The 72,089-nt window shown below is 40.4% G+C and overlaps 1 protein-coding gene across 2 annotated transcripts; it reads left to right on the forward strand.

Annotated features, from left to right (window-relative positions):
- Positions 1-1,661: 1,661 nt before the first annotated feature.
- On the forward strand, positions 1,662-50,755 carry runx2b (RUNX family transcription factor 2b). Of its 2 annotated transcripts, XM_061929432.1 has the most exons (6): positions 1,662-2,065; positions 3,802-3,958; positions 12,580-12,684; positions 39,630-39,797; positions 40,179-40,340; positions 48,347-50,755. In XM_061929432.1, the coding sequence occupies exons 1-6, from the start codon at positions 1,784-1,786 to the stop codon at positions 48,823-48,825; spliced, it is 1,353 nt and encodes a 450-aa protein (XP_061785416.1). In that variant the 5' UTR covers positions 1,662-1,783; the 3' UTR covers positions 48,826-50,755. The 2 variants fall into 2 exon arrangements, with proteins under 2 accessions (XP_061785416.1, XP_061785417.1); XM_061929433.1 differs by lacking the exon at positions 40,179-40,340.
- The last annotated feature ends 21,334 nt before the right edge of the window (positions 50,756-72,089 follow it).

Raw genomic sequence — 72,089 nt, forward strand, 5'->3', positions numbered from 1 at the left:
ATCATTGTATCATTATTAACATTTAAGAAAACAAAGAGAAAATAAATAATACGTATAGATCAACTTACAACAAACAATAACTCTATTAACATTGTTTCAGTCTTTAACAAAAAAAGGATTTGAAGTGCATAAATTTGCCTGAAATAAAAACAAAAAAACAAATGGTTTCCTTATATAAACTATAACAAATGTTGACCGACTTTGATACTGAGAAATAAAAATAAAAATACTCAAGTAATAATACAATCAAATTGATCAGCAACACTAACTCCGGAGCACAATATATAAACCACTCCCACCAAATAAACACAAAAATGTGGGCGTTTTTTAATCATAACGAGTGAGACATGATTCATGTCTACAATGAGCACGTTTTGTAGTGCACACCTTTTCGAAGCAGGGGTTTGAAACATGATACTGTATAAAGCATGTTTCACACGCCCCACTACTGATGTAGCAAAAGGTGTTGCTAAAATTAAGCTTTTAAACATTTTGACAAATACAAATGTGTAAACTTCAAGTGAGGTTTTTTTTGGACTGCAGCACATTGTGGAAATAACAAATACAAACGTTCAAACAAAAAATAGCACACAAGCGCTCTCTCTCTCTCTCTCTCTCTCTCTCTCTCTCTCTCTCTCTCTCTCTCTCTCTCTCTCTCTCTCTCTCTCTCTCTCTCTCTCTCTTTCTCTTTCTCTTTCTCTCCCTCGCTCTCTCTCTCTCTCTCTCTCTCTCTCTCTCTCTCTATATATATATATATATATATATATATTATACACACATATATATCCATCAATTATATATATATATATATATATATATATATATATATATATATATATATATATATATATATATATATATATATATATATATATATATATATATATATATATGTGTGTGTGTTTGTGTGCCTCTTGCAAAATTAAACAGATATACTGCATTAAAAATAATAATTGTACGGCAAGAAAACGTTTTTTTTTGTTTTTAATACTGATTAATATTCATGTTTTACATTAGTATGATTGTATGGTCGTTTTGATCGTGCAGTATTGTATTAAATGATGTATCTCTCTCTCACACACATGGTAATATTCTGCCGCTGCTGTGGAGTGACTCACACACTCCACATGGGGAGGATCTCTCTCTCTCTCTCTCTCTCTCTCTCTCTCTCTCTCTCTCTCTCTCTCACACACACACACAGAAACAGAAACAGAAACAGATCATTATTGTGACGGTCCGTGAACGCAGCATGACTCTATAGTGTGTTGGAGCAATGTTCAGGCGGTCGTGCGTGTGGAATAAGTCACGGAGGATTATGTTTGTACGTACAGAAGTTATTTATTGTCTTATGTATTTATTTATTGGGGTGAAGTGGGTGTGGGGGTGGGTGTGTGTGTGTGGGGGGGGGGGGGCACACACCTGGCAATGCTGCGACTTCCTAAAACTTCCAAAAAAGTAATTTTCCTCGGGTGGATGTTATTTATAACTGCACATGTGTGTGCGTGGGTGGGTGTGTGTGTGTGTGTGCGTGTGTGTGTGTGTGTGTGTGTGTGTGTGTGGGTGGATGGGGGGTGAAAAAATACGTGGGGGTGACTTTTAAACACGCACACTTGCACTTCCCTCCGCCTCTTTCTTACACTCCCCACGCGGGCTATTTCTCATCCTGCCCGGAGAAGCCACAGAGTTTCATCGAACTCCAAGCTTGTGTTTCTGCCTCGACTTTTGTCATCTTTTGCTTTTTTACATTTAGTGGTTGTGGTGGTAATTAATCCACTCCGTTGTGATGCGCATTCCCGTAGATCCCAGCGCCAGCCGGAGGTTCAGCCCGCCGTCCAACAGCCTCCAGTCGGTGCCGGGCAAGATGACCGACGTGAGCTCGCCGGGAGCCGGGCAGCCCGACACGGCGGCGGCGGTGCCCCGACTCCGGGCTCATGAGAACCGCAGCATGGCCGAGATCATCGCGGACCACCCGGCCGAGCTGGTGCGCACCGACAGCCCCAACTTTCTGTGCTCGGTGCTGCCGTCACACTGGCGATGCAACAAGACGCTGCCGGTCGCCTTCAAAGTAAGACATATCATATTTATTTTCTTTTTATGGATTTTACTCTCTATTTCCTGTTAGTATTTTTTTTATTTTAGCAACGCTAACTTCATTTTGGCATTAAAATAGGAATGGTTAGTTCCTGATATCATGGGCTCCTAAAAAGTTAATTCGCACTTGTATTGTTGTTTTCCCAGAAAACTGTAATTATATCACTAATGACACTAATGGGGCTTTAAAGTTGTAAAAGCTTGTATAAAATTGCATCCCAAAATATCCTATGTCAGCAAGGTATTGTTTTAATTACTGTAAACTTGTCAAATTTAACTCACTTGTATTTAGAGCATCAATTAGCTAGTAATACACACACACACACACACACACACACATATATATATATATCATATACAGTATATGGGTATGTATATTATATACAGCATATGTGTATATATATGTATTATATACAGTATATGTGTATGTATATCATATACAGTATAAGTGTGTGTGTGTGTGTATATATATATGTATATATGCAATTTGTATTATTTATTGCTCAAGAAGTGTTTAATTATACTCAGATGCTTCACACTGTTGCTTGGCTACAAAACAAGAATTGATATTTTGTTTAATTCATAGCAGCTTTTTCATCTGTCCTGTTATCTTCATCCAAGGATCTTACTGCGAATCTGAGGGAGGATTTGTTTTTGTTGTTGTTGAGCACAGATTGTCGTCATGTGGTCATGTGACGTATCAGTGTAGGTGAAGCATTTTATGTGCGGTTATGACATTACATTTTTTTGGCTGACCCATGTTAGCTTTTCAGTTAGCAAGATTATGCAAAAAGCTGGATGTGAGGCAAGGATGTTGGGGAAAAACACATTTATATATTTTGATTTAAATTCATACATTTTTGCACTGGTGTAACATTGCAAGAGATAATAAGTTGATGTTGTTTTTTTGTCTCAGTGAGCAATGCCTGAATATTATAAATACAAATTACAGGCCTGTGGTATGCTAATGAAAATTAGGAGGTTTCACTTTAGTTTCCTTTGGTATTGTCACACTGAGTTATACATCCACTTGCTACTATTTTATCCTATAAGAAAAAAAACCTGCTATTTATTTAACATATGAACTACTAATAATTGTTGACACATTGTTGAAGGGGTAGAATTAAATACGATCTGCTTACTACTCCATTTTGGACATTATGTAAACAATAAAAAATTAAAATCCCATTAATCGGTTGCATACATTTATAAATATGAACACAAAACACATTTTCAAAACAATAATTATAGTTTTACTTGCAGAAAACCATGTGAAATACATTTAAACAAAAACTTAAATGGATAAATGAACATTTAACATAATTTTTTACCTTTACTAAGACTCTCTTTGGCGAAGGTGGCGATGGGAGAAGAATGACCAGGGGAGGGGAAAGGTACCTTCGTACTTTGCCATGAGTTCTATCTTGAATTCAATACTGTGTCTCACCTTCTTTATCAAAGTGCAGGTCCTCGCAACTTTCTTTGACCACATGGTGGCTAATTTTGCAGTCACACTTAATTATGAATGAAAAAAAGAGCACAGCGACTTAGGCATCATGTTTGCAATGTTTGGCCGCACGATAACCGAGATGGTGTACGAAAGCCGGGGCAAACTTCGGAAAAAAACGAGCCGTACGACTGAATCCCGTTACCATAATTTTCCTGGTTTGACCATGTTTCCATGGAGTCACCTTCTACCTCTCCTACCAGGTGGTCGCCCTAGGAGACATACCTGACGGCACGGTGGTCACGGTGATGGCGGGAAATGACGAGAACTACTCAGCTGAGCTGCGCAACGCCTCGGGCGTGATGAAGAACCAGGTGGCGCGCTTCAACGACCTGCGCTTTGTGGGCCGCAGCGGCAGAGGTGAGACTCACACTCTATTCTGTGTAGTCACGTATGTTGGTAGCACCCGTCAGCGGCCATTAGTGGTCACGTTCGCTTATGTGTCAACCACATAATCATCTCCTCCCCTCACTCCGCCGCATGTCTCTTCCCTCGTACGATTCATGTTTAGGGCACACTTGACTGGCCCTCACCAACCTCTTGGATATGCCTGATTTTTTTTCATGTAGGCCAGGGGTGTCCAAACTTTTTCCATTGAGGGCAGCACACGGAAAAATGAAAGCATGCGGGGGCCATTTTGATATTTTTCATTTTCAAATCATAACAAAATATATAAATATAAAGGGTCTCAGTCATTAAAATGTTAAATATAAGTCACATTATTATATATTTTTTTAATTTAAAGCTTACAATAAATCTCTATATCAACGTCAGGTTGATATAACGTTAAAAAAAAAGGTTCTATGCCTTTTCTGTCAAAGACAACTTTGTTTTTTATAGTAAAACTGAAATATGCAGTATTTTCCCCACCGCCCAAAACATTCAAAAATCAATGTTTGATGTGAAGTAATTGGAGCCCTAAAAAGATCAATAATGCATAACACCATTGATTTTAATTCATTATTATTTTTGATTAATCACAGTGAAAAGATCAATAAACACCCATTAAATATATTTGGGATCCAAAAGGTCCCCCAGTCATAAAGTGATACATTTTTATCATATATTTTTTTTACTTTCAACACTTAAATTACGAGATCAACTTCAGATATATCTGTCCATTTTACGTTTGATCTATTATTTTGTTTGTTTTATGCTCTTATGTCAAAGAAAACATTGTTTTTATATGGCATCCACACAATATATGCAATATTTTCCACATAAAACATTTTAAAGCGAAATATTTGAAGTAATTGGAGCCTTGAATAGATCAATAATTGATTATAACATAGAATTTTTTTTAAACTTTTTTTTTTTGAGCAATGGCAAAAAAAGCAAAATAAAGAAAGACAAAAGAAAAACAAACAGCCTGCATGGCAGCTTTGTGTCAACATTGCAACTGTTCCTCGTTAGATTTCATTTCATTCTACTTTTTGTAATGTTAATTTTTAATTTTTGCAATAGCATTTCCACAATATGTGGCGGGCCGCTAAACAACAAACACAAATGGCCCCCGGGCCGCACTTTGGACACCACTGATGTAGGCCAAGGGTTCCAAACACAAAATTAAGCAGAGTCTCACATCACAACTATTGCAAAATATTTACTTTGGAACCCGTAACACACAGCTGATTTAAATATTTTTAATGGCATATTTTCTCCTCTGTTGCGTTGGTTTTAGCTATCATCAAATTAATTTAAAATGAAATAATGAAATGTTATGGACACGTCATGTAATGATTTTTTTGACCAAAATGATTACAATACAGTTCAAACGAGATTAAAAAAAAACCATGCTCACACTCGGATCACATGCAACAATGGATGTCACATTTTTATTTTATTCAGGTGAAATACAAATGGCAGTATTTCTTTATTCACAAAAATAAACCACAAATGACGTTAGAATGATTTAGCACACAGTAGTGGTGTCCCGATACCAATATTTTAGTACCGGTACCGGTACCAAAATTATTTTGATACTTTTCGGTACTTTTCGATACTTTTGTAAATAGAGGGGACCACAAAAAATTGTATTATTGGCTTTATTTTAACCAAAAAATCCTAGGGTACATTAAACATATGTTTCTTATTGCAAGTTTGTCCTTAAATGAAATAGTGAACATACAAGACAACTTGTCTTTTAGTAGTAAGTAAGAAAACAAAGGCTCCTAATTTAGCTGCTGACATATGCAGTAACATATTGTGTCATTTTCCATTCTATTATTTTGTCAAAATTATTAGGGACAAGTAGTAGAAAATGAATTATTAATCTACTTGTTAATTTACTGTTAATATATACTTACTTTCTCTTTGAACATGTTCTATCTGCACTTCTGTTAAACTGTAATAATCACTTATTCTTCTGTTGTTTGATACTTTACATTAGTTTTGGATGATACCACAAATTTGGGTATCAATCCAATACCAAGTTGTTACAGGATCATACATTGGTCATATTCAAAGTCCTGATGTGTCCAGGGACATATTTCCTGAGTTTATAAATGTAATATACTGTAATTTTAAAAAAAACGAACAAAGATGTTGTGATGCCAAAAAATATCAACGTAATCTTAGTAGTATCGACTAGATACGCTCCTGTACTTGGTATCATTACAGTGGATGTCAGGTGTAGATCCACCAATGGCGTTTATTTACATTTTGACGGCAGTGAGCTAAGATGTGTAGTGAAGCATGTTTAGCTATTCCTCGTCCTGCAGGGATGATACTTGTAAGAAACATACTTTATTTGTCGACATGGAGGCGAGGATTAGTGATTTAGAAGTAGCTAAAACACTGCCGACTGCGAACGGACGTTTGCCGCTAGCTAGCTAGCACATGTCTCAAAGCACCTCTTCCGGTGGTGGGCGTTTCAGTGTTATTAACTTCACCTGTATCGTCAGTTTTTATGCCAAAATGCGTTCGTTCTCCCTTTTCTGTCTACACACTGTGTCTGCTTGTAAGTACTCCGGGATTGTGCGCTGCCGAACATGCTTGTTTGACACGACGTGACGACGAAGGAGAAGCAGGGGGGAGGGGGGGTGGACCGGTACTTTACAGAGGCGGTATAGTACCGAATATGATTCATTAGTATCGCGGTACTATACTAATACTGGTACACCATACAACCCTAGCACACAGTATGTTTTGTGTCTATGACTTACAATATGCATTATAGTGACATATGTGTACATGTATTTAAAGAAATACATTAGAAATACAAATTAATTACAAAAAATTCATGTTTACAAGCGAGTGTAGTTAGAAAAATATTGTTTTATGTTTAAGTGCATTTAACAATAGATGTGTATGTGCAAATGTATTATATATATTATAACATCTTTTATAAGTGCAAATATTCATCCATTTTCTACCGCTTTTCCCTTTCAGGGTTGTGGGGGTGCTGGAGCTTATCCCAGCTGCACTCAGGCAAATATAATTGTAATTAAATATTTATGTTTAAATTAGGGTTGTCAAAATTATCGAGTTAACTTGTGTGATTAATCACAACAATGTTGTATTAATCATGAACACACTTAGATTAAACATGCAGTTTATTTTAGCAGCACAAGCTATGAACCTGTTTCTATTTTTTGTGCAAATAAATGACATGCATTCAAGTTAAATAATTAAAAATGTCCCTGAATGAAATTCTGACATTAAAATTGCATTTGGGTACAAATATTGAGATCTTTTCTTATGCGAATTTTAATTATGCAAGAGAGTAATCACCTGTAATTAATCATTATTAATTCAAATACCAAAATGTGATTAATCTGATTTATTTAAAAAAAATCATCATTTGACAGCACTAGTTTAAATGTATTTAAATGTATAAAACAAAAATACATTTATATGTGCAAATATATCCAAAACAATACATTTACATGTGCAAATGTATTAAATAGTTAAAAAGGTTGAGTTGAGTTGAGTTTGTGTTTATTTCGAACATGCATGCATACAACATGTTACATCACAATTTCCAGTTTCTCTATTCAACATGTTCGAAATGGAGGAGGAAGAAGCAGAGCTTATTTAATCCTATTTAATCCTTTTCCTTTACAGAGCAGTTGCTAAAACTTTTGTTCACTTCCTGTTCTCAATTTATTCACAATATACTCCATAAGTTATACCATGAAAATTAAATACATTAATAATAATTAGTGAGGTAAATGATATTTCATATGGTGAGATAAATAAGATTATCTACAAAATAAATGGATGGTGAAATAAATTCAGAATGTTTATCATGGTTCTTCTTCTTTGTACTTTGTAAGTACTTTAAGTTTGAAGAGTTTCTTGAAGTGGATTATATTAGTACATTGTTTGATTTCTTTGCTTTTATTATTATTATAGAGGTTTATTTGAAATAGGGAGAGATACAAAAACATAGACATCTGAAACAGTTATCCAAAGTACGCATCATAGTGTTTGTAGCCAAAGCCCTAACCCTAATTTACAACACTTGTCCCCAACAACAACAACAACAACAATACAGATCCAACATCATTAAAAATAATGAATTATAATTAACTTAATCCATGCCTTTATTTATTCTACATACTGATATACTGAATGTCTTATGTGTTGTACGTGCGCACAAATGTTTTAAATTACTATTTTTTTTAATATTATATTTCTCCTCTCTTTTTGAGAAGAATTGTTGTATATTTTTGGGTAGCAGATTGTAGTTTGCTTTGTGCATAATTTTAGCTGTTTGCAAATTCACTATGTCGTGGAATTTCAGTATTTTCGATTCAATGAATAAAGGTTTTGAATGTTCTCTATATCCAACATTTTGTATTATTTTAACTGATCTTTTTTGTAACACGATTAGGGAATGAAGTGTACATTTGTAGTTATTTCCCTATATTTCTGTACAATAACTCAGATATGGTAACACTAGCGAGCAGTATGTAAAACTGTATTTCAAATATTTTTGTGTGGAAATGTACAGTATTAAGAAATCATTTATTTGTAAAAATGTATTAAACATAATTCATAGGTGCAAATATTTTTTTAAATACATGTATATAGGCAAATAAATTTAGAAAAAAATGATTTGTTGATTAGTGTATTGGAAAATAAATGTATATGTGAAAATGCATTTCAAATATTCTTGATTTGTAAATGTATTAAAAAAAATTGATACATGAACATGTATTAAACAATGGATATGTGAAAATATAATAAAAATAAATGTATATGTGCAAATATGTTAAAAAAAAAATTACGTATATATTTTTGCAAATTGACTTGTTCAAGGTGTATCCGCCTTTTACCCAATTGGATGGATTTGTGCAAATTCACTGTATTAAATACAATTATATGTAAAAGAAAAATAATTTTATACATGCAAATGTACTGTAGTAATACAATGTGGGTGCAAATGAATTCATTTTTTTTTTTTTTGGCAAATGTTTTACAAAATTATTTTGATGTAAGTCATGATAGGGAGGTTAAAAGACATGCTTACTCACACATCACAACGTCTCATCTAAGCATATTTGACACTGTAATCTGTGTAGTAAGTTTTAATGGCTAACCTGACTCTGTGGTTGAAGTCATAACCTAATTGACATCTCTAAGCCCTTAAAAATGCCTTCACTAATCGTCCTGCACTTTGTTAAATACTTAAAAAATAGCAACCTATGTCTTTGCTGAATGAAGGTGGTGTGGCCTGAGGGGGAAGTACTTGTTCTTATATTGAAAACACAGTTTTATACACAACATGTTTAAACAGTAATATATACTGTACAAATATATCAGTAGGAGAACACATTTATTATGGTATGTGTACACAAAAGGTTTTCTCCGTCCACATTAGAATGCAGTCCGTGCCCCACCCCTCTGCAAAGTTCCCCGTGTATCAGCCAAGACAACATAACAGCTTTGCTGAAAGGAATAAATTAATGATGACCTGACACGACCTCAGTCCTTGCAGGCGAGCAAACGTGCAGCACCTTTGTCACGTTCCCATGCCTGTTCAAAATGCCTTTCATGTTTTTTTTAAAGGTGTGCTCTGTAAGAAGAGAGTAGGACCTGTAGTTTTGTCTCGTCTATCCCTCGTGGCAGAGGGGGAACAAGAGGGATGAGGAGGAGAGTTAGTGTTTGGCCCGTTGCTGCGGAGACGCATCGTCGTGACACAGAATCTAGCGACAGGAAGTGACATGGGAGCTCCCGGGGAGATCAGACTACGGGTGTCTGAAATGAATACCTGGCTAGAAAGGAGGGATGGTGATGATGACACAGCACAGAGGCATGATTGATAGCATGGCTAGCTTAGCATAAGTGGATAGCATCATTAGGACGAGTCTGAGAACTTCACGTTGTCAAATGGGTTTGCATTTACAAACCCCAAAACCAGCGAAGTTGGCACGTTGTGTAAATCGTAAATGAAAACAGAATACAATGATTTGCAAATCCTTTTCAACTTATATTCAATTGAATAGACTGCAAATACAAGATACTTAATGTCCAAACTGGAAAACTTTGTTATTTTTTGCAAATATTAGCTCATTTGGAATTTGATGCCTGCAACATGTTTAAAAAAAGCTGGCACAAGTGGCAAAAAAGTTCAGGAATGCTCATCAAACGCTTATTTGGAACATCCCACAGGTGGACAGGCTAATTGGGAACAGGTGGGTGCCTTGATTGGGTGTAAAAGCAGCTTCCATTAAATGCTCAGTCATTCATAAACAAGGATGGGGAGAGACTCACCACTTTGTGAACAAATGTGTGAGCAAATTGTCGAACAGTTTAAGAACAACATTTCTCAACGAGCTATTGCAAGGAATTTAGGGATTTCACCATGTAGGGTCTATAATATCATCAAAAGGTTCAGAGAATCTGGAGAAATCACTGCACGTAAGCAATGATAATACGGACCTTCGATCCCCCAGGCCGTACTGCATCAAAAAGCGATATCAGTGTGTAAAGGATATCATCACATGGGCTCAGGAAGACTTCAGAAAACCACTGTCAGTAACTACAGTTTGTCGCTACATCTGTAAGTGCAAGTTAAAACTTTACTATGCAAAGTGAAATCCATTTATCAACAACACCCAGAAACACTGCCGGTTTCGCTGGGGCCGAGCTCATCTAAGATGGACTGATGCAAAGTGTAAAAGTGTTCTGTGGTCTGACGAGTCCACATTTCAAATTGTTTTTGGAAACTGTGGACGTCGTGTCCTACGGACCAAAGAGGAAAAGAACCATCTGGATTGTTATAGGCGCAAAGTTCAAAAGTCAGCATCTGTGATGGTATGGGGGTGTATTTCCCTTGTGGATCATTAAAGTTTGTCTAAGTCTATTAGTGCCCAAGGCATGGGTAACTTACACATCTGTGAAGGCACCATTAATGCTGAAAGGTACATGCAGGTTTTGGAGCAATATATGTTGCCATCCAAGCAACGTTACCATGGACGCCCCTGCTTATTTCAGCAAGACAATGCCAAGCCACGTGTTACATCAACGTGGCTTCATAATAAAAGAGTGCGGGTACTAGACTGGCCTGCCTGTAGTCCAGACCTGTCTCCCATTGAAAATGTGTGGCGCAATATGAAGCCTAAAATACCACAACAGAGACCCCGGACTGTCGAACAACTTAAGCTGTACATCAAGCAAGAATGGGAAAAAATTCCACCTGAAAAGCTTCAAAAATTGGTCTCCTCAGTTCCCAAATTTAATCTCTTGCAAACGTTTACTGAGGGTATTTAAAAGGAAAGGCCATGTAACACAGTGGTAAAAATGCCCCTGTGCCAACTTTTTTTGCAATGTGTTGCTGCCATTAAATTCTAAGTTAAGGATTATTTGCAACAAAAAAAAATATGTTTCTCAGTTCGAACATTAAGTATCTTGTCTTTGCAGTCATTCAGTTGAATATAGGTTGAAAAAGATTTGCAAATCATTACATTCTGTTTTTATTTACGAATTACACAATGTGCCAACTTCACTGGTTTTGAGTTTAGTATTAATCTGATCAGGCGTCAAACTGTCACTCTCCAAATCCTTAATTACATGAACATGTGTTATTTTTGGTTAGCATTTCAACATTTTTAACCTGTTGTACAAATGTACAATATGTCGTTAAGCAGCCAGGCCCTTTAAGTGCTACTTCCTGTTCTGTGGTTCTCATCACAAAGCCGGAAAGACTGTTAATAGCACCACCTGCAGGACTAGAATGTAATTTAGTTGTTGGTCAACTGTTATGTTATTTTAAATTACTATTTTTATCAACAGCAGCAGAAATACCTCTTGGTTGTTTGTTTTTGCTTTTCCACAAATGCCTTTCTTCGGCTTGCTGATTGGCTTAAAGTTCCTCACACTGAGGTGTTTTAGGACGACATCACGCTTCAATTTTAGATTTTAGCGTCCTCCTCATGGCCGCCGTGCAGGACACCTGTTGCATATGTCCTCATGTTTACAGTCAGCGTGGAGGACGCCCACGTGCGGACAGACAGCTGCTGCGATGGGTCGACGCATCTACCCCCCCTCCCCATTTCCTGTTTCGCTGCTGGTTGCCACGGTGACATGACGCATACCTTTTTACTGTTCATGCTGCTGCTGACCTGGCGCTCTGATTCACGGCATTCCGTGGGCATGCCCATGGGAGCTCACACACACATGCACACACTCACACACTCTCATCTCCCAGGCAGCGCTTGCCGGGGATTATGGCGAGAGGAAGTGACTATTAAAATGCCTGTCGCCCACTCACGCTGCAGAGAGTCTACATAACGCCACACTGTCTCCTGCAGTCCAGGCTCCACTTAGAGCGTGCCAGCCAACCTAAATAGACCCTCTCACACAAGCCAGCGTTATCCGTCGTAATCCTCCTCAATCCGCCCCCGGACGGTTTGCACTGGCTATTGTGGCACCGCAAGCACACTTGTGACTGCGGGTCGCTTTTGGGGCCGTGAATGTGTAGCGTTGTCTCTGCGAACCCCGTGTCAATTGATGTGGTTTTGATGTCTTCACAGGCAAGAGCTTCACGCTGACAATCACAGTATTCACCAACCCGCCGCAAGTGGCCACTTACCACAGAGCCATTAAGGTCACCGTGGACGGACCGCGGGAGCCCCGGCGTGAGTACCGCAATACACAGACACTTGGAATTTGTCATAAATGCATCAAAACATACCATCTCATACAAAGGTCGCTATCATTTTCAACAATTTTAAATAAGTCTCAGTGTTTGGACCACATTATTTTGGATCTGTAGCTTTAATGCTAATGAGCTGTGTCTCTGTGTGTATTAGTGTTGTCCCGATACCAACATTTTGGTACCCTTCCCATTACCAAACTTATTTCGACACTTTTTGGTACTTTTCAAATTAAAGGGGACCACAAAAAATTGCATTATTGGCTTAATTTTAAGACAAAATATTAGGGTACATTAAACATATGTTTCTTATTGCAAGTGTGTCCTTAAATAAAATAGTAAACATACAAGACAACTTGTCTTTTAGTAGTAAGTAAACAAACAAAGGCTCCTAATTTAGCTGCTGACATATGCAGTAACATATTGTGTCATTTATCATTCTATTGTTTTGTAAAAATTATTAAGGACAACTGGTAGAAAATTAATTATTAATCTACTTGTTCATTTACTGTTAATATCTGCTTACTTTCTCTTTTAACATGTTCTATCTACACTACTGTTAAAATGTAATACCGGTAATCACTTATTCTTCTGTTGTTTGATACTTTACATTAGTTTTGGATGATACTACAAATTTGGGTATCAAAGACCGGTACTTTTCAGAGACGGTATAGTACAGATTATGATTCATTAGTATCGCGGTACTATACTAATACCGGTATACCGTACAACCCTAGTGTTAAAGTTCAAGTACCACACACACTAGGTGTGGTGAAATTACCCTCTGCATTTGACCCATCCCCATGTTCACCCCGTGGGAGGTGAGGGGAGCAGTGAGCAGCAGTGGTGGCCGCGCTCGGGAATCATTTTGGTGATTTACCCCCCAATTCCAACCCTTGATGCTGAGTGCCAAGCAGGGAGGTAATGGGTCCCATTTTTATAGTCTTTGGTATGACTCGGCCGGGGTTTGAACTCACGACCTACCGATCTCAGGGCGGACATGTATATGCTTCCACTTTGTAAAAAAAAATAAAAATGAAGAAGGCTTCACTATAAGCCTTGAAATGTAGCCCGGAGCTATGCAATTTTTTGTCAGACAGCTGCATATGTGGGAGGTGTAGGCTTGACCACGTAGTGTTCTTCAGCTAACAGGCTAACCAAGATTAATGCTGCAGTTCAAAGGTGTGTGTAATGTTAGCATGGAGCTTACTTACTGAAGCTATATGCTAGTGTTGCTAACGTTTACGTCTTCCTGTCTTACTCCTTAATGTTATTTTATTTAATCTATGGCATCTATTATAAGTGTAGAGTTACAGTGTCTATCCCCCTGAGAACCAGCATCCTCTGCAGTGGACATTTTTTCCCAAATTCTAACAAAAGGAATACGCAAAAAACTAACGTATTATCCAAAATACTGTAATATATGCCATATATCACTTGAGACAATGTCACATTGGCGTGTGATTGGATGACACAAACGTTAGCAACACTAGCAAAGCTAGGTGAGCTACAATGCAAACATTACACTCACATTTTAATCGTAACATCGTGCTCGGTTAGCATTATAGCTGAAGAACAACAACATACCATGTCTGTAGCTGACTGATGGATAGTTGGCAGAGCTGCAGGCTGCATTCTAAAATGTGTAGTGAGTAGGCTTATCCACCTAGTGTCGGGTCAGAGGCAGGTTCACATCCCTGAGGAAAGAGGAAGGAGGCTTTGCCTTCATGACGAGCCGCAACTTTTAAAGCAAGCGTTTGAGCGTTTCTTTTCGTAATAGTGAAAAAGCAGTGACAGGCCGTGCGTTTCCCACCTAGGCCTTCCGTGATGTCCGACTTCAATGATTACCTCTCAACACTGCAAAAAGTCAGCGTTCAAAAACAAGAAAAAAAAAAAAAATTAGGGGTATTTTATTTGAACTAAGCAAAATTATCTGCCAATAGAACAAGAAAATTTGGCTTGTCAAGACTTTCCAAAACAAATAAAATTAGCTAACTTGAATGAACCCAAAAATACCTTAAAATAAGTATAGTCTCACTAATAAGTGCACTTTTCTTGGTAGAAAAAAAAGACACCTTTTTGCTCAATATGTTGAAAAATATTCTTAAATTAAGTAAATGCTAGTGCCGTTATCTTGACATAATGATATGCGCTCGGCATTACATTTCTTGAAACCAGAAAACTTATACTAAAAACAAATGTATTGTTCTTAATGGAAAGGCAACAAGGAAACTGTTTGTTACTCTCTGGGTCTCCTAGCTCCTCAGGCAAATCATACGGTCTAAAAATGCATGTTTCCATCGATAACATGACATCATCGCGCCAAGTGCGTGCTCTTTCAGTCAATTACTGCGCATATATACGGCCCGGCCCCCGGTCAAAAAAATTTTAATTGTAATTTTGAAGAATTCATCTGAATGTGCATGAACTATTTCTGTTCAAAATTGTTAGAAATATCACATGTTAAATGTTTAAATATTAACTGTCAGTTTACTGTACTGCGCCAACTGAACTACTTTATGAGTACGTATTTTCTATTGTTTCATTGAAAATAAAACAGCAAAGTCCATCCGTTTTAATTATGCGACAAAATTGTGTCAAAGTCATGCTTTTTTTTTTTTCATGCTTGAAATAAGAAATTATTACTTTAAAAAAGTAGTTTTATACTTGTGAGTGTTGATGACACAGCTTTGCAACAGTTGATATTCTAGTTTCAAGCATGTTTTACTCAATATAGGTCATACAATCTCAGCTACAAGCTGTAATATCTTACTGAGATAATTTAGGACCAAAACCCTTAAAACAAGTAAAACACTAACATCAAATCTTTTTAGAGAGAATAATTCTTATCAGACAGAAAATAAGCAAATATCACCCTTATTTGAGATATTTAATCTTACTTAGATTTCAGTTTTTGCAGTGAAAATACCATAATTTATGTCCCCACATGACCATTGCTGGAGAAATACTATACAGAAACACATTTACGTACTACATAACAGGTTATATTCTGGCGGATTTAAAAATCAATAAACCCGCATCAGCAATTAGAACATATCTTATGTGGTACTGTCAAAATTAAAATTGCAAAAAACATATTAAACGTGAAAAGATAAAGAAATAAAATATCTGAACTCACAATCTGTAGAGCCCATCCGAGCTTCCGGGGTTGGCCGACATGGTCTCACAAGATGTAGTTTGTCTTTAAATATCCTTCTTGAAAATGGCCTTGCAAATATACGTGTTGTTTTGTCTAATCATGAAAGATGCAGACGAGGCGTGTTGGCTGAGTTCTTAAAGTTTACCCCACAAGGTGCTCATCCAAAACATCCCGCTGCCGGCATAGCTAAACGTGGCCACTGTGCATGCTCTTCACTACTGTGTCATGCTGGGTAATGGAGTTCTTATGTTACTTAGCTCATAACATCACTATATATATCTGCCTTAGACCATCTAGAAGGCCTTACTGACAACAACTCGTGATCTGATTGGCTATCGCAATTGTCTGTCAACGGACGCCTGCATTGTGGATTCTGAAGGCTTCGGGCAGATGTCGTACAGCATGGCAACATAAGCTAGCTGAATTCTGATTGGATAAAAACTCTATTACCTAAAAACAACAGCGCTGGAAGGAGCATTATATGACATGAAAAGAATATGAATACTTTTAGATATTTAGGGAAAGTAAATAAAAAAATACTTTTATCTTTAATTATGATCATGATTTCTGGTTATGTTAGGCCAGCAGAGAAGGCCTTGCTGGCCCTTACGGCACACCACTGTAAAAAAGTAACTGAGAATGAGATGATAGATTTTTGTCACATTTGGTGGTCATAAACCGGAACACATATTACCGCGAAAAGTCCCCATTGTATAAAAGGGTCTCTTTGACAAATTATCATCCATTAACAATTTGACTGTATTTTCTCATGTTCCGCCCCGCCCCAATTACTCGCCAGTCATACCATCCATTTGGAAAGTGCCGCACCTCAGACAAACAAACAAAAACATATTTTCTACAATAATTAAATTGTGGTGCTTTAAATTAACTTGACCTCTCATGAACCAGAGACCCAAATTGAGCCGGAATATTCCTGAGAGTGCTAGCATCAGCTCGTTTTAATGGGCCATATAAAACTTTACTATACTTTAGCCGTCAGTGCCAACTGGTCTGGCAAGCAGCTGTTTGCCTCCTGCTTGTTTAACTAAAATTCTATTTAAAAAAAAAAAAAAAAAGTGAACAATATGGCGTCACAAACAAGCGCCCTCACATGTGGCAGCAGGACAGAGCGGAGCCGCGAGACACTGGGATTAGAAGCAGCATCATTCCCCTCTGCTTGGAAAAGCTGCGGGCGGTGCCAAGAAAACACTCGCACACACTCACTAGACGCTGGGTTTGATCAAAAGCATTTCCTGTGCATCTGCCGTCGCACGTCAAATGACTTTTTTTTTTTCTTCAAATAAGTTGCTTGTTTGGTGGCAAACAGATGAGACTCAGACAACGTCTCTATTCATGTCCAGCCTGCTATCAGGTGAGCAGGTTCTGGCCCGCTTTTAACAGCATCTGTTGTTCTCGTCTGCAAAGGTCGCTTGTTCGACGGCTATTTTTTTTAAACGAGGAACAAAACATGTTCTTTTTTTTCCCACTTTCATCCTTTTATTTCGCATATGAGAGCGACTTGGTGTCTCCATGCATGCTATCCATCACAAATCACGCCGCTGTATGGTCAGGATGACATCGCTGGCATAATTTTACTCAGCCAGGTCTTTAAGCTCCGCCCTCATAACCCTCATCCTGATTTCAAGTACAGAAACCTGTCTGAGTGCCATAAAAGTGACCAAATCCCTTTCAGTTAGTACATATTATTTGTAAACATTTGTTGTGAAAGGCACCAAAATAAATGATCTCGAGTGTACCACTTTTTGGTACCTTTGCACTATACTAGTGTTGTCCCGATACCAATATTTTGGTACCGATACCGGTACCAAAATTATTTCGATACTTTTCGGTACTTTTCTAAACAAAGGGGACCACAAACAATGGCATTATTGGCTTTATTTTAACAAAAAATCTTACGGTACATTAAACATATGTTTCTTATTGTAAGTTTGTCCTTAAATAAAATAATGAACATATTAAACAACTTGTCTTTTAGTTGTAAGTAAGCAAACAAAGGTTTTCTAATTTAGTCTGCTGACATATGCAGTAACATCCATCCATCCATCCATCTTCTTCCGCTTATCCGAGGTCGGGTCGCGGGGGCAGCAGCCTAAGCAGGGAAGCCCAGACTTCCCTCTCCCCAGCCACTTCGTCCAGCTCCTCCCGGGGGATCCCGAGGCGTTCCCAGGCCAGCCGGGAGACATAGTCTTCCCAACGTGTCCTGGGTCTTCCCCGTGGCCTCCTACCGGTCGGACATGCCCTAAACACCTCCTTAGGGAGGCGCTCAGGTGGCATCCTGACCAGATGACCGAACCACCTCATCTGGCTCCTCTCGATGCGGAGGAGCAGCGGCTTTACTTTGAGCTCCCCCCGGATGACAGAGCTTCTCACCCTATCTCTAAGGGAGAGCCCCGCCACCCGGCGGAGGAAACTCATTTCGGCCGCTTGTACCCGTGATCTTGTCCTTTCGGTCATAACCCAAAGCTCATGACCATAGGTGAGGATGGGAACGTAGATCGACCGGTAAATTGAGAGCTTTGCCTTCCGGCTCAGCTCCTTCTTCACCACAACGGATCGATACAGCGTCCGCATTACTGAAGACGCCGCACCGATCCGCCTGTCGATCTCACGATCCACTCTTCCCTCACTCGTGAACAAGACTCCGAGGTACTTGAACTCCTCCACTTTGGGCAAGATCTCCTCCCCAACCCGGAGATGGCACTCCACCCTTTTCCGGGCGAGAACCATGGACTCGGACTTGGAGGTGCTGATTCTCATCCCAGTCGCTTCACACTCAGCTGCGAACCGATCCAGTGAGAGCTGAAGATCCTGGCCAGATGAAGCCATCAGGACCAAATCATCTGCAAAAAGCAGAGACCTAATCCTGCAGCCACCAAACTGGATCCCCTCAACGCCTTGACTGCGCCTAGAAATTCTGTCCATAAAAGTTATGAACAGAATCGGTGACAAAGGGCAGCCTTGGCGGAGTCCAACCCTCACCGGAAACGTGTCCGACTTACTGCCGGCAATGCGAACCAAGCTCTGACACTGATCATACAGGGAGCGGACCGCCACAATCAGACAGTCCGAAACCCCATACTCTCTGAGCACTCCCCACAGGACTTCCCGAGGGACACGGTCGAATGCCTTCTCCAAGTCCACAAAGCACATGTAGACTGGTTGGGCAAACTCCCATGCACCCTCAAGGACCCTGCCGAGAGTATAGAGCTGGTCCACAGTTCCACGACCAGGACGAAAACCACACTGTTCCTCCTGAATCCGAGGTTCGACTATCCGGCGTAGCCTCCTCTCCAGTACACCTGAATAGACCTTACCGGGAAGGCTGAGGAGTGTGATCCCACGATAGTTAGAACACACCCTCCGGTTCACCTTTTTAAAGAGAGGAACCACCACCCCGGTCTGCCAATCCAGAGGTACTGCCCCCGATGTCCACGCGATGCTGCAGAGTCTTGTCAACCAAGACAGCCCTACAGCATCCAGAGCCTTAAGGAACTCCGGGCGGATCTCATCCACCCCCGGGGCCTTGCCACCGAGGAGCTTTTTAACTACCTCAGCAACCTCAGCCCCAGAAATAGGAGAGCCCACCACAGATTCCTCAGGCACTGCTTCCTCATAGGAAGACGTGTTGGTGGGATTGAGGAGGTCTTCGAAGTATTCCCTCCACCGATCCAAAACTTCCGCAGTCGAGGTCAGCAGAACACCATCCGCACCATACACGGTGTTGGTAGTGCACTGCTTCCCCTTCCTGAGGCGGTGGATGGTGGTCCAGAATCGCTTCGAAGCCGTCCGGAAGTCGTTTTCCATGGCTTCCCCGAACTCCTCCCATGTCCGAGTTTTTGCCTCCGCGACCGCTGAAGCCGCACACCGCTTGGCCTGTCGGTACCTGTCCGCTGCCTCAGGAGTCCCATGAGCCAAAAGAACCCGATAGGACTCCTTCTTCAGCTTGACGGCATCCCTCACCGCCGGTGTCCACCAACGGGTTCTAGGATTACCGCCACGACAGGCACCAACTACCTTGCGGCCACAGCTCCAATCAGCCGCCTCGACAATAGAGGTGCGGAACATGGTCCACTCGGACTCAATGTCCAGCACCTCCCTCGTGACATGTTCAAAGTTCTTCCGGAGGTGGGAATTGAAACTCTCTCTGACAGGAGACTCTGCCAGACGTTCCCAGCAAACCCTCACAATGCGTTTGGGCCTGCCAGGTCTGTCCGGCATCCTCCCCCACCATCGCAGCCAACTCACCACCAGGTGGTGATCGGTAGAAAGCTCCGCCCCTCTCTTCACCCGAGTGTCCAAAACATGAGGCCGCAAATCCGATGACACAACTACAAAGTCGATCATAGAACTGCGGCCTAGGGTGTCCTGGTGCCAAGTGCACATATGGACACCCTTATGCTTGAACATGGTGTTCGTTATGGACAATCCGTGACGGGCACAAAAGTCCAATAACAAAACACCACTTGGGTTCAGATCCGGGCGGCCATTCTTCCCAATCACGCCTCTCCAGGTTTCACTGTCGTTGCCAATATGAGCGTTGAAGTCCCCCAGTAGAACGAGGGAATCACCCGGGGGAGCACTCTCAAGTTCTCCCTCGAGTGAATCCAAAAAGGGTGGGTACTCTGAGCTGCTGTTTGGCGCGTAAGCGCAAACAACAGTCAGGACCCGTCCCCCCACCCGAAGGCGGAGGGAAGCTACCCTCTCGTCCACCGGGTTGAACTCCAACATGCAGGCTCTGAGCCGGGGGGCAACAAGAATTGCCACGCCAGCCCGTCGCCATGCAGTAACATATTGTGTCATTTTCCATTTTATTATTATTAAGGACAAGTAGTAGAAAATTAATTATTAATCCACTTGTTCATTTACTGTTATTATTTGCTTACTTTCTCTTTTAACATGTTCTGTCTACACTTCTGTTAAAATGTAATAATCACTTATTCTTCTGTTGATGATACCACAAATTTGGGTATCAATCCGATACCAAGTCGTTACAGGATCATACATTGGTCATATTCAAAGTCCTCATGTGTCCAGAGTACGGATGTCCCGATCCAGGTTTTTGCACTTCCGATCCGATACCGATATTGTTTTTGCACTTCCGATCCGATACCGATACTGACCGACACTGGCCTATCCGAGCATGTATTACAGTTTAAAGTTATTTAGCCTACTTAGTTGTCAGAATCATGTTGAAAAGGGTTTTAGTACTCTTGATAACAACTAGCCAGCTGAATTAGGGGAGTTTGAATAATACACAATGGTTGGTAACAAGAAACTGACCTGTTTATTCAAGGATAAACACAAAATAGACAAAATTATACATGACAAACAGAAATGGCATCATTGAACTAGGGCTGGGTGATATGGCCTTTTTTTAATATTGCGAAATTTTAAGGCCATATCGCGATACACGATATATATCTCGGTATTTTGCCTTAGCCTTGAATGAACACTTGATGCATATAATCACAGCAGTATGATGATTCTATGTGTCTACATTAAAACATTCTTCTTCATACTGCATTAATATATGCTACTTTTAAACTTTCATGCAGAGAAGGAAATCACAACTAAAAAAAAATCACAATTTTTTTCATACGGTGTTGATCTGGAAATGTTTGCCTCGGCATTTCGATGGTGTGGGCGTGTGGCACCAAATGGAGATAAGCGTCTCATTAGACGTAACAATATTTGAACAATGATGACGAAAACTGTTTTCTCTGTCGTGTCCGTGTGTCGAAAATTGTTATGCGCTTATTTCTTTATTTGATTTTGTGCATGGCATAGATTTGCCGTGCGCAGAGGATGCTTGAGCAGTGCGCAATCGCGCAGGCGCGCACCTTAGAGGGAACGTTGCTCGCACGGCTGCGCTAGCATCACAGCTAACGTTAGCCATGCTGCTACCTCTCTGCTCGGGGAGGACGTATACGTATGTGACGTATGACGTGACAGTATGTGACGTGTGTAAGAAGGTGCGCTTTCTGTCTGTGAGAGGGAGAAACAGGAAAGAGTGAGAAAGAGCCTGTCGTCGCTAAAAGCAACTGCATCCACAGACCTGTGGATGTGTTTAAGGTGTGCTGGAAAATGCGGAACGGAAATTAGGGAGCAGCAGAAAAGTGGAATGTATTATTTAAATCGATGCGTTGGAAAACACGGACCGCAGTTTTTTTTTAAAACTGGATCTGGATCGACATTTTCCCATGCCGTGCAAATACGCATTTTTTGGCAAATATCGGCGGCCGATCCGATCCAAATATCGGATCGGGACATCCCTAGTCCAGAGACATATTTCCTGAGTTTATTAACATAATATGAATTTTAAAAAGACGAAAGAAGATGTTGTGATTCCAAAAAATATCGATGTAATCAGAGTAATATCAACTCGATACGCTACTGTACTTGGTATCATTACAGTGGATGTTTGGTGCAGATCCACCAATGCCATTTGTTTACATTTTGATGCCGGTGAGCTACGGTGTGTAGTGAAGCATGTTTAGCTATTCCTCATCCTGCAGGGATAATACTTGTAAGTAACTTACTTTATTTGTCGCCATGGAGGCGAGGATTAGTGATTTAGAAGTAGCTATGGACAAATGAACGTTAGCCGTTAGCTCGCTAGCCATGTCTTAAAGCACCTCTTCCTGAGGGTGTTTCAGTGTTATAACTTCACCTTTATTGTCAGTTTTCAAGCCAAAATGCAGCTGTTCTCCCTTTTCTGTCTACACACTGTGTCTGCTTGTAAGTACTCCGTGATTGTGCACTGCCGAACATGCTCGTCTGCTCGTAAACCAGCAATGACACGACGTGACGACGACAGAGGCGCGGGGGGGGGGTGTGGCATCGGTACTTTACAGAGGCGGTATCGTACCGAATATGATTCATTAGTATCGCGGTACTATACTAATACCGGTATACCGTACAACTCTACACTATACCCAAAGCACTTAACAGTATATGTCACATTCTCCCATACACACACTGATGGCTAAAGCTGCCATGCAAGGCGCTAGCCACAACCAATCAGGAGCAAGGCGGGTGAAATGTCTTCCCCAAGCACACAACGACTGGAACCCTAACACTTTAGGTATCAACAGCAGTGGCAGGGTAACTAAAAGGGTGGAGCTAGACTCAGGGCAGTGTGTTGATTAGTGGACATAGTATGGTCACGTCACGCCGCCCAGCCTAACTGTACTGATGACTATGGATTACTTCTCAAACAACCCTTTTTTTATTGCACATTTTCTTCTCGTATTCTTGGCTTCGGGTGATGGATGTCTCACTCTGCTGGGATGTTTGATGAGCCTTATGGCGGCCATATGAGGTCGTCTCCTTAAAAGGGAACTGCACTTTTCTGGAATTTTGCCTCTTGTTGACAATCCTAATGAGAGACAAGAAGACAAAAGGTTTGTATTTCTTTCCATTCTAATTTGTAAAAATCGTCTCACTTCGGTGGCTAGCAATGCAGCTAATGGGAGCAATTCATTCGGCCGCTAAATCACTTTAAAAAAGCATTCAAAAACCGGCAACAATACTTAATTTACATTCAGTAACCTGTATAATAACCAAGGTGCCGCGACTTTGTTATTGTAAGAGAACACTGAGGAACTATTTTTCTAGCGTAGTAAGACATTGTCTTGGGACGGCATGCTAAGGCATTGTTATAAGCTGGCTACGGACAAACGCTTGCTTCAACAGCTGAATTGCTTTTAAGTTTGTAATGCACAACACAATGTGATAGGACACCAATCTGTACTGACTAAAAAACAACGAACAATCATATTACAGTATCTGTAAAGTATTAGCCCACATTTCATGTTTTGTTTGTACACAGCTAGCTCAACAGTTTATGTAGCTGTAACAAGCATGATGTGCTGCATTTATCATGATCAATATTAGAATGACTCACCCGATGGACAGTTGTCTCTTTGGTCCAGCTGACTGGGGAAGTTTTTTCTCGTTGACTTTGGGTAAGCACACCATTTATGTCTGCATAGCTTGGCTCCAAGTTCCACATTTGCACCGTCACGTCACGCCAACCTCACTCTCTCGGCTTCCGTCTGCTCTAACGTTCCACCCTTTCTTCGTGCTCGCTTCTAGAAGCAGCAGTTCATCCTCTGTATATTCAGGCTAAAAATAATAAGGTTGTGAAACCTCTTTTGTCCAAAAATAGTCGTCTTCGTCCTCTGTTACCAAGTCTGCCATAATTAGAACACACTCGCGTTTGTTTCCGGAAGTAGGAACACACATTTGTTGCCGCAAGTCAGAGGTGCGCTGCCATGGAAACGGAAATAAATGCGCTGAGGTAAGAAGTTCCGGTGGCATTGAATGACCAAACTACAGTGAATTATGTACATATTGCATATTGTTATGAACGTGTCTGTTACTACATTATGTATAGATTTAATGGAGGGTTTTGAAATTGTTTTAAAGGGCTTTGAAGGCTGCAACTGTGACTCCCATTAGCCTCATCTTGCAAGTGTTTTTTTATCGTCTTTAAAATTCTAAAAAAAAAAGACGTGTGTTCTTGTCTTTCATAATGATTGTGAATGATAGGCACAATTACAAAACAAGTGAGGTTCCCCTTTTAAGTAAAGTGACCACCCGTGGATCCACAAATCAATTCATAACCGTGCCAAACTTACTTCACGCAATTATTTTCACAGTCAGATTGACAAAGGTTTGTGTTGTGTGCGTGTGGAAGGGGGATCAAGTTAATCACGTACCTCTGACCACTGAGTCATTAGCAAGAGACTAACTCGGTTTTTGTGGCTCACATTGCATTGCTCTTGGTTATCATGTGGTTTGTCACTGTTTGCTGGTGTGTGTGTGCGTGTGTGTGTGTGTCCTTGTGCGTGTATATGTGTGTCTGTGTGTGCGCTCTCTTGACACGTGCTGCATGAGTGTCTGATTGTGCTAACGGTGTCGTTAGTCCTGCATTGATTGGGAGTGCGGCTAATAGCCCTCATTAACCGCCATTTGCAGCTAATAGGCAGGGAGTGTCCTTCACAGGTGCTGCTGTGACGTTCACACACATTCCTTACCCCGCTCTCGACTTCCTCTTTGCAAATCCCAAGTTATTTAATTTAATTGATGGTACCGTACATCAAAAAAATGTTGCGGTGTCACACAGGCTTTGGTTTTGTGGCGCAAGCGTGTATGTTGTGTGTCAGTGGTAGGGGTTAGGGGTTTTGGTCTTGTTTTGGTCAGAGTGTTAACAAGTCTGGTGAAGACGTTCTGGGTCTTTGCGGGCCTGCAGACCAGATTAGTGGTTCGAAAAGACGCCCTAGTGCCAAAACCCATATGTACACACAGACACACACACACACACACACACACACACACACACACACACACACACACACACACACACACACACACAGTGAGGCACGAAAAGCTACTTTTACACAATGACTAAAGTTGCCGTTGTTAACTGTGTAGGTTCATGGTGATATATCTGAAGCCTGTTATAAAGTCTTGTAGAACAAAAAAATACAGTATTGTGCAACATTTCATGGTGAAAGAAAAAATCATCAGTGTTTCGCAATCTTCATGACTAAGCATCAAAGAGAGGAAATTCCAGTTTTTAAGCCAATTGTGTTGCAATTGTGGATTGTCGAGGACGAAATACGAAACATCTTTGACTTGATGTCACGCATGCTAAATGTCATGGCAATACAAACTGAAACTTAAAAAAAACAGCAGATGATCTAAGATTGGGCTTTGTGGGACACCATGAGATTAACATTACAGACTAACACATCTGCAAATTGCAGTCAGCAAATATCAGTTAAAAATAATTTAATCAACAACTAATTCAACAGTGAGCATCTTCGGTCAGGATTGTTGTCTGCGTTGATCGTATGAGATTGTGTACCTATAAAGTAGCGACTATTGCCACTATCGTTTTTTTCTGGGTATTGCAATCAAAAGTCCACGCACATCTTTGCTGCCTTAAAACAATAGTAAAATAAAATGGCAAAAGAAAAAGAAAAACTTGACAATGGGAGCCTGACAAATAAAATAAAAACAACACAAACTTCAAGAGCAATGACAGGAGGGAGGAGGCTGAAGACTGAAAACAAAAAGAACCTTCAGGCTTTTCCAGAGGCAGTCAGTCAGTTGAATGTCTGAATCCCTTGAAGACGTGCCAAGTGTGTGCGACGCCAAACACAAAATCGTTCAGCGTCTGAGGGCGGAGCGAGGAGCAAAGAGTGAGAACAGCGCAGAGAAATAAAGAGTGTCTAGGGTTGCTTCTCTCTCAATTCATCTCCAATGTGTTTTTAGCGTGAAGTAATAGCATCGCCTTTGGGAATTGTCGTGTGTGTGTGTGTGTGTGTGTGTGTGTGTGTGTGTGTGTGTGTGTGTGTGTGTGTGTGTGTGTGTGCGCCCTTCCCTTCCATGGCGTGCTTCCTGCAAGCTGGAGTGCAAAGGACCACACAGACGCCTGGCAGCGCTCCATCAGTCAGCATGGCTCCTTTTTGCCTCTTTACTCGCTTTTTTCCCCCGTCTTCCTCTTTTTTTTTCCATTTCTGGTTTTATCATCTACCCTCATTTCTTCCTAACCCCCCCTCCGTCCCCTACCCGCCTCCCTTGATACCAGACCCCCGTGGTGGACGGGCGCCTGGCCGTCACCCGTTACACACTTTTTTCCTCTGGAGCTATAACGCGCCGCCGCTCTCCGATCTGTCTTCTCAAATAATTAATTGTGTCTTTAAGAAAAAAAAAAACACGGCCACTGTGAGGCTCCAAATAAAAATATTAATTATGGACGCGGTGTATCCATTCATAATCTTCATTGGCGGCTTTTTCCAAAAGATGACTGACACGCTCATGGAGGCTTTAAAGGGGCACTATTAGGCAAAACTAACTTTTTCAACCTGATGTGTATTTGGGATCTGCATAAGTCCTGAAAATGTGAAATCAAACCGTGGAGGAATTGCAGAGATATTTATAAAACAATATCGCCTTCCTTTCTCCTTCCTCCAAACGGTCTGTTTGGAATTTGTGAGTCCTGTGACGTTTTTTAGACCTGAGACGTCTGCGTATATCTCTGTATATGGTAAAGGCTTACCCAAAGGTCTTTGTGTTAGTCTGCCATTTAATTTATCCTTCGAGCATTTGTCAAAATGCCCATGGTACAACACGAATAAAATGCTCTGTTCTTAATGTTTGCTTTAACCAGCACAAGTCGCTACACAAACTTTCAGCCAAATTTGAAGTAAGAAAGTGCCATATGTTTAACTTTTATAATTTGTGGCAATGTGCCTTCAACTCTGAAGAAGTCGCTCTCCGTGTGTGCTAAGTCCTGCTTCATAAACCTGCGCCAGTACGAAGATGGATTTTCCAATAAACTAATTTTAATGGTGGACTCTGTGACTACTATTTATGGCAACATTGATTGATTGATTGAGACTTTTATTAGTAGGTTGCACAGTGAAGTACATATTCCGTACAATTGACCACTAAATGGTAACACCCGAATACGTTTTTCAACTTGTTTAAGTTAGGTTTGGTTGTTATCATCAGTCATCAACAATTGAGAACAGAGAAATGGATATTGGAACAGTGTAGGTCTGACTTGGTAGGATATGGACAGCAAGTAGTGGGCAGAGAGACAGAGAGAGAGAGAGAGAGAGAGAGAGAGAGAGAGAGAGAGAGAGAGAGAGAGAGAGAGAGAGAGAGAGATCAGAAGGCATAAGAAAAAGTATCTGCATTTGATTGTTTACATTTGATTATTAACAATCCGGGGAGGGTGTTAGTTTAGGGTTGTAGCTGCCTGGAGGTGAACTTTTATTGCGGTTTTGAAGGAGGATAGAGATGCCCTTTCTTTTATACCTGTTGGGAGCGCATTCCACATTGATGTGGCATAGAAAGAGAATGAGTTAAGACCTTTGTTAGTTCGGAATCTGGGTTTAACGTGGTTAGTGGAGCTGCCCCTGGTGTTGTGGTTATGGCGGTCATTTACGTTAAGGAAGTAGTTTGACATGTACTTCGGTATCAGGGAGGTGTAGCGGATTTTATAGACTAGGCTCAGTGCAAGTTGTTTTACTCTGTCCTCCACCCTGAGCCAGCCCACTTTGGAGAAGTGGGTAGGAGTGAGGTGGGATCTGGGGTGGAGGTCTAGAAGTAATCTGACTAGCTTGTTCTGGGATGTTTGGAGTTTAGATTTGAGGGTTTTGGAGGTGCTAGGGTACCAGGAGGTGCATGCGTGCATGTTATTACAATAGGTAATAACAGTAGGTTAGAAATGTGTGGATGATACGTTAGCAATATTAGCTCGAGTTGTTGTGTAGCTAGCTTAGCCTTCTACTGTAAAACAATAGTGTCATCGTCCTCCGGCAAAATAAAAAATTATTTTTCTAAGAATTAGCTCAGTGCCTACTGTGTTTGGCAATGTACGAGTAAGTTACATAATCCGCTATTACTCTTGCAATGTAGCCTGTATCTTAGTTTATAGCCTTGAGCCTCCATTTTTTTACAACTCGAAGTAGCTGTGCAGCAGAGTTATTTGCATGATATAGAAGATAGAAGGTTTTTATTGTCAATATACACATGTATACGTCCAGGGTCTAGCATTGGTAGAAGTTTAACCTTAGTCAGCCTATAGTTCCAACCTGTATGTCAGCCGGGCTTCCTTCTACACTTTCGTCCGCCCACATCTTCGCCTCCTTCCTTGGTGCCGACAACAAACCAGGGTGAGACGCTGATCTCACTATATCATCTGGGATTTTGTGTTTTGGTGAAAGTCACTCAAAAGAGATGGCTGGTGGCGGTCATCAATGTCCAAAGTGCACAATAAAAGCAAGAAAGCTAAAAAACTACAACACATTTCTGCCGGGCGTGGGCGAATGCTTTCTCAGCGTGAGGGGGCGTGTTGAGGAGAGGTTCATTTGCATCTAACAACTCCCTCAAAATGAATCGTTTTTAAAGGGTGCAAAAAAGTAAAACAACATTTATGCACATTTTTCACCAAAGAACCACCATTAGAATAATTAAAAAAAAAATCATGATATGACCTTTTTAAGGACTGTAATGGTGATTCACACTGTACAGCAGATCATAGATGTACTCAGGTACCATGGAAATAAGCCCCCTAGTGGCTGTGAGCAGTATAGGGATGAGGGCACTGTCCAGTGAAAAGAATATCTCCATATTTAGTGAGGATTTTTTTAATTTAGGAGGTGATGAGAAACTGGACTGGACGTTCAGCCTGTGCCATGTAGTCATTTGGCACATTGTTGGGTCGCCTTTTTGGATGTGCAGAGTAATAGCATACCTGTCCCTAACTTTTCGCACCTTCTAGACGTCTGAATCCGTCAAACAATGCTGCACTAATAATCACGATAAAAAAGAACAGGATCTATTCCTTTCAGTTGCTGCAGTAACTTTCTAAAAGTTGTAGCGCTCTACAAAATACAGTGGTGCTTTGGGATACGAGTGCCCATTCTTACAATCTTTTTGGGATATGAGCTAATTGTTATGCTTTAGGTTTGAAGCAAAAAATGGTGTTACTAGCCTCCCCATCGCTATTTGGTGTAGCGAATGTCACAGTGAACCACAGTCTTACTGGCTAGTATAGGGTTGGACAATTAATGGAATTAGAATTTTGATTCAGATTTCAATGTGCATGCAAATTCTGGAGCTTGTGGTGGTGAAACAGATGAGGAGCGAATGAGCGATAAAAGAGCACGTCTTTAGAAGTTTGGATGTCACTATGGTTGCTACTTTTTTTTTGACACATCGCTTATATCACTAATCAATAATCACTAAACTCAACAAAAAAGTAAGAAATATGGTTTCCATGTTAACGTGACCGTGGGCAATAAAACGGATTCCGCTGGTAAACGCAGAATATCAGGGAATTTGACATAAATGTGAGTGAATTGTTGTCATTGTGAGGAGAAGATACATTTTTTGGGGAAAATAATGTGTCTGGTAGCGCTCATTTATCGGTGAAACACTCCCTCCCTCTCGTGCTGAACTAAACAATGTCGAGGCGGCCACTTGAAACAGCAACTAAATTACAAAGCTAAAGCTCTCAAGAACAATCCATACACCCACAGCACATCTCATCTGCTTGTGCTGTTGTGAACAACATCATTGATACTATATGAATGTAAATGTACAACAACACTCGCAACTTGAGAGGTGCTCTCTTTTTGTTTTTTAACAGCCTCAAGTGAGTCGCCTCTTTACTCGTCATGATTTTTTTCATTTATTTATTTACTAAATGAATTAAATTTATATAGTGCAAAAGGTAATGTATAGTATGTAATGCACACACACTTTCCCCCTTTACAATGACAGCGCGGTGCGCCACATCCGGTCTGTCTGTGCTAACGATATAAAGGTTTCAAAAGAAGTTCCTTGTACAAGCAAAATGTACTTAAAGCACATATTGATACTTTTACACAATTATAATGCTTTGACCTAAAGTACTGGTCAAAATTGTCCAAAAATGTATTACACCGATACTTTTTTTTGGCATTTAATTAACAAACATTTTATCAAATTAAATTTTACACAAAAACCACACACTCTACGGTAGTAAAAGAAGTGTAAAAACTAAAATAAAAAATGAATTAAAAACAATGAAATGGAAAACTTAATTTTTTTTGTTTTTCTTTATTGCTATTGTTATTTAAATTCGCTATTGCTAAAAATATTTGTTTACTTGTTGTGGCATATTTGTTACAAATGTATATCCAGGTTTAAAAAAAAAAAAACTATTATCAAATTTGAGTTTTGGTGGTAGAAAAAATACGTATAACGAATAATCGTGTAATTAATTGTGATTACAATATCAATAAAAATAATCATGTTTTTTTTTTTTTTGACATCATCATCCGGCCCTAGGGTAGAATTAGCTTATTACAAGAGATCAACATAACTTTGTTTTTCTAAACATAGGAAGGAGAAGGCAAGTGTGAAGGACAGTCATGAGAAGAAGAAGTGGATATTCATTGAATTAAAGAAGGAAACCATCAAAACCATGAGCAAGCATGTAGCTAGCTAACTTGGTGAAGTGGTTGTAGCGTAGCACTGTTGGTAAGCAGAATGAGTCAGTAATCACCAGCCAAAGACGTTCGAATAATATCCAAACAGCGGACATTTATCCAAGAAAATATGGAGAAGCTGTTGTGTTTGACTGAGAAGTCCACTCTCTAAGGTAAATGATAGTCAGTATTGTTATATTACTTCACAAATCTACTCTAATTGTCAGTAGTACATTCTATAGTATTGGTTTCATATGATATTAGAATTAAAGTACCACTGATAGTCACACACACACAAGGTGTGGTGAAATTACCCTCTGCATTTGACCCATCCCCTTGTTCCACCCCCTGGGAGGTGAGGGGAGCAGTGAGCAGCAGCGGTGGCCGCGCTCGGGAATCATTATGGTGATTTAAACCCCAATTCCAACTCTTGATGCTGAGTGCCAAGCAGAGAGGCAATGGGTGCCAATTTTATAGTCTTTGGTATGACCCGGCTGGGGTTTGAACTCACGACTTACCGATCTCAGGACGGACACTCTAACCACAAAGCCACTGAGCAGGCTTAATGATCTAAAACGGTGTTGTTTTTTCTTTAAAGAATGATACATGTTAAAATTGTACTAATTTAGGTTGGCCAAACACAGATTAAATAGATTTTAATTCATTGGAATGGAATACGCTTTTTCCCAATGCCTAATAATCACAATCAATAAGAACTGGATTAGTCTTTCTTTTGTGTTCTCCTACGTCAACAAGTTTCGAAAAAAGAACTGTTTTTTTACGCCTGTGTCTGTCCCACGGTTATCCCATTTTATTGTGCCTGTCGTCATGCTCGAAAAAGGAGGATTTCACACCTATAAATAAGGACAACAGCCACGGCAAGTGGCAGCGTTAGCGTAGCTTTGCATAAATCACAGTGTGGCGAAACTCTTGTAAAATATCCCAAGATGAGTGTATTTCCTTGACTTTAGACAAAGCCAGTCTTGTTGTTTCAAGTCTCAAGGCTGAACTAGGCTAAGCTAAACTCAGACTCTGGCTGCCTGCTTTGGCGGAGCTCACATTCGCCTCAAAGCGTCTCCCAGAATGTAAAACTAACCTCGCTGTCAATGTAAATCTGCACACAAATCATTCCCTTGTCCATGAAACGGGGGGGTTCTGGATGTCCCTGCGGCAGTAACAAACGAGCGTACAAAGATTATTGTGCATCTGAAGGAGCCAATAATTACACAGGACTTTAATCTGTTTGCCTACTTTTTCTTCTTTCATCAGATTAGTTGTCGCCACACTTGTGTCTCTTGGATGGCTGCAATAATAGTCAACTTGGATCAGTGCACTGCAGTGTGATCACAGATGCGATCTGTCGCCATGTTATCCCCACTAATCTTGTGTGTGTGTGCGTGCGGCCATTGTGGAGTGCCGCACATCTGCTGTGAATCTGTCCGTGCTTCCGGGTGCCGGCCGGGGGCAAGGAAGCGGCAGGCGCTATCGCAAATCTGCGCCGCGTTTCACGGGGGATGATGGGACTCTCAGGTACTTTCCCTCTGGGGGGATGAAACCATCCGCCTTTTCGATTCTTTCAGTACGCCGAGCACAGGAATGAGCCTGAATTCAGATGAAACCGCTAAGACATTTTGAGCTTGGCAACATTTTTCTAAAAGGTCTAATTATGCCGTGGACAAAAAGCTCACTTCCTGTAAGGCCATGACAACAATGTAACTGTGGCTAGGTCTTTTAGAGCCTAAATTGGACCTAAATCGAGCTTGAAGGAAGTGGAAGTTGACCTGCTCTACAAACAACGTAATTAATTGACACAAATGTTTGCTCCCAATAGTGTTGTCCCGATACCGAAATAATTTTGGTACAGGTACCGGTACCAAAATATTGGTATTATTCGGTAGTTTTCGATACTTTTCTATGTAAAGGGGACCACAAAAAATTGCATTATTGGCTATATTTAAACAAAAAATCTTATGGTACATTAAACATATGTTTCTTATTGCAGCTTTGTCCTTAAATAAAATAATGAACATACAAGACAACTTGTCTTTTAGTAGTAAGGCTCCTAATTTAGCTGATGACATATGCAGTAACATATTGTGTCATTTATCATTCTATTATTTTGTCAACATTATTAAGGACAAGTGGTAGAAAATTAATTATTAATCTACTTGTTCATTTACTGTTAATATCTGCTTACTTTCTGTTTCAACATGTACTATCTACACTTCTGTTAAAATGTAATAATCATTTATTCTTCTGTTGTTTGATACTTTACATTAGTTTTGGATGATACCACACATTTAAGTATCAATCTGATACCAAGTCGTTACAGGATCATACATTGCTCATATTCAAAGTCCTCGTGTGTCCAAGGACATATTTCCTAATTTTATAAACATAATATACATTTAAAAAAAATGAAAGAAGATGTTGTGATGCCAAAAAATATCGACGTAATCATATCAGTATCGACTAGTGGATGACAGTGGATGTCAGGTGTAGATCCACCAATGGCGTTTGTTCACATTTTGATGCTGGTGAGCTACGGTGTGTAGTGAAGCATGTTTAGCTATTCCTCGTCCTGCAGTGATAATGATACTTGTAAGAAACGTACTTTATTTGTCGCCATGGAGGCGAGGATTAGTGATTTAGAAGTAGCTAAAACACTGCCGCTAGCTAGCTAGCCATGTCTTAAAGCACCTCTTCCTGAGGACGTTTCAGTGTTAGAACTTCACCTTTATCTTTAGTTTTAAAGCCAAAATGCGTCCGTTTCCCTTTTCTGTCTACAAACTGTATCTGCTTGTAAGTACTCTATGATTGTGCACTGCCGAACATGCTCGTCTGGTCGTAAACCAGCAATGATACGAAGTGAAGACGAGAGGGGCGTGGGGGGGTGGTGGACCGGTACTTTTCAGAGGCGGTATAGTACCAAATATGATTCATTAGTATTGCGGTACTATACTAATACCGGTATACTGTACAACCCTAGCTCCCAGTGATTGGAATTGTTGAAAAAGAACTACAATGACACTAGGAACAAACATGCAAAAAAAGGTACATTTTCCAGCATATGTTTACATTTACATAACTTGGCTCTGTAACAGATAATTTCAGTTATAATTGATCGCCAAGGGGGAAAATAGCTTAAATAAAATGTCCCCCAACTTCAAACTATGCAGCTGATGATTGGGTCATTCTCCCAAATCAGGGCAATGTGCTTGTTAGAACTCTATCAAACTTAATAAGATGTATTTGTTTTATGAATCTGATAATATACACATTAAACTACCTAAAATGTAAACTGGCCCGTCAGGCAACTTAATCAAATTGTCGTATTGGCTTCCTACGGCTGAAGATGACTCATTTGAGTGACAGAAAGTGACAGGAGTGAGTTTTAGCTTAGAATGAGCAAATACATGAAATATAGCTACATGACATTTATTACAATAGCATGTTGACACTAAGCGCATTACAGTGAGTCAACAAATCATTCTATTTTTAAAATAAATAACATCAAAAATGAGAAGGTAACAGGACTAAGTGGGACCCATGGACATCACTAATTAATGTGTGGATTTAACAATTGTTTGTTGTTATTTTTTTAGCTGAGATAAGGAGTGACACAAATATGTAAGAAATATATACTATTCATGAAGGATTTGAAATAATATATTTCACTGTAAAGTCTATTTTTAAGAAGAAGAGACAGACAACAAATGCAATTATTCCAGTGTTTAAGGTAGTTTCAATTAGTTTTTTAGTTGTATTTATATAATATGAAATCCTATTAATGTGCAGGACACTCTGCTTCATTAAAAAGAAATATAGGTTATAGTTCATTTTATTGTGCATTTACAGATTTTATTTCCTGTGGACGCAAATGGCACCAATTTGGTGGAATGACCCGAATGATGTGGAGTAAAACTGCTGACCATGTATTGACAGTAACTTCACATTGTTGCACAGCATCGCTTTTTCTTGTTGAAGTTCTAAAGAGTTCCCTCGCAAAATAATAATTTCTGGCAGTCACATGCTGTAAAATTACAGTAAGGCAAAAAGAGAGCTCTTCATTCAAAGGCAAAGTTTAAGCATTTCGTAGAAGAACGACTGATTCCCTGCGTCAGAGTCCGAGGAAGATAGAGGCCCCGGAGGAATATTTAGGGACATGTGACGGGGCTCCTTGGGACCACAGCAGGAGTGGACTGGGACAACAATTGGGCCTTGGCTGTTGGGTTCAGACTGGCTCACTACAATCCCATTTTGCAAGAAGAAGCGCATGTTAAATGTCAATTAATGAACGACAGCATGCTTAGCGTGATATTTTACCACAAACATATTCCCAACCCCTTCCTGCTCCGTCTCTGAAAATATATCATGACAAATTTATCTGACCATTTCCACAGTCTCTGTGGCACACAGTAGTAGTGCTGGTCTCGTAAGCAGTCTTACTGGATTTGAATCCCAGTCTGAGATGTGTCAGCAATAATGGTGCCTTCACAGATGTGTAAGTTGCCCATGCCTTGGGCACTAATGCACCCCCATACCATCACAGATGCTGGCTTTCGAACTTTGCGTCGATAACAGTCTGGATGGTTCGCTTCCCCTTTGGTCCGGATGACACGATGTCGAATATTTCCAAAAACAAATTTGAAATGTGGACTCGTCAGACCACAGAACACTTTTCCACTTTGCATCAGTCCATCTTAGATGATCTCGGGCCCAGAGAAGCCGGCGGCATTTCTGGATGTTGTTGATAAATGACTTTCGCTTTGCATAGTAGAGCTTTAACTTGCACTTACAGATGTAGCGACCAACTGTATTTAGTGACAGTGGTTTTCTGAAGTGTTCCTGAGCCCATGTGGTGATATCCTTTGGAGATTGATGTCGGTTTTTGATGCAGTGCCGTCTGAGGGATCGAAGGTCACGATCATTCAATGTTGGTTTCCGGCCATGCCGCTTACGTGGAGTGATTTCTCCTGATTCTCTGAACCCTTAGATGATATTACGGACCGTAGATGCTGAAATCCCTAAATTTCTTGCAATTGCACTTTGAGAAACGTTGTTCTTAAACTGTTTGACTATTTGCTCACGCAGTTGTGGACAAAGGGGTGTACCTCGCCCCATCCTTTCTTGTGAAAGACTGAGCATTTTTTGGGAAGCTGTTTTTATACCCAATCATGGCACCCACCTGTTCCCAATTAGCCTGCACACCTGTGGGATGTTCCAAATAAGTGTTTGATGAGCATTCCTCAACTTTATCAGTATTTATTTCCACCATTCTCAACTTCTTTGTCACGTGTTGCTGTCATAAAATTCTAAAGTTAATGAATATTTGCAAAAAAAAAAAAAGTTTGTCAGTTTGAACATCAAATATGTTGTCTTTGTAGCATATTCAACTGAATATGGGTTGAAAATGATTTGCAAATCATTGTATTCCGTTTATATTTACATCTAACACAATTTCCCAACTCATATGGAAAAGGGGTTTGTACATCAAATTTAATTCCAGTTTGATTAAAATAGTGTAAAAATCCTTTCACATTAATAAAAAAAAGTGTGACAAATTATGGGGGCTCCAAAAAAAATGGTAATACCAGTTGACAAGCCCAGCACTCACGCTGCGCACTACACAGAACATAGGAAATATCTGGTGAAATGTACTATTATTATATTTCCACCAGTGACGGAGCAGAAAGGGGCTGGGAATATGTTTGCGATAAAATTTTATAGCACTCTGTCATTCATTAATTGACACTTTACATGCGCTTATTGACAAAAAGCGGGCCTCCCCACCGATCGCAGGGCCCTTTTGGCACAGCACATGGTCTGCATACAGGGAGAGGGCGGACTTGAGTTTAGGGAATATACGTAACGGGTGTGGTCTACTTACAGGACTTGATCGCTCGTTAAAGCTTTCTTTAGTGTTTCAAAAGGTGTGAACTTGACATGTTGCCATTTTAGCGGAGGTAAACAAAGTTTTTGGCACAACCAGGAACGAGTTCTCCGGGTCAGGACCAGGCCCCTTGGCTGCGACAGGGCAAAAACTGGTTCTAGATGAGGCAAAGGACCCAACAAATCACCTTAACACATTTTTTTTTTTCAATATGGGTAAGGGGATTTTTTTTCCCAGCAGCGACAGCGAGAAGGTTGGTTCAGATTCTAAAGTAGCAGCTTGATTCTTTCTGGGCCAGCTGGAGGTCTGCCAAGCATGGCGGGAGTTTTCACTCTGTTTGATATTTACTCCACTCCGTGGCTGAGTAGACACCGAAACAATGTCATTGGTTTCAAAGCCCGCTTTTATTGAGCTGGCGTCCACGTTAAACATAGTGAATTAAGACCCAGACAGACAAAATGGCTCATTATAATCATCTATTTGTCTTTCGCGTAAGTCCCGCCTCCCCGAGAGAGCGAGAACAGAATACAGCGAGTGTAAAGAATGCAGGAAGAGAGCAGCAGTAATATTTTTGGCATGGTGCTGAAGACTCCTGTAGGGATAATGGCGGCGTGGCGTGAGAAACTGTGTTTACCTGACGAAGGAGAAGCCTCAGGTGAAAAGTAGAAAAGTAGGTCACGCAACTTCCTCTCTGCGTTTTATCTTCTCTGCTCCGGTCCTAACATCACTTTCTTAAAACTATACTGCAACTTACTATTTATTTCAAGGAGTTTTACCAAACCATGGAAATAAATACTGACAGTTCCAGAGTCGAACTGACAGTGCAGGTACCAAAATCCTAAGTATTTGTAATATTAAAATAGAAAATATTAAAACCCAATACAGTCATCTTTGGCCACATCGCGCTCTAAAGTTTGCGGCTTCACTATATCGCAGATTTTTGTTGTTGTGTGAATGCTACAAAGCATTCACACATATGGTTTTTTACATCAAAATTCATTTATTTATTTTATTCAACTTATTCTTCTTCTCCAGATTTTGGCGCGCTCTACCTTCCACATTTTGTCACCCGATTCAAACCTTTCCAACTTCAAACTGTTCAGCCTATTCGGGAATCGCGGGCTTTCCCTTGACAAATTCCAAAAATTCCCAGATTTCCCAGAATTCCAGGTTTTCCGGGACATTTTTCCCATTCAAAATTAATTGGCTTTCACCATTTCCACATGTTTCAACCTATTCAAACCATTCCACCTTCAACACGTTCCACCATTTTGGAAACTCAAACTATCATTTTTCCAAGTTAAAAAAAATTCCAGGATTTTCCAGAATTCCTTCTTTTCCAAAGCCCTATTTCCTCCCTTTTTTCTGGCGACTACTTTTCCACATTGTTCAACGCATTTCAACCGTTCCACCGTCAAAACATTCCTTTTAATTAGGACAAAAAACAAAGTTGTTTTTTGAACTGAAAAAATTCCCGGTTTTCCCGAAATTTCAGGAATCCCGTAATACCATTTCTCAATTCAACATGTTACTACTTCAACATTTCTTGACCGATTTAAAAAATTCCAACGCGAACCATTCCAACTCAAGTTTTTAATCATTTTCAAAAAAAATCCTGTTTTCCTGAAATTCCCAAATTTTGGGGAAATTCCCATTGAAGTCAATGGGACATTCTTCAAAGTTCCACAACCCCCACATTTTTCATCTGATTCAAACTGTTCCAACTTCAAAATATTCAGCCTGTTTGGGAATTGTGTGCTCTACTTCAACAATTTAAAAAAAAATTCCAGGCTTTCAGTGTCAACTTCAGCATTGAAGCATTCACACGCAATTCCTTCAGGAATTGCCTCATCTAGTTAAGCATGTTCTACATATTTTTGGCCTAAATTAAGCATTTTCAAAAGACAGTTATATATTTTTCAATCTGTTACCTGGCACAAAAATATGTACTACATTTTTCGAACTGTAAGGCGCACTTTAAATTCTTCTTTGATTCCAATAAGAAACGTATGTTCAATGTATCAAGCTTTTTTTTCAAAATCAAGCCAATAATGAAATGTTTTTGCGGTCGACCTTTATTTTGAAAAGTATCGAAATACATTTTAGTACCGGGACCATAATATTGGGTTCGGGACAGCCCGAGTTCGAACTTAATCCGTCAGTATACTTGCTATGGAAGCGCTAAAAACTACAAGTACAACAAAGATGACGGGGAGAAGACGCAGTCGAAGTGGAGGCACGTAAATAAGACCGCCCACCAAACGGTGCATCCTGAAGAGACAGTCAGAAAGATGGTCTGTAAAACATAATCTATGCAACATTCCAACCAAATAACCACAATTACATGTTATGTAGACCACAAGAAAGTGTTTTAAATTAATTAAAAAAATCATAATACGACCCCTTTAATGCACCTTATACGGTAATCTGTTGTAATTATATATGAAAATAGACCTGTTCATCGACCAAAGCATAAATGAGCTTTTTTTTTTTTTTTACCAAATTAGACACCAAAGAAAGTGATAAGAAATATGTGGATTTGCGGGGCTGCGAATGCATGGCAAATAGGCGGTGATTCACTGGAGGTAAATGGCAGACTTTCCATGATTGTCAGTGGATTCAAGTGTAAAAAGAAGTTAATCGTAGTTGAACATGAAAATGATGCGTCTATGTGAACTTTGAGAAAAAAGTGTAGTTTTTCTTTTGATTCTTGCTGAGTTGCAATCCTGTGGATTTAACCGTCCTGCGTCGGCGTCCACGATGGCGTTTTGAACTACACATTTTTGTGCAGACAAGCTTATTGAACGCTGCAAAAGGACTCTCCCCGCCCAATGAAAAACTCCTCCTTGTGTCCCCAGGGCATCGCCAGAAGCTGGAGGACGCGCCCAAGTCGGGCCTCTTCTCAGACCGCCTCAGTGAGCTGGAGAGGATGAGGGTGAGGGTGACGGTGCCCGCTCAGGCCGCGCGTCCCGCACTCGCCACGGCGGCCAACACGTTCAACCCGCAGGGACAGACGCAGATTACCGGTGAGCCCAGCATGCACCCTTCCCTCCCCAAGCCACCCCGACCCCCTAGCCCTCGGTCACCATGGCGACACACAACCTCTTAAAAGTCTTTAGCAGTGGATTTGAGATTAGAATTGAGGTTGTGGCCTCACCTTCATCAAGAAGTACTGTCCAACACTTGTTGCTGCTTGTTTGCTGTGTTGACAAGCTGGATGTCTGCCAGCTGTGCTGCTGCATGGACATCAAGCTCTCATAAGGAAACAGCAAGATATTCTCCTACAAGATAAACAATAGTTGTATTTAACCAAGGATGTTATAAAACATGTCCAAATCGCATTTCATGTAAACTTCTTTATCTTTCTCTGCTTCCTGCCTTTGCTTCTATCCCTCCTCCACATTCAGACCCGCGTCAGTCCCAGTCCTCTCCTCCCTGGTCTTACGAACAGACGTATCCGTCCTACCTGAGTCCCATGGCGTCCCCCTCAGTCCACTCTACCACCCCCCTCTCTTCCAGCCGAGGCACCGGCCTGCCCGCCATCAGCGACGTGCCTCGACGCTTGGCAGGTAGAGACGCTCCTTCTGTGTATTCGCTCATTTTATCGCTGTATTAATCACTAATAAATCAGTCAATCAATCAATAACTCAATATAGCTTCATATTAGACACTAATAACTCATGTTATCTCCGTATTAATCACTAATAACTAATTTTAGCTACATATTAGTCATTAGTAACTCATTTTAGCTACACTAATACAGTGAAAACTCGATTTACGAACTTTATTGGTTCGTCAACATCAGGGGTCCCCAAACTTTTTGACTCGGGGGCCGCATTGGGTTAAAAAAAAATGTATATATATATATATATATATATATATATATATATATATATATATATATATATATATATACATTGTCTTTAAAATCCGTTTTGTCATTTAACATCAATTAACATTGATGTTCATCAACATTTATCATTGTCACGTTATCGATGGGAAAATTTATTTTTAGACAATATGATTTGCCTGAGCGGCTAGGAGACACCGAGAGTAACAAGCGGTAGAAAATGGATTAAAAAGAAAAGATTAAAAAATAAATAAATACATTTAAAAAAATTTAAAATTAAAAAAAAAAATATCCGGATCCGGCCCGCGGACCATAGTTTGGGGACCCCTGGTCAACATGGTTCGCCAGCCGAAAAGTCTGTCTAGTAAAGCAGAGTTCCCCATAAGAATCAATGTAAACATGAATAATTGGTTCTAGCCTCGACAAAAGTCATTAATTTAGTGAAAAAAACTGCCTACTTTAAATATAGTATATATAATATATACATATATGTACATATATATGTATTTATATATTTATACACATATATTTGTATATATATGTATATATATACATATACATATACATATATATATATATATATATATATATATATATATATATATATATATATATATATATGTATATATATATATATATATATATATACATATATATATATATATATAAATATGAAAAAGTGTCTGTGTTTTTTCCTTACCTCACATATATTCCGCCCTACTCCAGTATAGAGCACTGTATAACGGATATATATATACAGTCGCAATCAAAAGTTTACATACACTTGTAAAAAACATGGCTGTCTTGAGTTTCCAGTAATTTCTACAATTCTTATTTTTTTGTGATAGAGTGATTGGAGCACATACTTGTTGGTCACAAAAAACATTCATGAAGTTTGGTTCTTTTATGAATTTATTAAGGGTCTATCTAAAATGTGACCAAAAGTATACATACAGCAATGTTAATATTTGGTTACATGTCCCTTGGCAAGTTTCATTTGTTTCATTTGTTGTACACATTAATCACTAATAACTCAATTTCTCCATTAACTAATTTTATATCCTTATTAGTCACTAATTATACATATTAATCACTAATAACTGATGTATTTAATATTTGGATCACTAATAACTGATTTATTTTACATTTGAATCACTAATAACTTCCATCTATACTTCTTTAACTTTATTAAGCACTTATTTCTTATGTTGTTTCAAGCTAGCTTAGTAGTTAGCCTTCTCCTGCTTGCTCTGGGTGTGCAACATGTTTAGCACCGTACTAATACTTGATAATGATACGTAGGATATTAAGAAATGCAGTTTATGTGCCTTGATGGAGATGATTGGTAACTTAGGGGAGTGTCTCCAGACTGTGTATGGAGATACACAATTAGCTGACAGCTAGTCAACCGGGGGACTAAAAATAAATACAGTTTCAGCCAGAGGAGATCGGTGTTTGTGATTGCCATTAAAAGACATAAATCGTCAATGACGATCACAATTCTTCATATTAATCTTTAATAACTAATTAACTCTACATATTGGTCACTAATAACCAATTTATGTTCATATTTGTCACTAATAACAAATGTAATGTCAATATTAATCAGTAATATTTATTTAATCTACATATTAACCAATCACTCATTTAATCTCCGCATTAATCACCTTTTTTTTTTTAAATCTACATATTAACTTATTTGTATTCTATGTATGTTAATAATCACTAATACCTCATGTAAAATACACTTTATTAACCAATAACATACACTAATATTTGATTTGCATATTCATCACTACTAACTCATTTATTTAATATATTAGTCATTATGGCTTATTTTATCTCCACAATAGTCATTAATGTATAGTGTAATCTCTACATTCCTCACTAACTAACTCTTAAGTCATTAAAGATTCATATTAATCACTAATAACTCATTTAATCTACATATTAATCATTGCTTACTTATTAAATGTTCACATTACTCACTAACAACTTATTAAAAATATTAATCACTAATAATAATTAATGTAAAGTACATACTAATCACCAACAACTCATTTCATCTTCACATTGGTACTAATAACTTTTTAATTTACAAACTTTTACCTCCACAATAGTCACATATATCCAATTTAATTTCCACATTAGTCACAATTACTAATTGAATCCACATAGTATTCATCAGTAATGCAATTGATACCCGAATATAGTTATTAAAAACTCAGTTGAGCTCCGTATTATTGCAGGTCATATCATCATACTAATCAACTAATTTAATCTCCATATTCATTACTGTTAATTCATGTCAAATTCACATTTCATAACTAAGTATTCATTCGATAGCAGCTACTACTAACTTGTTCTAATAATTTTATCTCCTAATAACTTATTACATGAACTCCAATGAAGTCACTAACAAAAGCTTTGACATCAGATGACCACCTGTCAACAATTTGTCTACAAAAAGTGTAGGAATCTTTGAGGAAAGACAAATAAATCTCTCATGGGAGCGTCTTGGATGTCGGGATTTGTTTACTTTTTGTTTCTGGCTGCGAGCCTTTGATCCCAGAGGGATTGTGGGTAATAACAGGCTTGTTGGGAAGGTGGGGGCGGGGGTTAATAACAGGCTTGTGGCCTGACAAATAAAGTGATTTATGGGCAAAACGCCATGCTCACAAGGCATTGTGGGTAATTGCATTAGCCTGCCTCTTTGCTGTAGCAGATGCATCTTGCTTTCAATTTGTCTCTGACGCAAAAACACCCCCAACCCCATCACCCGTCCCCACCCCTTCCGTGTAAAATCCCAACAAGTTCTATCTGCCTACACCTGTATCACTTTTCTCTTCTAGAAGCTCTTTAAACGTCTGCAGCTTTAATTGCGTTTACATCAAGAGCCTCGTGCGCACACTTGAATAACGCCTAAGTCAGTGGTTCTCAAACTTTTTCACCAAGTCCCACCTCACAAAAAACGTGGCTCTCCAAGTACCACCGTAATGACCGACATTAAAATACAGTAGCATAGTAGGCCTAAGTATTCGTTAAAAACAAGGCAGAGGTTTTATTTCACAATACACAAAGTTTGAACAGTAACACTGTGTTTGAATATGGAAAAATAAAACACTGTACTTTAATTAAGTAATTCTTTCGCGTATCGCTAGATGGAGCCCGCGTACCACGAGTTGTACACGCACCACAGTTTGAGAATCCCCGTCCTAAGTGATGTAACCGAGACTCATGCGGATCATGTTGACACCTCAGTAACACAATCTTACCATACAAGCCGGCAGAAACTGATACAATACTTAGGTGCTAAGTGCCCCGCCCCTCAACACACACACACACACACACACACACACACACACACACACACACACACACACGGGCATGCAGTCCACCTCATGTGTGGCAAAAGGTCAACCAGTCAATTCTGATTTCGGAAGTGTTTTGTCAAAAACGTCCATCTGCCATAAAATGGCTTCTGGCACGTAATCACAGAACACCTTGGCACCAGGACCAGAACCGAGGTGTTAAAAGGCGCTCTGAGATCATGGCGGAGACGATCACCTATTATTTCTCTGAGAAGAAGACTTGAGGAAGTTGAGTAAAAGGCTTTAATTGGCAGCATATGCTAGCTTGCACATAAACACTGAAACCCCCGCCCCACTCTGTCCCCTCTCCGCTCCGCCCGTCCTCAACCAGCAGACGCGGTGACACGGAAGACGCCTTGTGATTTACGATAAGAGCGCCGTGACTGCGTTTCGCCACTAAGGGGAGACAAAAAGGGGAGTGAGACCTCCCATTATCCATAAACTCTGCACCCAGCGTCGCACTCAACCGCAGCCAGTTAGCGGTTTTTAGCGGGTATTTTTTAAAGGGGGGCGGCAAAGTGAGGGTGAGACACACACACACGCACACACACACACACACACACACACACACACACACACACACACATGCTGGAGCCGACGGGAGGCGAGCGAAGAAGCCACATCAGAGCTGAGGCCCGCCTCGTTATGGATCTCATGGAAACTGTTCGGGCACAAAGTGTTTCCACATGTGCAGCTCCTGATTCATAGACACACACACACACACATTTGCATGTACACACACGCAAACAAACTTTAAAATACATGCACAATGTGTGCAGTTTTGTCAGCGAGACTGAAGCTAATGAATAAAACAATAAAACGTTGATCACACAAAAATATTTTATACTATTTTTCCCATATAGGAAATCCTGTAAGCAGAAACAATCTGTTGCAGGGTCAAACTCCTGTCTTTATTAACTGTACAGACCATGTCCTTGGTAACATTTTACTCATTCTAGCTGTGTCCCAATCCAATATTAGACTTAGACTTCGACTTACACTTCCTTTTTATTGTCATTCAAATTTGAACTTTACAGCACAGATAAGAACGAAATTTCGTTACATAAGCTCATGGTAGTGCAGGATAAAAAAGCAATAAGGTGCATATATAAATAAATAAATAAATATATATAAATATATATATATATAAAATAAATAAATATATATAAATATATATAAATAAATAAATAGATGACTGTACAGATAAATATATTGCACTTTTTCACATGCATCCACGTTTATGGATGTATGTTATATTGTCTTTTTTATTCCAGCGATTTAATCTATTTTGGGGGGAGTTGAGGGGATAATTTAATTATGATGCGTTCAAGAGTCTTACGGCCTGAGGGAAGAAGTTGTTACATAACCTGGAGGTTCTGCTTTGGAGGCTGCGGAACCTCTTTCTAGAGTCCAGCAGTGAAAACAGTCCTTGGTGGGGGTGGGAGGAGTCTTTACAGATTTTCTGAGCCCTGGTCAGGCAGCAGCTTTTTGCGATCTCCTGGATAGGAGGAAGAGGAGTCCTGATGATCTTTTCCGCCGTCCTCACCACTCTCTGGAGAGACTTCGAGTCTGAGGCATTGCAGGCTCCAGTCCAGACAGAGATGCTGTTGGTCAGCAGGCTCTCTATAGTGCCTCTGTAGAATGTGTTGAGAATGGGGGGAGAGAGCTTTGCTCTTTTCATCCGACGCAAAAAGTGCATGAGCTGCTGAGCTCTTTTTGATTGATTTCGGATATCAGTCAGATTTCAGCAAAAAAAACAATATTGCATACAAGCAGTCCTGCAGCGTGTTTACATGTGCAAACCTGGACAGCCAGTTAACATCTAAATGTCCTCCAATAATCACACAATGTTGGTCTTTTCATGTATTTTAGTCAAGACATTTACAAAAGGTAAACATGCTTGGCTGTAGGCTACTAGGACCTAGCAGCTACACAACAGCTAAGCACAACATAGCACACAAGCTAGACGTATGTTATATAAATGGTAATGGTAAATGGGTTATACTTGTATAGCGCTTTTCTACCTTCAAGGTACTCAAAGACACTATTTCCACATTCACCCATTCACACACACATTCACACACTGATGGCGGGAGCTGCCATGCAAGGCGCTAACCACGACCCATCAGGAGCAAGGGTGAAGTGTCTTACTCAAGGACACAAAGGACGTGATGTGGTTGGTAGAAGGTTTGCAGGCACGGCCACTCTCCCAACTGCGCCACGCCGTCCCATAACAAGTATCTTTAATTGGACAATATTGCAGTCTAAAACAGCACATTTGTCAATATGAACAAGTATCAAATATGTATAGTTACACATTACTTAAAGTCTACTAGGCAGAAGTGTATTCAAAAGTATCCAGTAACAAAGGTGTCAGCATCATTCAACCTACTGTATCATGAGCTTAAATTAATGAATTATTGTGGCCATTGGGTGTCACCAAAAAACAATTACTGCTCCACTTCAACTTAAAGATAGCATAAGACCATTCCAGATGGTTAATAAGTAGGTTCAAGGCCACCCTGCCTTAAATTCAGAACACACGAAGCGAAGGGCTGGTCTCGGATCTGAGAAGCGCATGTAAAATGTCACTTAATGGATGACGGGGCGCTTAATGTGAAATTTTACAGCAAACGTTATTTATTTCCACTTGCTTCCCGCTCTGTCGCTGATAGGAATATAATGTGACCTTTCCCCAAGGTCACCCGTTCAGTGGCCACTTTTGTAAACATCGCAGATTATTTAAACCTACTTTTTTTTAACATCTGAAACAACTTCGCTCTCAATAACACTAACACAATTTTGTTTTGTAAACTTGAAGATGATTCAGTTGTACTTAATCAATGGGCTTGTTTTAGTTCTGTGTTCTGCACAGTGGCCTAGTGGTTAGAGTGTCCGCCCTGAGATCAGTAGGTCGTGAGTTCAAACCCCACCGAGTCATACCAAAGACTAAAAATGGGACCCATTACCTCCCTGCTTGGCACTCAGCATCAAGGGTTGGAATTGAGGATTAAATCACCAAAATTATTCCCGGGCGCGGCCACCGCTGCTGCTCACTGCTCCCTCACCTCCCAGGGGGTGAACAAGGTGATGGGTCAAATGCAGAGGATAATCTCACTACACCTAGTGTGTGTGTGACAATCATTGGTACTTTAACTTTAAGTCCCAATGGATCTTGTGGCACACAGCAATAGCGTCCATCTTGAAAGACGGAATGTACTGGTTTCAAATCCCAGGCAAAGCTGAGAAAGTAAGGTTTATAATTTTGTTTTAATTATGCAAACATTGTTACTTGTTCATGAAATTATGTTTCAATGATGTTTGTACAAAACTTGTAATATTGAACAATTTATTTTCCATGAATTTGTTTTAGTACAAAACATACATTAAATTAGTTTAGTTTAGTTTAGTCTTTATTTGAAGGGACAATGCACAGAAACATTAAGTTCAAAGACAGATATGTTCTGTACCAGATTATAGCTAAATAGCTCATTTCCATCTGCAGTTCCTGGCTACCTAAATTAAAGGGATACAAAAATCATGCAATAAAATTATGACAATAAAATCATACTATAGCATGTAATCATCATGTAATTAAATTGAAGTTTGATTTTAAAAGTATAAATATCGTATCACATAAATAAATAAGTGTAAAAAAAATAAAGTTATGCCTTGAGCCCCAATTTAACTAAATAGAGTAGTTATGTTCATACTTTGTATAATTATAATGTTTATTGTATTATGTATGTATTATAATGTATATGTATGTATGTATTATAATGTATATATATTATATACCGTATTTTTCAGAGTATAAGTCACACCGGAGAATAAGTCGCACCTGCCGAAAATGCATAATAAAGAAGGAAAACAACATATATAAGTTGCACTGGAGCCCGGCCAAACTATGAAAAAAACTGTGATTTATAGTCCAAAAAATACGGTACTTAATTGTATACATTGTTCTCTGTTTGACTCATTTCACTTGATCAAACCTTTTCTGATATTCCACACTACAAAATAATAAAAGTATTTATGCTGATATCTGTATCAGATCAATATCTCTATCGGCTAACATTCAAAGCTAAAATATCAGTAATGGAACACCTGTAACTAAATTAGCACTCTTTTTTTTAATTTTTTTTTTTTACCGTTTTAAAATGTTCGAAGTGTAAAAAGAAGCAAAGTAGTAACAAGTATGGTGACGTTTACTGCTTTGAACGTGAGCCTTTGTCTTCTCTTTTCACCTATTTCTTTGTGTCTTGCAAAAAGCCAAAGAAAACGTGTGCAGAGCTTCTAGAAAATGTGTGTTGATGTTGGTAAGCTAACAGTTTATCTTGTTGTTGTCCTCCAGGGTCCTCAGACCTGAGTCCGTTCCCGGGTCAGTTTGAGCGGCAGTTCCCGGGCCTGTCGTCGCTGACGGAGAGTCGCTTCAGCAGCCCCCGCATGCACTACCCGGCCACCTTCACCTACACGCCGCCCGTCACCTCGGCCATGTCGCTGGGCGGCGCCCACTACCACACGTACCTTCCGCCGCCCTACCCGGGCTCCACCCAGAGCCAGAGCGGACCCTTCCAGACCAGCAGCACCCCCTACCTGTACTACGGCGCCTCGTCCGGCTCCTACCAGATCTCCATGGTGCCCGGAGGGGACCGCTCGCCGTCCCGCATGGTGCCGCCGTGCACCAGTGCCTCCACGGGCACCTCGCTGGTCAACCCCAACCTGCCCGGCCAAACCGAGGGCGGGGTGGACGGGGACGGGAGCCACAGCAACTCCCCCACTGTCCTCAACCCGGGCGGCCGCATGGACGAGGCCGTGTGGCGGCCATACTGACGACAGCACGTGACTGAAAGGAGATTTTTTTTCCAACAAACAAACTCCTGACTTGTGCGAACTCGTCTTTCTGGAATGTCGGGAAGGAAAAAAGGCTCGCAGCAAACGAGCAACCAGCAGCTAACTCAGTAAGGGAAGCCTTTTATTTTGTACCCAAAGCTTATTTTGCATGTTTTCGTATGGGACAGACGCACTGAGAGGACAGTTATTTAAAGTGTACATTGCTTCCTGTTAACTTATGAAGCCATAACTTATCTATTTTCAAAACTTGAGTCTTTGCAACGAACTTCAAAAAGTGACCTAATTTAAGACTTTTGTTCTTCCCAAAGATGAGCGAGTCCAAGCTTGGATATTTATTGAGCGCCACGTCGTCCTTCAGTTACTACGATCCTCACACGCACACCTTGGACGCTACGTCCTGCAGACAATCAGTGAAGTCACGATAAAAGAGCTCAGGACCAAAATACCCCAACACACACACACTTTTTTATTGATTTCCAAAAAAAGACGACTTTGTGAAAGTTTGTCAGAGTGTTTGACGCTCGCCTCGTCTTCCTTCCTTCTTGTCCTTAATAATTGACAAAGCACTTATTCTCCATCTCCTTTGGAACGTCACATGACCTCAACCCGTTGCCTGATTGGCTCATAACTGTCAACGAAACCGGAGTTTGTGTCGTCCTCTGTGATCATGTTTGATGTACCAAATGTTCTTAAATTTAGTAGCATTTTGTACCAGTGATTTCTTTTTTCAGGTGAATTTCCAAAAAAGGTTGTTTGATATTCCAAAGAGTCTGAATTTTGTAAGAATCTCTACAAAAGGGGTGCAATTAGTGAAAGAAAAATCAACAAATGAGGTTTCCTAAGTAGCATTATTAGCAATCTTTGTGAAATTCTCAATATAATTCAAGTATCATTTTTGAGTGTGACCTCACTGCCAGCTTCTCCATTTGTTATTCCACAAAATATTGTTTGACTCATTGTAGGAGGATTTTCTACCAAAATAAATGCTGTCTAATTTGGGGGGAAAAAATATTTTTGCTGGGTCAAAAAACTCAATTAAATCAAATTGACTTTCTTCAAATACTTTTGTCAAATTTTGTTAAAAAATTGTGTAGCTTTTCGAGGTACAGTACCTTGTTCCGAAAAGTCAGACAAAAGCCAAACAATATTTTCATATGAAATTATGTAAATTTAATGAATTTGTTGGACACACTCACAAAAAAGAACACATTTTATAGAAAATTACATTTTTCTATGCAGAAAACAATGTGAAATACATATCAATCATCAATGAAATATATCAAAATAAACATTTAACACAATTTTGACCTTTATTGAAGATGGAATGAGCAGAGAGAAGGGATCCACAAGGATCTTGTACTAAAAATGATTTCTTAATTGTAATAGTGTTTTTCACCTTCTTTACCAAAGTGCTGGCACTCACAACCTTTTGGGGCCTAATATTGGACAATTTTGCAGTTGTACTCCATTCAGGATAAGCACAGACACTCTATTACACTCAGCACTCCATTTTGCAAAGTCATAAACAGACGGCAGTAGTTTGTTTAAACGACAAGGCTGTACAAGAACTGAGACGGTGTACAAAAAGTGAAGTTTGACTGTACTTGAAAAGGTGGCCATCTTTGTGCAATGTTTTTCACTAGGACTATATTTCATTTCTTACATTTCCGTTACAAATGTTTTTGTGATTTCCTACTAAACTCAGAGAAAAAAAAATGTTTTTGGGGTTTTTTGTTAACTGGGACCTCAAGTGGACAATATGTTTGCACTAGCAGCGCTACAATCTTAAAAAAAGACCAGGAGGAAAACTTTTTATACGTTTTTTCAAGTGGCTGTGTGACATTTAAAATAAGCAAAATATGTGATTAAGCACTTATGTACACACACACACGCATACACACACACACACACATACACACATTCTTGTATTTGTTACCTTCTTGAGACTTCCGGAAATGCCTACATCTTTAGGACCAACCTTTCTAGATATATAAAAATCCTTAATAATATATACATACTATGCAAACATAAAACAGCTCGCTGTGAAAAATGAGTTGGAATTTCACAAGAAAAAGGTCACAATTTCACAAGAAAAACTTAGAATTTTAGCAGTATTATAATAAAAGTCGTAATTTTACTAAACGGAAGTCAAATGTTTACAAGAAAAACTGAACATTTGTGCAATATTATGATACAATTTGGAATTTTACCCAATAACAGTCGCAATTTTACAAGAAAAGCTTAAAATGTTGGCAATTTTTATGAAAAGAGTCGTAATTTTACTCGACAAAAGTCACAATTTTATAAGAAAATTTAAAAATGTTGGCAATATTATAATAATAATCTGAATTTTACTTGGCAAAATTTTGACAATAGTCATAATTTTACTCAAAAAATGTCACTATTTTACAAGAACAACAAAAAAATTGGCAATATTATGATAAAAGTCAGAATTTTATATGACAAATGTCACCATTTTGCATTAAAAAGTAATAATTTTACATAAAAAGTAATAATTTTACGAGAAGATATTGCAATATTACAGAAACAGAAAGAATATGAGAAATTGTTCCCAATTTAATAAGAAAAAAAGTCGACACATTGTGAGAAATAGACTGCTTTTAGTTAATTAATTTTTTATAATTGGTTTTTAATCTTCATTATTTGATTCAAGTTATTACAGTATGTCTCTGTATACATATTTATTTTTATTTTTTTCATACATTTTGGCCAAAGGAGGCGCATTTCAATTTCTTACACACACTTGTTATTTCAAATTCTGGCCAGTGGAGGAGCACTTCAAATGTTTACATACACTTGTTATTTCATATGTTGACCAGAGGGGGAGCACTTTTAAAACCGACACAGAGTCAATTTGAAAAATCCCTCCTTTTTGGGACCACCCTCATTTTGATAGATTTCACCACCAGGGGTGCAAATGAGACATATTCTCTATTAGATGTAATGGTTTTCCGTATTGGGACCATGATTTATGTCCTGACTTGTTCACCGGTCCTCATATGGAAGGTACTTTTCCTTGTTGATGTCTCAAGAAGGGTAGAAATACAAGAACACATAGAGGACAGCTAGCTAGCACATGCTAACAGCGTCGACATTGGGCAGTAAGTTTCCATCCAATATTAAGTAGAAACATAATCAAGTTATTTTCTTGGAGGAAGAAACTGACATTCCATTCCCTCCGCTTCATCAAAGTATTTGTCTTGTAACTCCAGAAAGCAAATAAAAACCATTTAGATATATTTTTTTAATAAAATATATAACATGACTTTTCACACATAACGACCAACATGTGTCGGAATCTCCAAATGTTTTCCAAAAGTTTTTTTTGTTGTTGTCCTTTTGTCTGTGGTGTCTTGGATCAAAATGTTTTATGTCTTGGAATTCTGTTATCCAGCTCTTCTTGCATCCATGGTGACCCCGCCCACTGCCCAAATAAGGTCATAGGTTTTAGTCCTTTCCTCCTCTTAAAGGGACAGCGACAACAGTGCGTGAAATTGGCTATGTGATGACTGTACAGTTTGTTTACTTCAGGAATAAACCAGGACTTTTCTTACCTTCCTAGCGTCTCCTTGGAGTTTCTCCAAAGGTTGCCGTGGCTCCTCCGCGTGTTTTTTTTTCTCGCGGAGGGAACAGCGAGCGATGTCACCTGCGGCCTGCCGCTCTGTCTGCGCCCGCGTTGTCTTTGGACCGGCTCGGTGGCGACAGGCTGGAGGCGGGTGGGGGAGTTTGGGGGAGGGTGGTCCGCCGTCTCAACTGTCTTTCCGAAAGCAAAGAGACACGGACACGCAGGGAAGCTGTTTTACATTATTCCCAGACATAATAGAGCCCATAGGAGTGAGGGGGGGTGTTTTTAACATTCTTGGGATTTCCCTGCATTTAAATTACGTGGGGAAAAAGGGGGGAAAGCCCCTGCTGATTTTACTTTTTTTTTAATTCCCAAAATGATGTTATAAGTCACGCAATAAAGACATTTGCATTGTTTGACTTGGCTCGGGGATTAATAGTTGTTATTGTTTTAGTAGCAAAATACATAAATAATACAAAGTCAATGCATCTGTTTCAGGGTCAAACTGTGGCTTTCCAAAACATTTAGTCCCAAAATATCTTTATATCTCACCTTAAAAACGGTGAGATATAATTTGTCTTCTAATTTATGCAGTAAAAATGTGTGACTCTACATTTACTATTTTGTATTAAATAATCGGTATAGTCCATCAATCAATCAATCAAAGTTTATTGATATGGCCCTAAATCACGAGTGTCTCAAAGGGCTGCACAAGCCACAATGACATCCTCGGCTCAGATCCCACATCAGGGCAAGGAAAAACTCAACCCAATGGGCTACAATGAGAAACCTTGGAGGGGACCGCAGGTGTGGGGGGAACCCCTGGACGACCGGTGCAATGGACGTCGAGTGGATCTAGTTAATAGTGTAAGAGTCCAGTCCATAGTGGGGCCAGCATGGGATGATCTTGAGTGGAGACAAGTCAGCAGCGCAGAGACGTCATCAACTGATGCACAGATGAGTGGTCCACCCGAGTCCCGACTTTGGACAGCAAGCGCCTCATCATCTTTGGTTACCTACTAATTTTGTACTCCCTCGTCCCAGGGAGAATGTTTTTTGCGGAAATCTTGTATTTATAGATCTTTATCGCTCTGGAATAACCTGCCTCAAATTCTCACCGGCATTGAAAGTAAACAGGTTTTTAAAAAGAAAGCAATATTTTATCTGAGTCTTTAAATTAATTTGCTCGTTGATGATTTGTTTGGTTTTATATTGTGTAGTTATATTTATATGGTATTTATTATTCTGTGACTGTAAATTGTTTGCTTGTTTTCTTATTGATGCTTTTATTTGTTATGTTTTTCCTGTATTGTGTAGTTATAATGATATGCTTTTACTTGTAATTGTATTGAATTGTGGACCCAAGGGAGACTAGTGGGTGGTTGAGGCAACCAGCTAATGGGGATCCGTAATAAAAATCAAAAAAATCAAATCAAACCTAATCTGTGCCACCCCCCCCTCTCTCCACGAAGGAGTGGGTAGCAGAGCAGAGCAGAAAAGAGACGGCAGATCAACTGGTCTAAAAGGGGGGTCTATTTAAAGGCTAGAGTATAGTCCAGGGGTGTCAAATGTACGGCCCAAGGGCCAGATCAGGCCCGCGAACAGGTTTTATCCGACTCGCGGGATGAGTTTGCTAAGTATAAAAATTAACCTGAAATTTTTGAATGAAAGAAACAGGATGTCACAATAGCAATTCTTTGTATCTTTGTAGATGACGCTACATATTTACAAAATAAACCACATGATTTTAGTACATCAGTCGAGGAAAATGATCAAACTACATACATTTTGATATAATTTTTTTTATCTTCATAGATGGAAAATCAACACCAATGTGTTGACGATGAACATTATTACATAATTTATTCAGAAAGTATAAATAACGACAAATAAAGATAGAATACTATTAACCGCAACATGTAAGTGTACAAAAAACCCAACAACATTATGATTTGTACAATTTCAGAATGTGCTTGTTCTATTATTAAACCAAGAAAACAATCTTAAGTCATCTTTATTTTTAAGTTATCGTGCCGTGATTTTGCCAATACGGCCCACTTGGGAGTAGATTTTTCTCCATGTGGCCCCCGATCTAAAACGAGTTTGACACCCCTGGTATACTCTAATTAAACACATTAGGCCGAAAATCCCCCAAAATAGAGACAAATGGGATCTACTGAGCAGCCAAAGTATTTTCTAAGTCTCAGTATGTCTTGTGTCCTGTTCTATGGTTATCATCACACCTCTGCAGGTTTCATCACACCATGTTTGACTTTTGAGGCACATTTTGTGGTACAACTCAAATTGTGCCCGCACTTCTGTCCAGCAGGTGGCGCAACACTTACTAGCAAGAAGCTATTCCATTTTGGTGAGGATCCGGATAAACGTTTCGTCCCGTTTTTTTTCGGTCCACTTGCATCGGCGCCAAATGCCACGGTGAGCAACACGTCCAGGACAGGGTTGTACTGTACTCCGCTATATTGGAGGGCCGCAGAGTGGGCGGGGCCTGAACCTAGCTCTCATAAGACCCGCCCAAGTGGGGTTAATTAATTAGTTAAGAGAGGGACAGGCGGTTGAAATGGATGGAGAGAGCCTTTGGCGCCCTCTAGTGGCTGCTCGTGGGGACTTGGGTGAGATGGGTGAGCAAGGGGGGCGCCCACCCAGGCAACTGCAAGACTAAAAGCAGCCTATCTTGTTGCTTATTAAGTTAGCACTGCTCTAAGTTCCACCGACACTTTTTTTGCCTCTTCCAGCAGATAAATGCCAGACCCCAATCAATCGGGGACCCTCACAGACCCCACCCATCCGGCCTGCACCCGCCCTTTTTTATTACCAATGTTTTTTTGTTTTCTGAAGAGAGATATAAACGATGAGCATGCAGTGCATGAGTTGAGACACAACATCCATCAGGACAAAGCAGGCCCTTGGAAGTCCTTTTGGGGGCCCAGTGATGGGGGTCCAGCAAACAGAAATGTGTACTCAAATTGACGAGTTGTAAATAAATGAAGGGACTAGTGTGAGAATGACAAGTGTCAGGACCAAGGAGAGAGGCCAAACAAAGAGAGCCTTTGTTCCCGGGATACCCCCCCCCCCCCCCCCCCCCCCCTCCCGTCCCCTCCATCCTGTTCCTAATAATTCTTCATCCTCGCTGTCAGAAACATGGCAGCCAAGGCGAGGGTACGCGACATGAAGATACGCTCGCTTGCTGCCAGAACTTCATGCAAAACAGACCTCAAGTCAGTCGTCGCCAGGAGCCCCCCCGTCCGTCCCCACACATAATCCCCCGACTTCACCAACCATGAAGACCCCTCCCCTTTCCTCTGCCCTCCCTGTCTTCTAGCTTGAAGATGCTCGTGTTCTTTGGTGGTTAATGAGCTGCTAATTGATCACATGTTTGATTTTGGCCGCTCTTTTGAAATTTGTTGTCGTGTCAGCACAATAATGTAAGAGATAAACCCTGTGAAAAGTCTCTGTGCAGGCCTGTTGATAGTATTCTGGATTATGAGGTCTCAATCCGAATACTGGTTTGAGGACGCACGGTCTAAGGAGGAACGCATTGGCTTTTGGTGCAGATCTGGATAAAGGTGTTGGTTTTATAAGCCTTTTCTTGAAATCAACATTAATGCTTAAATGTATCCAATTTGTAAACATTGTATTTTTTATTGCTATTATACAGTTTTTTAATATAATAATATCTAAAATACCATTATTTTACATCACCATGAATGTTATCGTTTGTTTTATTTATTTAATATAAATATAAAACATACATATATGAAAAACAGCAGATTTAACCGATCAATAAAGTTATCTATGTTTTTTTTAAGTCTGCTGTATATACAATTTACACTATATTGCCAAAAGTATTTGGCCACCTACCTTGATTCACATATGAACTTGAAGAGCTTCAACTCTTCTGGGAAGGCTGTCCACAAGGTGGCGGAGTGTGTTTATAGGAATTGTCCACCATTCTTCCAAAAGTGCATTGGTGAGGTATTTTTTATTTTTTATTTTGTTATTTTTTTTGTCATAAAGAAATATAATCATGTGTGCTTACGGACTGAATACCTGCAGACTGAATTGATCTATATTGATATATAATGTATATATTGTTTTTTTTATGTTGATTTAATTGAAAAAAAACAACAAAAAAAACTTTTTTTTTTTCTTTTTTTTTTAATTTCTTGAGCGGACCGGTATTGGGCCGCAGCACGATAGTTGGGGACCACTGCTCTAGAGCTTTACACCACTGAATCCCACACTTTGCATTGGACTTGGTTAGAGATGTCCGATAATATCGGTCTGCCGATATTATCGGCCTGCCGATATTATCGGCCGATAAATGCCTTAAAATATGTAATATCGGAAACTATCGGTATCGGTTTCAACCTCCTGATTTTTCCGGGAGATTCCCGAATTTCAGTGCCCCTCCCGAAAATCTCCCAGGGCAACCATTCTCCCGAATTTCTCCCGATCTCCACCCGGACATCATTATTGGGGGCGTACTTTAAAGGCACTGCCTCCAGCGCAGGCCCGGCCCTAACCAATCTGGCGCCCTAGGCAAGATTTTAGGTGGCGCCCCCCCCCCCACATCGGCAGTGAAGTGTATATACTCACAAGAACCCGAATAGCTTTGTCTTTGACCTTTTTTTTTTACTTACAACTATACCTAATATATAAAGGGGTGGAAAAGTGACTATTACCTGCAGGGCAAACATTGGCTAACCAGAAGGCAAAAACAATGTAAACAAAAAACACCTGCTTAAAAGATCTAATACAAATGTCCCTGAGGAATGTAAGGTGGGAGTACTGTAATTACCAGAGGTGTGGACTCGAGTCACATGACTTGGACTCGAGTCATGAATTTGATGACTTTAGACTCGACTTGACAAAATGTAAAGAGACTTGCAACTCGACTTAGACTTTAACATCAATGACTTGTGACTTCACTTGGACTTGAGCCTTTTGACTTGACAAGACTTGACATGACTTGCCACTTTCCCCAAAATCCAAAGCTTAAAAAGTTATTTGGGAGCGCTCCGTATTTTTCATTTTCTTCGTCTGTCTATCAGCGTGTTATTCCTGTCAGCTGGTGTGCTGTCAGTACAACAGCCAATCAAATTAGAACTACGTTGTTTTCATCACACAGCATTCATCCAATCAAATTGCAGTACAACCAATGAACAAGAGTTGGTCCAACAACGTGCCAGTGATAAACAATTATGTTAAAGTTGGTTTCGTTCGGGTATAAAAACTACGACTTGGTCAACAAAAAACGAATTGCCGTATGCAAATCACGCAGTTCGAATATTACAGACGGAGACGCAACAACTTCCAACTTCGTTCGACATTTGAAGTTGCACAAAGAAGGGTAAGTTTTGAATGTAAGATAACGTTTATTGGCTAAGTAACGTGACTTTTATTTTCTGTGTAGTTAAATCAGTGAGGCTGCAAACTCACTGCTAACGTTATAACCATAGACATCTTATAAGTAGACGCAGCATAGAGCGCTACTGCCTACTGGCGCAGACGAGGCGCGGGGCCGCCATCTTGGAGTGGTGATCAGTGCAATTCATTTGGCAGGAGCAATGAACTGTCAGCGCATTTAATTCATTTTACCTCACTGAATACCACTGATTTTCACGCGCTTTTTTGTCATACGTGTGTAACAGACACATGTTTTGGCGTGTTTTATTATTCATAGTTTGCTTAACAGTAATATAATATTCTTATACGCTATAAGTGACCAGACGTCCGAGATCAAAACTGGGAATATAATCCCAGAGAAGGGGGAAAAAAACGGTAAACTATTTTTAAGTTGAAGAAACAATATGATTAGGTTATATATACATATGCGTGTATCCTACATAAACAATGTATGAATACATTAGATATCTATATATCTTAGGGACCTATAGACTGTATCTCTGTTGCTTCAGCAGCAGAGAGTTTATTCTGTCTTGACACTTTGTATTGATATTTTCTATTACATTCTTCCCTTAAATGATCATGTTTGCAGTGATTGTTTTATATGTATTATTTTATGTAAGTCGCTTTGGATAAAAGCGTCTGCCAAATACTTAAACATATATAAACACCTGAAAGTCTTCATATCAGCTAAAACCACCAATCTGTTTCACTGGATTCAGAATAAAACCAAATTCTGTTTAACCCAACAATGTTAGTATTTGAATATTGTTACTTGAAGACTGATTCCTGGTTACAATTATACTGTTAAGAAAGTATTGTCTTATACTTTGCCTAAAATGAGAATGCATCATAATCAGTAGTGGCTGGTGAATTTTGTTTTAGGTGGGGCTGAAAGTTTGTAAACCAAACCCCTGTAGGGGCGTCATCCTCCACCAGAAGATTTCTTTGTGATTTTCACATACAAATATTGAAGATCTTTGATCCTTCTCAACTCTGTGGTAATATTATTTTCATAAAATACAACCAATAGTACGTTAATGTTAAATCTTACTTGTGAAAAGTAATCCCCCGATTCCTATTTTCAACAGTCCGCTCATTTGAGCAGGAAAACGCTGAACACCATCTTTGTTTTCTACCTTTCAACTGTCAAATCAGGCTGCTCGCCGGCTCCTCATCAGCACTTCAAGATGGCGGGCAAATTGCTCACGTCACAGCAACCAATGCTGCGTCTACTTATAAGATGTCTATGGTTATAACGTCATTGCAAACACGGCAATCTGTTGCGTCCACTGCAGTTTGCTACCTTATTCATACTTTTTGTCAAGTGATTTTTTTTTAAGCAGGGTTTCATGAGGTACCTACACATAACGTTACGTTAGTCAATGTATCACACACAGTAACGTTAGTCAATGTATCACACACAGTAACATTACGTTAGTCAATGTATCACACACAGTAACGTTAGTCAATGTATCACACACAGTAACATTACGTTAGTCAATGTATCACACACAGTAACATTACGTTAGTCAATGTATCACACACAGTAACATTACGTTAGTCAATGTATCACACACAGTAACATTACGTTAGTCAATGTATCACACACAGTAACAATACGTTAGTCAATGTATCACACACAGTAACATTACGTTAGTCAATGTATCACACACAGTAACATTACGTTAGTCAATGTATCACACATAGTAACGTAACGTTAGACGGCAGTCAGCAGCACCGCGTATTTAAGCCACCTACAAAAAGACAAACATAGTCAAATAAAGGTCAGCTAAAATGTATACTATATTAAGAATATGTGTACATATTGCATAGGGTCCTGAGATCAATGAGATAAGGTAAGAACAGGATAGAAACTGCTGTGGAACTAGTTACAATGCAATATGCCATGGAAATACAATGTTAACACTTTTGTGCAAATAAGTACAGTTGCACTTGTTTTTTTCAAATGTGTTTATTCTGTAAAGGAATGAGTTACATGTTTAAAATGACTGGTTAATAGTGCTATTTTGAAGTGCAATGTCAGCACTATCTTTTTCCCTGCAATTTCAAATGCACTTGTTTTAATAAATAAATACAGCGTTTTAAAAGCATACACAATCTGTGTAAATATATTAGTCTGTGGTTAAATGACTTAAAAGGACTCGAAACTCAAAATGCAGGACTTGGGACTTGACTTGAGACTTTCCAGTCTTGACTTTGGACTTGACTCGGACTTGCCCTGTCTTGACTCGGGACTTGACTCGAGACTTGAGGGTAAAGACTTGAGACTTACTTGTGACTTGCAAAGCAATGACTTGGTCCCACCTCTGGTAATTACCTAACGTTACATTATTATTTTCCATAACAATTTAGCCCCCTCCACAATATTAACCCAACGTTAAAACAGAACTAGCTATTTATTGATTAGCAATTGCCGAATCATGTAACATTAGCTTAATGCTAAAAAGCCAGGTTACTATCACATTCTGTAACAGACAAATAATTTCATGTAGGCTAACGTTACCTACCTGCTACCTCTGTCTTTTATTGTTTCTCCTCTTCTTTTCTCTTTTTTCTTCCCTGGGCACCTGACAGTTTTGGCCGTTTTGACATCTTGTGTTGATTTTTTGATGTGGTGACGTCCAAAAAGAGTCATGATACGGGAAGGGAGGGGGCGCACCGTGCGGGGGGAGGAGGGGGGGCGTAATGTTGTAACAAATAATATTTCTATTAAATAGGCTTTACTTTGCATTTTAATTAACGTGAGATAATTTTTTTGTATTTAGAAATAATAGTAACAACTTTTTTTTTTTTTTTTTTTTCTCCAACATTTGTGGCACTGGCATGGCGCCCCCTGATGGACGGCGCCCTTAGCATTTGCCTATACGGCCTATGCCACGGGCCGGCCCTGCTCCAGCGTCCTCTACAACCTGTCGTCACATTCGCTTTTCCTCCATACAAACAGCGTGGCGGGCCAGTCACATATTATATGCAGCTTTTACACACACATAAGTGAATGCAACGCATACTTGATTAATAGCCATACAGGTCACACTGAGGGTGGCCGTATAAACAACTTTAACTCTGTTACAAATATGCGCCACACTGTGAACCCACACCAAACAAGAATGACAAACACATTTCGGGAGAACATCCGCACACGTAACACAACATAAACACAACAGAACAAATACCCAGAACCCCTTGCAGCACTAACTCTTCCGGGACGCTACAATATACACCCCCCGCTTATTTTAGAAAACCTTGTTTTTGATTGATTGATTGAAACTTGTATTAGTAGATTGCACAGTACAGTACATATTCCGTACAATTGACCACTAAATGGTAACACCCGAATACATTTTTCAACTTGTTTAAGTCGGGGTCCACGTTAATCAATTCATGGTAAAGTTACATTGTTTAATGCATCCAGCGGCGTATCACAACAAAATTAGGCATAATAATGTGTTAATTCCACAACTGTATATATAGGTATCGGTTGATATCGGAATCGGTAATTAAGAGTTGGACAATATCAGAATATCGGATATCGGCAAAAAAACCATTATCGGACATCTCTAGACTTGGTGATGTATGGCTTAGATGCAGCTGCTCGGCCATGGAAACCATTCCATGAAGCTCTCTACGTACTGTACGTGGGCTAATTGGAAGGTCACATCAAGTTTGGAGCAATGTAGCAACTGACTGTGCAGAAAGTCTTTGCACTATGCGCTTTAGCATCAGCTGACCCCTCTCTGTCAGTTTATGTGGCCTACCACTTGGTAGCTGAGTTGCTGTTGTTCACAAACTCTTCTATTTTCTTATGATAAAGCCAACAGTTGACTTTGGAATATTTAGGAGCGAGGAAATTTCACGACTGTATGTGTTGCACAGGTGGCATCCTATTTATGACAGTTCCACACTGGAAAGCACTGAGCTCCTGAGAGCGGCCCATTCTTTCACAAATGTTTATAGAAACAGTCTCCATGCCTAAGTGCTTGATTTTATACACCTGTGGCAGGGCCAAGTGATTAGGACACCTGATTCTCATCATTTGGATGGGTGGCCAAATACTTTTGGCAATATAGTGTATATATATATATATATATATTCTCCACACCGTCTTTTAAGTCTGTTTTCTCCTAAATTACAAGTGTAGGCAAGTTAATTAGCATAAGTAAATCCCCACCTTCGCCTTATAAGGGCGTGAGAAAACAGTGCAACTGCATTTGATACTGGCCAGTCTGCTGTCACACCCGTGTCCTCATGATGCATAGCAAACTCTTGTTTTAATCTTTTCTTTTTTTTTTTAACTGCACTCCCAAGAGGATATTTTGGAAAATCCACCTCACAAAAAACTCCATGTGATCCAAAGAAGACGCCTTTGTGTTTCCTCCTTTTGTGTTCTGGATGTCTCCCTCTTGTTTTCATGTGGTTTTACTTTTAGTTTGGACACGCAACAACGAGTGGCCCTTGCACGACTTCAGCTGTGCTTTTTTTTTAGCTTCTTTGCGAACTTATGGATCTGTCTTTGGGGAGCCTTTTGGCCATGGCCATGTTGGCCATCTGCTGGCTCTCTGCCACACCCGAGGGACCGGAGGAGATGCACAGGAAGAGACGAGGATGCGGAGCTCGCACTGAGCGCCGGGATGGACAAGCTACACGGAGTCCTGGCTGAATGAGCATGTGACAGACACCTTGACCTCACTGGAGTTGGACATTGGTCGAGAGCTAGTGGGCAGCCTAGGACAGAGTTGGCTCGCTTGGTTGCTTTGTTGGGTCTGTTCCTGTCTCTGGCCGGGCTGCCCATCCCCGCCACCCCAGCAGACGATGGCCTGAAGCACTGCAGAAGCCAGTACAGTTCATGTGGGTGTTGAAATCATTTTGTTTTGTTGTTTGTCTATGAATGTTGCAATCGTATGTGCGCAACATGTATTATTTATTGCTCATTTTTTGTTGTGTTTTACTTTTGTAGCTATGTTGCATCAGCTCCGCTCTTTTAAAGTCTTGTATGTCCTATGTGTTTTGTGATGTTTCTGTCTTGCTGTCATGCATTTTTGGACCAAATTTTTGGTGGATTTTTTTTTTATATATATCTGCACTGCAACCACATAATCTCCCCATTGTGGGAACACATCTTATGGAAATTTGATGTGACAGTACGAATCCGAGACAAAGTATAGTAATGACGTGTGTATTGTATCTACGATGTCTGGCCTTGGTGGAGGTCTACATCCAGCTCACAGTGTTTGAACTTGTCATGATCCTTAGCATACTTGCCAACCCTCCCGGATTTTCCGGGAGACTCCCGAAATTCAGCGCCTCTCCCGAAAACCTCCCGGGACAAATTTTCTCCCGAAAATCTCCCGAAATTCAGGCGCACCTGAGTGACGTGTCGACAGACTGTTTTCACGTCCGCTTTCCCACAATAAAACAGCGTGCCTGCCCAATGATGTTATAACTGCAGAATGATGGAGGGCGAGTTCTTGGTTTCTTATGTGGGTTTATTGTTAGGCAGTTTAATTAACGTCCTCCCAGCGCGGCAACAACACACAACAACAGGAGTCACGTTTTTGTCTACCGTAAAGCAGTTCGTCTGCCGTAAACAGCAATGTTGTGACACTCTTAAACAGGACAATACTGCCATCTACTGTACATGCATATGTGCCAATAACATCTACGGCTTTTAAAGAGTGCACAACTGCGCACACAACAAGGAGACGAAGCAGAATGCAACATCAGAGAGGGTGTTCAGCATGGTTAGAAAAATAGTGACAGAGAATAGAACAAGGATGGACAATTCAACCCTTAACTCAACAATGAGTAGATGAGTGTTATGTTTATGTATATGTGTAAATAAATGAACACTGAAATTCAAGTATTTCTCTTATTTATATATACATATATGTATAAATATAATAATATATATATATATATATATATATATATATATATATATATATATATATATATAGCTAGAATTCACTGAAAGTCAAGTATTTCTTATATATATATATATATATATATATATATATATATATATATATATATATATATATATATATATATATATATATATATATATATATATATATATATACATATACCGTATTTTCCGCACTATAAGGCGCACCGGATTATTAGCCGCACCTTCTATGAATTACATATTTCATAATTTTGTCCACCAATAAGCCGCCCCGGACTAAAAGCCGCGCCTACGCTGCGCTAAAGTGAATGTCAAAAAAACGCTGCGCTAAAGTGAATGTCAAAAAAACAGTCAGATAGTTCAGTCAAGCTTTAATAATATATTGAAAACCAGCGTTCTAACAACTCTGTCCCAAAATGTACGCAAATGTGCAATCACAAACATAGTAAAATTCAAAATGGTGTAGAGCAATATTAACATAATGTTGCTCGAACGTTAATGTCACAACACACAAAATAAACATAGCGCTCACCTTCTGAAGTTATTCTTCATTCGTAAATCCTTCGAATTCTTCGTCTTCGGTGTCCGAATTGAAAAGTTGCGCTAGCGTGGGATCCAAAATGGCCGGTTCCGTCTCGTAGAAGTCATCGGGAGTCAGTGTCGCTGTTGTTCTGTGAATCCTGCCTTCCGGAAAGCTCGGACCACAGTTGTGACCGAAATATCTGCCCAAGCATTTACGATCCACTGGCAGATGTTGGCGTATGTCGTCCGAGGCTGTCTGCCCGTCTTAGTGAAGGTGTGTTCGCCTTCGGAGCTGTGTGAAAAAAGCCACCCGGCCTCTTCGCGTAAACTTCCCTTAACCACTCGCTCATCTTTTCTTCATCCATCCATCCCTTCGAGTTAGCTTTTATGATGACGCCGGCTGGAAAGGTCTCTTTTGGCAAGGTCTTCCTTTTGAATATCACCATGAGTGGAAGTTAGCATGGCAAGCTAGAACCACAGTGAAGGATGACTTCTCATTCCCTGTGGAGCGAATATTCACCGTACGTGCTCCCGTTCCACAGTGCGGTTCAGTTGCTGTGAAATACGGTAGTAATCCGTGTGCGGATGGAGAGATTGCGTCTTTTTATGACCCGGATCGTTTAGTAGGAGCCATTTTGTGGTCTTTACAGATGTAAACAGGAAATGAAACGTACGGTGATATCCGCGCGTTTTTTCTTCTTCTTCCGGGGGCGGGTGAAGCGCTTCCTGTTCTATGGGGGCGGGTGAAGCGCTTCCTGTTCTATGGGGGCGGGTGCTTTCCTTGGCGGTTGCTTGCGTAGAAGAAGAAGCGCTTCCTGTTCTACCGGGAAAAAAGATGGCGGCTGTTTACCGAAGTTGCGAGACCGAAACTTTATGAAAATGAATCGTAATAAAGCGCACCGGGTTATTAGGCGCACTGTCAGCTTTTGAGAAAAATTGTGGTTTTTAGGTGCGCCTTATAGTGCGGAAAATACGGTATATGAAATACTTGACTTGGTGAATTCTAGCTGTAAATATACTCCTCCCCTCTTAACCACGCCCCCCAACCACGCCCCCCACCTTTTCCTTGATCTCGATTCCTGATTCCTGTGCTAAGTTGTTACCTTAGCTTCCCGTGCGATCGACACGCTTTTCTTTTGTTGTTTTGCTTGTATTTTGGTTGTTGGATGATTTATGAAGAATCAAGTCCTACCTTCACGCTTTCGTCCCGCAAAAACCCCGCCGTGACAGAACTAGCAATCTATGAGCAAAATGTGGTCCATAGATCAATCAGACCACTTCAGTTCAGCAGATTCCTTAAAACAGCAGAGCATTTCTGTCAATGATCTTTGACTAACATTGTAGTTTTAATAGGTTCTTTAAAAACAGCATAGCATCCTGTTGTATAGATGATCTTTGTCTGACGTTTTTTCCTACTGTGTACTTAAAAACAGCAGCAGGCCCCAGTCATTTAGAGCAGTGGTCCCTAACCTGGTCAACGCTTGAAAATTTGTCCCACGGAACGGGGGTATGGTATTTTTATTTTTATTTTATTTATTTTTTTGTCATAAAGAAATACAATCATGTGTGCTAACGGACTGTATCCCTGCAGACTGTAATGATCTATATTGCTATATAATGTAGGAACCAGAAATATTAATAACAGAAAGAAACAACCGTTTTGTGTGAATGAGTGTGAATAGGAGAGGGAGGTTTTTTGGGTTGGTGCACTAATTGTAAGTGTATCTTGTAGAGATGCGCGGATAGGCAATTATTTCATCCGCAACCGCATCAGAAAGTCGTCAACCATCCGCAATCCACCCGATCTAACATTTGATCAGAACCGCACCCGCCCGCACCCGCCCGTTGTTATATATCTAATATAGACGATGCAAGGCATTAGTGAGGTTATAAAGCTTTTGCCTGTTAAAGAAAGGAGACTGATCCAATGCAGCACAGACATTCGTGTGCCACGCTGTCACGACCCAGACGCACACCAGTGCGCAATCATATGGGAGCCGCGCTGAGCGCACCTCCAAGCGCGTTTCGCTGCCGGCGACGGCCGGGTATATGGGCCCGACGCTCCAGCGCCATCCATTTTCAGGTCTAGTTGATTCGGCAGGTGGGTTGTTACACACTCCTTAGCGGGTTCCAACTTCCATGGCCACCGTCCTAGCTGCTGTCTATATCAACCAGGGTGAGCCCCACCCCTTTCGTGAGCGCACTGTGCGCGGAGTGACCCCTGTTACACGCCCCCGGCAACAGGGGTGGCGGGCAGGTAAGCTGCGCGGGCAGGTAAGCTGCGCGGGCGGAGCGCGCGGAGTGACCCCTGTTACGAGCCCCCGGCCACGGGGGTGGCGGGCAGGTAAGCTGCTTACCTGCTGCGCGTGACGCCGGCCGCGGCGAAGGCGGACGAGGCGGGGTGTCGGTGCAGTGGGCGCGGTGGTGACCCTGGACGTGCGTCGGGCCCTTCTCGCGGATCGCCTCAGCTACGGCTCCCGGTAGGGCCCTCTCGGGGGAAGGGGCCTCGGTCCCGGACCCCGGCGAGGCGTCCCTTCTCCGCTCCGTAAAAGTGTCCATCTCTTTTTCTTTTTTTTCTTCTGTTGTGGCATATGCAGCAGGTGCCTGCTCGTTTTTCGTATGTGGGTAACAACATTTAACTTTGTATATATATTTCCGAATTGGTTTAACTGCCACCCGCCTGAATCTATTTAAAATCTAATTTTTTTTTATTTCAACCACCCGACCCAACCCGACCCGCGGATAAAATCTAATTTTTTTTAATTTCATCCGCGGACTCCGCGGTTGTGCCCGCAAACCGCGCATCTCTAGTATCTTGTGTTTTTTATGTTGATTTAATAAAAAAATTAAAAAAATAAAAAATAATTATTTTTATTATTATTTTTTTTTATTTCTTGTGCGGCCCGGTACCAATCGATCCACGGCCTGGTGGTTGGGGACCACTGATTTAGAGGATCTTTGACTAACGTTATTGCACGTTTGTAGTTGGTCCTTTTAAAAGCAGCAGAACGCTCTTGTCATTTGGAGGATCTTTGACTAGCACTATTGTAATAGGTCCTTTTAAATTAGCTGAGCGCTCTTGTTGATCTTTGACTGGCTTTTTACCAGTCCGTGACGCATTTTGCTACCGGGACACAGAGAAACATTAAATAATTTATATAATGACTACATTTTCTTTTGACTTAACATTTGCCTGTCCTACTAGACACACCACAAAGCTTGTTTATAAATGTACAATAAAACTTGTTATAACTTCGTGACATGATACAATGCACATTAATGAACATATCCATCCATCCATTTTCTACCGCTTATTCCCTTTGGGGTCGCGGGGGGCGCTGGAGCCTATCTCAGCTACAATCGGGCGGAAGGCGGGGTACACCCTGGACAAGTCGCCACCTCATCGCAGGGCCAACACAGATAGACAGACAACATTCACACTCACATCCACACACTAGGGCCAATTTAGTGTTGCCAATCAACTTATCCCCAGGTGCATGTCTTTGGAAGTGGGAGGAAGCCGGAGTACCCGGAGGGAACCCACGCAGTCACGGGAGGACATGCAAACTCCACACAGAAAGATCCCGAGCCCGGGATTGAACCCAAGACTACTCAGGACCTTCGTATTGTGAGGCAGATGCACTAACCCCTCTGCCACCGTGAAGCCCCATATAAAATATAAATGTGACAGATTGTAGCCAAAGGCTGATTTCCATGTGCATCTCATTGCAAAGAAACAAGCACATGGCTTCCACTAATTCAGCGTTATAGTGAGTTGTATTTTTCATGCACTTATTTTTGCTTGTATTTATCTGGCACAACTGGAAACCCCGTCTCTGAAAACAGTGCCTACACTAAACCGGTCTGTGGTGCAAAAAGGTTAGGGACCCCTAATATAGATGACGTTTGACTAGCATGATTTTAAAGGGGCCTTTTAAAAACAGCAGAGTCCTCATGTTGTATAGAGCAGTGTTTTTCAACCACTGTGCCGCGGCACACCAGTGTGCCGTGAGATACAGTCTGGTGTGCCGTGGGAGATTATCTAATTTCACCTATTTGGGTTAAAATATTTTTTGAAAACCAGTAATTATAGTCTGCAAATGATGTTGTTGTTGAGTGTCGGTGCTGTCTAGAGCTCAGCAGAGTAACCGTGTGATACTCTTCCATATCAGTAGGTGGCAGCCGCTAGCTAATTGCTTTGTAGATGTCGGAAACATCGGAGGCAGTGTGCAGGTAAAATTAAATAATAAATGATAAATGGGTTGTACTTGTATAGCGCTTTTCTACCTTCAAGGTACTCAAAGCGCTTTGACACTACTTCCACATTTACCCATTCACACACACATTCACACACTGATGGAGGGAGCTGCCATGCAAGGCGCTACCAGCACCCATCAGGAGCAAGGGTGAAGTGTCTTGCTCAGGACACAACGGACATGACGAGGTTGGTACTAGGTGGGGATTGAACCAGGGACCCTCGGGTCGCGCACGGCCACTCTTCCACTGCGCCACGCCGTCCCTAAAAAGGTATCTAATGCTTAAACCAAAAATAAACAAAAGGTGAGTGCCCCTAAGAAAAGGCATTGAAGCTTAGGGAAGGCTATGCAGAACAAAACTAAAACTGAACTGGCTACAAAGTAAACAAAAACATAATGCTGGACGACAGCAAAGACTTACTGTGGAGCAAAAACGGCGTCCACAATGTACATCCGAACATGACATGACAATCAACAATGTCCCCACAAAGAAGGATAAAAACAACTGAAATATTCTCGATTGCTAAAACTAAGTAGATGCGGGAAATATTGCTCAAAGGAGGACATGAAACTGCTACAGGAAAGCACAAAAAAAAAGAGAAAAATCCACCAAAATAGGAGCGCAAGACAAGAAGTAAAACACTACACACAGGAAAACAGCAAAAAACTCCAAATAAGTCAGGGTGTGATGTGACAGGTGGTGACAGTACACCTCCTTTGAGACAAGAGCTATAGTGATGCATGCTTGGTTATGGTTTAAAGTCAAATCCAAACGACTCTTTACTGTCAACTCGTTTTTTTAATGAATTCTGCTGGTGGTGTGCCTCCGCATTTTTTCAACACTAAAAATGCGCCTTGGCTCAAAAAAGGTTGAAAAACACTGCTATAGAGGATCTTTGACTCAGATAATCGTAATAAGTCTTTGGACTACAGCAGAGTGTTCTGTTAAAAAAGGATTTTTGACAAGCATTTATGCTGCCGGTCTTAAGAAACAGTGGCGTGCTCCTGTTTTATTTATGTCCAGGTCTTTTTGGAGGTTTTCCAGTAGAGGACGCTGTTGAAAAAGTCCTCCCTGGAGTGGACATTGGAAAGGATGAGGACGACATGGTACGGGCATGGGCGATGTAACGCCATCAAGTCTGGATGGTCTTTGTCTCCAAGGAGCGTCACTCGTGTCGAAAGCTTCTGTTTTCACCATTTGTGTGTGGAAAAAAATACGCCATGGAGCCAAGAATTGATTTACTGTCGAAAATTATAAAAAAGTGCGCACATAAAGTTTGAGGAGGTTCTTGTGGTTCTAGCAGGTATCATACCTGACATCATCATGGTCACACATCATCATCATCATCCTTCATCCCTCATGGGCTTCACCAGACCTGAAAGAAAACTCCTGGCGGCGGCAAGGAAGTCACTCAGAAATGTTTATTCTTATCATCAAACAAGAAGGACCGTGTCTTCATCACACATCCCAACCACCAGACCACCTGAGACCAGAACCTGCCAAGAACTCCTTCTGGCGAGGTCGTCAAGTCCTCCTCGTCAAACCGCAGGCGTACGCCAGGCAAATCAATGATGATCATAATAATAATAATAATACTTGTCAAGATTCACCACAAGATCACTGGCCCACCAGGACCAGAACCCGGACCAGAATGTCTCCTAGACCGTCTGTCTGTAAAACCCAATCTCTTCCTGGTGCTCGTCTGCATCGGATTGGACACTTGGTCCTCTTCTTCTGCATCATGACCACAAATGACTGCTGCATATTTCCAACCTTTGATATTTTAGGTCAGGTCTGGGACTAACATGACTGCTTAGTTTAATCTTAGCTAGCAATTATTAGCATTCTAGGGAACATTAAAATATGAATATGTCACCACTTTCGGTTTTAATACCACTTTGTTCCACATGGGGCAACAGTGAGCACATGACAGCTGTTGTTGCAAAATAGCAATTTACTGCATTAGACTTAGACTTAGACTTCCTTTTTATTGTCATTCAAATTTGAACTTTACAGTACAGATAAGAACGAAATGTCGTTGCATTAGCTCATGGTAGTGCAGGATAAAAGAGCAATAAGGTGCATAAATAAATAAATAGGTTACTGTACAGATAAATATATAGCACTTTTGCATATGCATCCACGTTTATGGATGTATGTTATATTGTCTTTATATTGCAGCAAGTTAATCCATTGTTGGGGGGAATTGAGGGAATTATTATGATGCGTTCAAGAGTCTTATAGCCCGAGGGAAGAAGCTGTTACAGAACCTGGAGGTTCTGCTACGGAGGCTGCGGAACGTCTTTCTAGAGTCCAGCAGTGAAAACAGTCCTTGGTGGGGGTGGGAGGAGTCTCTGCAGATTTTCTGAGCCCTGGTCAGGCAGCGGCTTTTTGCGATCTCCTGCATAGGAGGAAGACGAGTCCTGGTGATCTTTTCCACCGTCCTCGCCACTCAGACCACATTTTGGTCCTGATGAGCTTGAAAAAATGTGGCCTGTTCCTTGTCTGTCAGCAGAAGTCCAAACTTTGTTGAATGCAACACCACCACCAACTGGTCACTTCAACGTATTACAACTCAGTCCACAACAAAATATGCTTATTGTTACATTTGTATGCAGAGTTATGCACCAGCATGTTAGCCATACTTGCCAACCCTCCCGGATTTTCCGGGAGACTCCCGAAATTCAGCGCCTCTCCCGAAAACCTCCCGGAAGAAATTTTCTCCCGAAAATCTCCCAGAATTCAGCCGGAGCTGGAGGCCACGCCCCCTCCAGCTCCATGCGGACCTGAGTCCAGTGTGCGCACACAAGGAGACGAAGCAGAAGAACGAGACCGTAGTCGAAGAGCGCAGGGGAGACACTTCTCCAGGGCCGATGTATGCTCGGGGCAACACCCTTCACCTTACCCGGCAGTGGGTCTCCACAGCGGACGACTTTTGGGTGAATGATGAGTCCAGCGATTAGTTGCAATCTTGCTTTATTGATTGCTTGCACACAGCCAATCCAACACAAAACCAACTAGTCCCTCCCCGCACTCACACTACCGCTCCCTCTCTTCTCTCGCCCACACACTCACTGATGTCACTCACCTCACATGCTGTCACCTATTAAAGGGCCACACACACACATACTCTACTCTCATAACACACAGTACAGTTAGTAGAACAACTGTGTTTTCATTACTGTGTATTTGATAGGTGCCATTGCCCCGGAATTGTATTGCATTGTACTTTCAAGTACAACAATGAGTAGATGAGTGTTATGTGTGTGTATATGTGTAAATAAATGAACACTGAAATTCAAGTATTTCTTTTATTTATATATATATATAATAAAATAAATACAGATATATATAGCTAGAATTCACTGAAAGTCAAGTATTTCATACATATATATATATATATATATATATATATATGAAATACTCGAGTTGGTGAATTCCAGCTGTAAATATACTCCTCCCCTCTTAACCACGCCCCCAACCACGGCCCCCGCCCCAAACACGCCCCGCCCCACCCCGACC

This window comes from Nerophis lumbriciformis, linkage group LG34, assembly GCF_033978685.3.
Source record: "Nerophis lumbriciformis linkage group LG34, RoL_Nlum_v2.1, whole genome shotgun sequence".
Taxonomy (NCBI): Eukaryota; Metazoa; Chordata; class Actinopteri; order Syngnathiformes; family Syngnathidae; genus Nerophis; species Nerophis lumbriciformis.

Excerpts from the sequence above, each read along its gene's own strand:
- runx2b (XM_061929432.1), top strand. The coding sequence starts at position 1,784 with ATGCGCATTCCCGTAGATCCCAGCGCCAGCCGGAGGTTCAGCCCGCCG. Across the intron at positions 12,685-39,629 it reads CGGACCGCGGGAGCCCCGGC|GGCATCGCCAGAAGCTGGAG; the intron begins GTGAGTACCGCA and ends TTGTGTCCCCAG. Across the intron at positions 39,798-40,178 it reads GGGACAGACGCAGATTACCG|ACCCGCGTCAGTCCCAGTCC; the intron begins GTGAGCCCAGCA and ends CTCCACATTCAG.